The sequence below is a fragment of the Paramisgurnus dabryanus genome, chromosome 21 (assembly GCF_030506205.2).
Source record: "Paramisgurnus dabryanus chromosome 21, PD_genome_1.1, whole genome shotgun sequence".
In the NCBI taxonomy this organism is placed as follows: domain Eukaryota; kingdom Metazoa; phylum Chordata; class Actinopteri; order Cypriniformes; family Cobitidae; genus Paramisgurnus; species Paramisgurnus dabryanus.
The window spans coordinates 20,248,143-20,320,231 of NC_133357.1; the positions used below are offsets into that span (position 1 = coordinate 20,248,143).

At 41.5% G+C, this 72,089-nt stretch overlaps 1 protein-coding gene across 1 annotated transcript; it reads left to right on the top strand.

Annotated features, from left to right (window-relative positions):
• Positions 1-14,945: 14,945 nt before the first annotated feature.
• Positions 14,946-24,154, top strand: LOC135776090 (GTPase IMAP family member 9-like). Its single transcript, XM_065286698.1, has 2 exons — positions 14,946-15,109; positions 22,829-24,154. Exons 1-2 carry the CDS (start codon positions 15,097-15,099, stop codon positions 23,794-23,796), a joined length of 981 nt encoding a protein of 326 aa, XP_065142770.1. The 5' UTR covers positions 14,946-15,096; the 3' UTR covers positions 23,797-24,154.
• The last annotated feature ends 47,935 nt before the right edge of the window (positions 24,155-72,089 follow it).

Here is a 72,089-nt window from a genome sequence, read left to right on the forward strand (position 1 = left end):
CTTGCATAACTATTTGAGTCATGTTCATCCTCAAAACAAATGACTGTGATCAGACTGATATTGAGCAGATTTATGATAGTGGAGTCACTTCAGACAAACTCTTTAATGACTTTCAGTCTTGTTTTCAGTCTCGCATCAGTGAAATTAATTTAGATTCGATCTAGATTGTTAACAGACATTGTTATAAAAACAGATTGCGATTTGGACCTTTGGGGCTTAGAATGAGGACATTTCCATATCATAAAGATGCACTGGATCAATTGTTCTGTCGATGTGTTTGTTTTGTTTAGTAACCAGCGTCTTCCTCCTCTTTATTTATTCAACCCCATGTTAACGTTGTTTTTCAGTGATTCACACTGAAATGCCTTGCGGTTAAGCTTCAGGGTCTGCTCCAGTGAGACACATCACAACACTCCACTGATGCAACACAATTAAAATGGGAGCTTTTAATCAATATGTAAATTTGTCATTTGTTGGATTTACTGACATTGAAGTCCATGTGTGTGTGTGTGTGTGTGTGTGTGTGTGTGTGTGTGTGTGTGTGTGTGTGTGTGTGTGTGTGTCTGTGCACATGCTCCTACAGGCTTGAGTATACAGTACACGAGGGCAAAATTGTGCTCGCAAAGTGAAACATGTTAAAAACAAGTTAAATGACAAGATTCTGGGTGATTTCTGCTCCCCCCTTCAAAAAAAAAAAAAAACCTCAATTATGTTTTACTTCAATCTACACTGTAAAAAATGTCTGTAGAAATTACAGTATTACTGGATATTACTGGCAACTAGCTGCCAGTAACTTACTGTAGATTTTACATTTATGTTATTTACTGGCAACAGTTTGTTCAAAGTTAAATGAACGTGAAACATTTTCAGTCTTTATCTACAGTAAGATACTGGCAACCAGCTGCACAATTACAGCAAATTTTTTCAATAGGTTTGTTTATGTGACCCAGGAAGTCTTTTTTCTCCATTGTAATGAATTGAAGCCCAAAATGTCCGACCATGGTCGCCGCCATGTTATGTAAAAACGTCGGTTTGGAGCCTAGGCAAAGGATAACAAAGGACCAAAACCATCTTTCTGAAACTTTTATTGGAAGTGTAAATATTTTTTGTTATTTAGAGCAGAGTCAGATTCTTTGAATGGAGAGGGCGGGGTTATAACTACTGCAGCCAGCCACCATGGGGCGATCAAAGAGCCAGAGGCTTCACTTTTCAAGACTTATGAAGCACACCCAGTGCATACACTGTTGGACTATGCTACTGAAATAAAGAAATGCATAAAATTGCCTTCCATACAGAACGACATATCAGATGAATGCCAGGGGTGAATCATGCAAGAGGATTTTACCCTCACTGTTTGGCTAGGACCAATATAGCCTGTGATGAGGACGAGATTCTCTGGCCTGACCCAGAACAAAGACTCCCGTCTTATATATTTCCCGTAAATATATTAAATATGAATTTCTCTGTCAACAATCTATGATTTAACATTAGCATTAAATACAAATAATGTTGTGTAATCTACCTTTCTTTATGTCTAACATTACACAAAAGGACATTTTTGTCATTTGCTGATGAATGAAACAAGAAAATTGCTAAAAAATCAGTTATAATGGGTTTTAAAATGACTAAAAGCAGAATTCTGTGACATTTCGTGTTGTTCAATAAAATCTATTTTATATGCTTGGATTCTGTGTTTCGGTACGCGTTTTCTGCATAGTGGAAATCATAGGGCTCAACATGCACACACAAAACCACATACAGTACAAGAATAAAAGCGTTGACTTACACAGAGTCATAAACACTTGAGCATTGACACCAGTCACCCTGAGAAAATAGACTGTCTGAGAAGAGACAAAAAAATCCTTGAAATAAACTTTAATAAGAGTTGCAGTTTAGTTACTCTGAGCAATGTCTGAGTTCAATAACCCACTGCAAATTCCTGCAGCCACAGATCAATCTTTCTTCAGATAATGATGTTTTCTATATTATTGTTTTCTGAATATGAGATAGCGGAGTTGTCAAATCAGCATACAGAAAAACAAATCAGCATGACAACACTAAACCAAGAGAAATACTGGCTTAGTATACAAAATAATTTACCCGAGATAGGAGTGAAAGCTGGGATAATTTTCTCAAAAGCATTGTTATTCAACTATGGACACAAGTTCTGTTTTTTCCAGCTTAGGAAAGGGCCACTAAAAACAATCTGGTTCTCAGTTTAGTTGTTTAGCTTTTTGCATTTATATTACACTCTCTAATCATTGTTATCTATGCGCACAGAAGCACATCAAAAATGCACAACTAAAGACCATACAACACAACTATACAAAAACAAAATATAAGGCTGGTCACAATGGGGCTTTAATGAAGTTCAATTTAGGAAACATAGCTGCAAGCAACAATTACAACAAGGCCATGCACACAGTGTGTAGCAAGCACGCTGTGTTACACAGGGAAAGTTCAGAGGAAACTGGAATTTGACATGCACTGCAATAGTATAAAAAAAGGGTGAAGCTGTGAACATAAGGTCAACTTGTTTTCATCACAGCATGTTTAAAGTCAACAATCAAACAACACAGTCACAATGATACAACTTGGAGCTCTTTCAGAAAAAAAGCCAATAATAGGCCAAGTTGAACACTAGAACAGTGTTTTACAAACACACAAAAACTCTCACCTTTACAAGTTTACTGCAACAATACTGTACTACTATAGCATTATGCATATACTGTATGTTGCTCTATAGGTATTTTATATTTATATAAGACGGTCACAAAAAAAAAAAAACATTTAACAGGGCTTTTTGTATAGTAAGAGAAATATAAAAGGTCATTACATTTACACCTTAATGGTAATAAATACTATCTGTACACCCACGCCTAGAATTGTGGGACAAGACAATCAAGGTATCTCGGGATGCCTAGGAATGCTGCCTCCAAAGGCAGAATTTTAGAGGTTTCGGATGCAGCCTTGGTGACACGCTGCCAAGATGGCGACAGCAGACTCGATCAACTTTTGAAGACTGATTCAAAGGCTCCATCAAAAGTCTCCAGGTGCAGCCTCAAAATGCATCCTTTGTTTCCCATGAAATGATCATCAGATGGATCTCTCACAGCCTCAGCTATCCCAAGATACGTGCCTGTAGCGGCTGGATATTTTAAAATAAAAGTGTGTATTTTGCAGTAATATTTTTAAGGATTTACTGTTAATATAATAGCTGCAATACTGTGTATATTGCTTTTTCCTTTATATATTTTTAAGGTTAGTTAATCTGATATGCTATTGCTTATTGTTTAGTTTAAACTACATCAATAAGTCACATTCTCTAAAATGAAATTTTTATTAGCTCCGTATTTATTTTAAGAATTCTGAAACGTCTCTGTTGCTGTGTCCCGCTGACAGGCGCAGTGGGAGGGAACAGCAGGTGATGCATATGTGGATCCTCTGATAGACTCTCTCATTTTTGCATAACATCTTTTTCTGTTGGGAGGGTAAGTAACGATACCAGATTTTCACATTAAGATGTTCATCAGTTGAATCTGTATTATGATAGACCTTGTATTCCAGCACTGCTGTCCTTAAAATCACCGCAATAAAACTTTGCTCAAATTAATCAGGGGAACAAAAGCAGCAATGCAATGACTCTGCAGCAATGCTCTCGCCAATGCACCGCTCCTTGCTAGGAAATAACCAAACTTGGGAACGAGGAAAAACAGGTGAGAGGAATAAACTAATAATGAAAAATTAACAAGGAAACAAGGTGGTGGGGTCAAGACAGGAGAGCACGAGGCACGCATAACACAACACAGGTCACATGACTCTCCACACAGACACAAGACGAGGGCTGAATCCGAAATCGCATACTTACTGTGTAGGTACTGAATTTCACTGAGTACCTACTTAACGTGCGCTAAGACAGTAGGTACGGATGTCACAGGAGTGACGATCTTTTAGGCGGAACCAAAAATTGGGAAGTTTTGGTTCCGCCCGGATGTTTCCGCCCGGACCGGTAAGAGAAAACACCGGACATCCGGTGGCGTCGCGAACGCTGTAATCAGCCAAATTACACACAGCTGGGAGCTATTAAGAGGAACGCCGGGTGACTGGAGGAGAACAACACCCAGGGGAGTATTTAAAGACAAGTTAAACCATAGTCTTGGCTGATGTTATCCGCTGTTGTGCTGGTGTGTAAAGTAGCGCCGAGTTGGGCTCGCCGGATACGCTATATTTGGATCGTTGTATTGCTCTCTCTCTCCATGTTTGGATCATAGATCGATGGAAATGAGGATACCGAAGACCTTATAGGTGAAGTGCTAGACGGACACTGACATTGGATGAGAGAAACGGAAGAAGAGGAAAAACTTACCGTTGTGAGTATACATCTGTGGAAAAGTGGTGTTGGTGGCTGGAAAGCGCCCTGTCTAGGTACCTGGAGTTATGATAGCGTGAAGACAACCTAGGACGGAGAAAGACAGAGATTGTGAGTAACCAAATCCCTTGAAATAGGTGTTTGTACATATTTGACTTATACATCGTTTGAGTGTTTTTAAGAGAGATTGAGTGGCCCTACCCCTGTATCAGCGTGGTGGGTGAGCCGAAGGTTTCGTGTGAAAGCAGCTACAGCGACGACAACAAACAAACGCTAGGCCGTCTGCCATCTCCCTATTCTCGCCCAGAGCGAAGTGGAAGAGGACTGGTGTCTATTGTGTGCACTGAGCGTGGTGGGTGAGTCTTTGGAAATTTTCACTTGAAGTGGTGCTGTGTAATGCCGTGTATTGCAGTGTGAGTGCTGTGTCTTGTTTGACGTAACCCCGCCTTCAGTCACTCGTCCCGGGACGACGAAGAGGAAAGAACGGCGCTAGAGAATACCTGTACAATAATGCTGTAGTGTGTTTTCAGTTTCACAAAATTACAGAGTGGCGGCGAAGAACTGTGCGAGTGGCAGTGTGTGTGAGTATTACACCTACCATTGTTACCTTACTTGTGTCCTTTTCATCATCACAGAGTAGAGGCGAAAGAGATCCGCTGGCCCGAGGTCTCGACGAAAGGGCGCCCCGGTCCAGTTTTCGATTGACCAACGGGTCTCGAGGAAAGGGCAGCGCTCGACCCGGTGTGCCGGCGTGGCTTTCTCGCCCCTCTGCCCATCAACGAGTTCGCCGAGAGGGTCTTGGCCCCCGGCGCTCCATTACAAATCATTGCTAAATCGCCGCATTGCAGAACCAGCCAGCGTAAGCTCGCCACCCTGTAAGTTTTCATATAACCTGTTATGTCTGCTGATTGACAGGAAAGTGAGTGAGTCGTGAGAGCTGTGGAGAGAAAGAGAGCCAACGTGAACACTGAGAGATTGAACTGTGGAGAGAGCCATACCTACCTAGAAGCTGTAATCAGCGCAGAGGTGAGCGAACGTCTTGAGAACGATACTCTGTGTCCCTGTATCCCAGCAGTCGCCTGTGGAGAGAAAGAGAGCCAACGTGCACACTGAGATATTGAACTGTGGAGAGAGCCATACCTACCTAGAAGCTGTAATCAGCGCAGAGGTGAGCGAACGTCTTGAGAACGATTTACTGTGTCCCTGTATCCCAGCAGCCGTCTGTGGAGAGAAAGAGAGCCAACGTGAACACTGAGATATTGAGCTGAGGAGAGAGCCATACCTACCTAGAAGCTGTAATCAGCGCAGAGGTGAGCGAACGTCTTGAGAACGATTTACTGTGTCCCTGTATCCCAGCAGTCGTCTGTGGAGAGAAAGAGAGCCAACGTGCACGCTGAGATATTGAGCTGTGGAGAGAGCCATACTTACCTAGAAGCTGTAATCAGCGCAGAGGTGAGCGAACGTCTTGAGAACGATTTACTGTATCCCTGTATCCCAGCAGCCGTCTGTGGAGAGAAAGAGAGAGCCAACGTGAACATTGAGATATTGAGCTGTGGAGAGAGCCATACTTACCTAGAAGCTGTAACCAGCGCAGAGGTGAGTGAACGTCTTGAAGTTGATTCCCTGTGTCCTCGTGTCCCAGTTGGAGTCTGCGAAGAGAGAGAGAATAAGGAAGGCGAGTGAGTCAACGAGCAAGGACCTGTGAGAAGTAGGCGGCGCACCGCCGTAAAGGTACATCGACAGAAAAAGACCCATACCAGCACTCATTGTGTTTTACTCTGCCTCCAGGAAGGAAGAGGAGCGCGCCACGGGTAGAGGGAAACCGAGGCAGGAGCCAGTTCCCCCACGTACAACCCCCCCACCCTCAGTCCTTCATTTGGCCGTGGCCCCCCTGGAGGGCGGATCCTGAATTTAGTTTTAATTTCCCCTTTCCCAAGTTCCCCTATATTTTAACTATTTAAATAAATAAAAGATATTTTATACTTACTTGTACTCGTTGTTGTCTGGTCATTGGGTTGGTCTTGGGGACCTCCTCGAGGTGGGAGTTTAAAAGGGGCGTGGCTTAATCACTAGTAGCCAGCCCCTGGCTTGTGACACGTACGCGTTAAGTATGGACAGCATCCGCCATGTTGCCGTTATCATGCAACCTATGACGCAGTAGACCTATTCGAGTTCATGCGGAACCACAAGAACCAACAAGAGACATCACAATACCGTCTTCTCCATATGATTTCTGGAATACTTAAGTACACGTGCCTCTGAATCTCGTGAGAAATAGTCCAAATTCCATGTAATTCTCGCCTACCCTTTTATGTATACTGAGGTTTCGGACATACTATTCGTTCGCCTACTGCTTTTTGCCTACTATATAGTATGGCGGTTTCGGATTCAGCCGAGTACACAGGGCTGTCAGGACCTGTCACTAGAAACAAGACTTAAACACATACATGACAGACCCCTTCTGATCTAATTTGGACAATCTAAGCAAACATAAAATAAATTGAAGTTATCGCAACTCTCTGCAACATGGACTATAATCATGACAATGATAATTCTTCAATATATCGTGCAGCCCTAGTATGACATGGTTAAAATCTACATTTCTAGACTGAGATTTATATCACGTTGTCTAGGCATTTATCTCAGAAGATAAATAGAAGCTGGATGATTGAACAAAAATCCCAGTTTGCACTTACAGTAAGTTCAAACTGTCTAGGAAAAAATACTGTTTGTAGTTTTGTGATGGGATTGCTAACATTTTTATCCTGTTAAAGCAAAAAATAAATCCATAAAACTGCCCCTAAACATGCAGCAATATAATTCAAGCTACTTCACATCATTTCAACAAAGGACCTAAAATCAATACAGTTTGCAGACAAATACGCCTGTCAATGTGTGTGAGTACAATGTTAATACACTCAGTAGGTGTATGTGGATATAAAGATTCATTATATTTTGAAGAGTATTATTCTTTCAATTTAGGCAAAGCAAAGGAAAATATAAAAGGCATATAATTTTAAACCTTACTATTTTATTTACATTAAGAAAATAATCTAGAAGAATGAGCTGTTGAGATGACCAAAGGTAAGCCTATGTAACATAGAAAGACATAAGCTTTTCTAATTGACCATACTTTTTACAACATATTCAACCATTTTTTTTTTCAAAGTTTTGAAGTCTCAATTTCTTTAAAAGCAGCAAAGTTCAAGGTAAATCCGTCAGCATTAACTCTATTTTACATTAACAGAAGATAAATGTTATTCATAAAGTTGATAAATTAAAGAAAAATTTAAATATACATTTCTAAATACTTTTTGATAGTTATGTGTCAGGAGTGTCTGTATAAATTCAGTTAGAGGACAGAGATCATGGACGATTCCAGCGAATGTACCTGATCGTTATTGTTTACTTATTTAAAGGGGCCATGTCACAGGACTTTTTTAAGATGTCAAATAAATCTTTGGTGTCCCCAGAGCACATATGTGAAGTTTTAGCTCAAAATACCATATAAATAATTTATTATAGCATGTGCAAAAATTTGCTGTTTTGGGTGTGTCCTTTAAAATGCACATGAGCAGATGAAATTCAAACACTGATCACAATGATGGTGGTTTGTTGAAATTGAAACTCAATTGTTCTGTGAATTATTTTCTCTCTGCACTAAATAGCAGTGCTGTGGTTGGATTAAGGGGTGGTTTTATTATAATAAGAGCTCCTTATGACATCATAAGAAGAGCCAATTTTCAACGACCTATTTTTTCAAGTGCTTGTAGAGAATGGTTTACCAAAACTAAGTTACTGGGTTGATCTTTTTCACATTTTCTAGGTTGATAGCAGCACTAGGGACCCAATAATAGCACTTAAACATGGAAAAAGTCAGATTTTCATGCCATGGCCCCTTTAATGTAAAAGATTTAACACAACAAACAATACATCATTAGAAAAGTCTAAGGCTCCAGCATTTGTATCTGACCTTCATTTTATTCAGAAAATCTTATAGTGACAGTAATGCTTTGATTTGTGTCACAAGTTATGAAAAGGAAAATCATGTATATGACCCTCAGTCGCATTCATTGAAAAAAATCTAAAGCCTGGCTCTCATGAAAACAATATCCCTCTGGACTTTTGGTTCAAAGGCATGCATGTCAATATGCTTTCTTTAGCGACGCATGAAAATACCAAGATGTGTTCTTGATATCGAGGATGCATCGAGTGCAGACTAGCGTGCTGAAATCGCTTTACGCCCCAGAAATCATTGCGGCAAATTTGTCAGAGGTCAGGTGACCAACAGGAAGATCGCACACATTTCAATTCTCACAAGTGCATTCTGTGTTCTCGCGACCTTCTGAGTTTGTTCTTCCAAGGTCGCCTGACAAGACCGATCTCCACGAGGACGCAAGTCCGTTCTTTGCGTTCTTGGAATTGAGAAACAGCCATTGTCATCATACACCATTATAACTTTGCTGCTAAAAACATGCACATCAAAAAGTTTTGACAGATAAAACAAGAAGACAATAAACTCATTTGGGATTATATATGGTGTATCTGTGTTCTTCGGGTATTTTAATAACTAATACAGTATAGTTTCATTTTACGATCAAAAGCTACATCAGCTTACATATATGGTGTGATAAGCTAAGCTGCACCTGCGTCATGTTATGGATATGAAAAATAGGTTTTAGGAAATGATTTTGAATGGTAAAGGTGAAGTTAGACATTCAAATATTGCCATGAATAGATTGTCGTGAAGAGAATGAAATAATTCATCTGAAGAGGTGTGAATGTTTATTTCCTTTGACATTCTTACTAGCTGGGTCAGTCTGACACATATAATGGAACAATACATTCTACAACAAATTTTAGCATTTCTGAGATTTCTCTAAAAAATACCTCATAACAGTTTTAAAAACCTTTCATAAAATTCTGAGTTTTAAATATATCATCTTCAGATTTGAAACACAACAAGGTCAGACCTTTAGCTGCAGTGCATTTCTAGACTCTTTTAGGAACAATTTCAATTAGTTTTTGATAAAGATGCATCAAATGTATTTTGTAAAGTTATTAGAAATGTATTTCTTATAGCTTTTCATAACTAGTGTTTTCATTATCACAAAAAAATTCAGTCTTTACATTAAAGTTCCAAGTGTCTGCTTTACTTATGCTTTTAGTGCAAACTTAAAGGCTTCATGTACGGTCTCTAATTTTAATTTGGGTATGACTTGGTGGTTTTCAAAAGAGGCGGTTGACTTTTAACTGGCTTAAACTAAACAAATCAAGAACAGGGAAGTTTATTGTTAACAAGGTCAAACCAAGACCTTCCTTATATGCCCACTTATAGACAAAGCCCCAGAAGGTCAAATTAACCGAGGATCAGTCCAATGGCTATCCAACACAAGAGGAATAAACAGTGGCAAAATCCGAAACAGAACAGGATCAGTATTAGTATCACACGGACTGTCCACAAACCTAACCGCTTCATACGGTAAGACCCGAGTAAACTTCAGAAGTCAGGCAGAAAATCCTCACCAGGCAGGGGCTCTCCAACAAACTGGACGGCCAACACACTGGCTGAAGGGTGCAGGCAGATAAAGAGCTTCTAATTAGCAGAGAATGATCAACAGGTGAAAATAATAAGCAGCTTGCACTGATTGCCAAGGACAATCAGCTGAACCTCGCCAGAACACAAAATGAGCAGTCAGAAATGGTGTCAAAAAAAAAAGAGAGTAAAAAAGGATAGAGAGAAAGAAACCGAAAGATAAATTATGCATTATTCTCTTATATACATTTCCACATAAACTTCATTTACCACAACATTCAGCAGAATACTGACTAAGCTGAAGAGAAGTGAATAAAACATGGCACTAAAAACACAACCGCAGAACCTTAAGTTAACTTCTCAAAAGTGAGTCGCGTGATGATAATAAATGGAGAAATTATGCAGGGGGTTCAATCTTACATTCCAATTACCACTAAGAAATTGAAAACAAACAAATAAGACATGAAAGTAATTTATAAGCCGTTTACACCACCTCCCAACGCATATACTCCCCCACATCTGTTCTAGATTGACTCCACAGGCACGCAGAATTACAATTCAACTCCACTTATTTTCTAGACGGACAGAGTCATTATCAGCTCACTGGGCTTTAATGAACAGCTCACATCCATCCATCCCCCTGTTTTTTATTTTTCTTCTCCTTCATTTCGTATCCATTTCTTTTATTCAAACTCAGCTCCCAATACTGCTTTCCCGCATTCCCAACAGCTTTTGCTCCATCTGCCATCTGTAAACATAGCGTTCTGCCAAACACCTCTCGTCTTTCACATCTGATCCATTACTGTTCATTCAGGGATGACAGGGCCCAGCACACCATTTCTTCATTTCTAAGTATACCACATGTACATTATGTCTTTTAAAAGGGCACATGCATGCACATCTTTATAAGATTTAATATAAGTCGCAGTGTGCCTAGAATGTGTCTATGAAGTTTCAGCTCGAAATACCCCACAGATCATTTGTTATAGCATGTCCAATTTGGGTGGGAGCAAAATTTGGGTTTTTGGGCCCTATCTTGCACCCATTGCAATTGACTTTGTCAGTGACGCATGTATCATTCGTATTTTGCATCGGCGCACAGCGGGTTTTTCCCTCCACAGACGCACGTCGGCAAACTAGGGAATGAATTTGCGCTCCCTGGGCGGTTCAGCGCAAAAAAGGAGGCGTGTTCCGGCGCAAACCATCCCTGATGCTATTTTGCAGTTTCAAAAAACAATTGCGCCACTGACCAAAAAAAACTAGTCTAAAGTCAGTGGCGCGTTGCGCGTGGTTCATTATGCTATTTTAAGGGCGCATGCTTGACCATAATGTATAGCGTGCACAACGCGCACACACTTTGCTTATCTAATCTACACAGATGCAACAGTTATTTTTGCAAATCATAAATTGCTACAATAAAAAATATTAACACATGAGATAAGGGGAATCATAGTGGTGAGCATTGTGGTGATAGTTTTTATTTATTGTGTGGCTGCGTTAAAAAATTCTCATGCAAATAACGATTAAAATATTTTCATAAGTTTGTTGTGTGGCTGTATTACGTTTTTTTTTATGTAAATAATAATTAATTTGTTTTCATAAGAAACCTTAATGTATATGAACTTGATTTGTAAGAGTACTTTGGGGTTGGACCTTGCTTGCGTTTCTTGGGTCCGATTTCAAAGCCCCCAAACCCTTTCAGCGGTGAGGGTGGTTGCAGATCTGTGTAGGCAGATCCACCTCCCGTTACACGGCGTGCCCGATTTATGCTGGCAAGCATGGGATTCCCCCGTCTCCTGACATCATTGTAGCGTTGGCGCAACGATGGGGATGCCAGCTGATGAGACAATTGTGTCTATTTCCTCTCACGCCTGTTTAACCTACGCTGATTTGGGCGGGTTTCTCCTATCCCCATACAAAACAACTTCTCTGTCTTTGACTGCTCTTACAAGAACGTCGGTCTCCTCGGCTGTGAACCGCTCCTGGCGTGCGCCTGGTAAATCCGTCATAATAATAGCAACCCGCCATGGAACTTGCGCCCTTGCGTTTAAAGAGAATGTTGGATAACGTTCTGATTGGTTTATTTGACGTTACGCCCAAACCACACCTATGAATAATGAACCTACTTCAGACAAACCCCTTATTGATTTGCGCCTGGCGCAAGAGTTATTTCTCCCGCCAGGAAAATAGCAACAGCGCCCTAGATCCGCCCACAAAGTCACTTGCGCATTGCGCTTCGCACTTGAGTTTCAGATCGTTTAAATAGGGCCCTTTATGTGTGTACCTTTAAATGCAAATGAGCTACAACACCTCACTCCTTTAGCAACAGACAAGTGCTTATGGTTAAAATAGATCTGATTCCTGTGATCATTCCAGTAGCCAGTCGGAAATGCTGGTAATTAAGAGCAAAAGTTTTTGAAATTGCTGACTTGCTCCAAGCACCTATTAAACTGCTGTACTTAACTCTGCCTATTTAAAAATTATATGATTAAAGTTACAATTAAACTAATTATCACAAATAAGAATGAATAATTTGACTAACCATTGCTTTTATGCGTTAGCATGCGTTATTGGGCCTCTCGATATTAGTGTGCCATATTGAGAAAATAAAACATTAGTGCTATTCCTAAGCTGATTGTTAGAAACACAGCGGCATGTAAATCAGAGGGCTTAATTAGACAGGAATATATTCAATATTCTTTCTGCATTTACAAATTAATTTGATTAAGTTGATAATAAGGTCTGGCATTTATGCAACATAACTCATGTTAAATGCATAATGCACCTCTGGTGTGTGATGCAAAAAAAAAAATATTGGAGCTCAGGGTAGACATTTATACATTCATTGTTTCTACACATTTCAAATGTTTGTTTGTAAGTAAGTTTCTATAAATGCACACTCATAACAAAAGTCTATGAACGAAGGCTGTTCATACGAATATAGTGTGCTCGTCTGCAATTCTGTAATTACAAGAGTCAACTACTGAACTTGGTGACACATAATTATGGGAACAGCGCATCCGAGAGACTTATTAATGGCAGACTCGATGATGTGTGAAGTCTTCCGGTTGTCGATTAACACGGAGGTGGAACTCAATATTATTACATGAACGTCTTTGAAAAATCCTGGTTAAATCTGTCACGCAGCTGTCGACAGGATGTACGATTAGTTTCTACAGAAAATAACTCCAAATTATACAATTGGAGTGACAGGAATTGCTAATAAGTAGAGGAATAGGGATTGGGTTATAAAGCTTAAAACATTGTCATGACTCGGTTAAAGCGTATGAACGTCAATCAGGATCTCATGAGTGGCTGACTTCGAAATCAGCCTGAGGCTGAACTGTGACTAAAGAGAGAAGCTCCAGAGTGCCAAAGTACTCCAGAGTACTTCATCCAAAACCCACATCCTTTAATTACACACACAGTGAGGCCTTTGAGTCTCCCGCATTAGAGGGTGGAGGCGGTTCCCATGGAAACCAAAAGTCATGGCACTTAAAGCATGATGGAGCAAAAGAGAAAGAAACAGTCATGTAAAGAGGTGAATGGCTAATGGATATTAATTACTGTGAGGTTAACAAATATAACACGAAAAATAAAGCCCAATAGGCTCAAGGGCAGATCAAAGCAAAGCACGACCAGATGAAATTGTATCTGGCTGCTGGTGTTAGATGCCATCATTTGGTTAAATCAACATCGCTTAGAACTACAGTTTGGTGTTATGAAATTTAATACAGTATATGATGCTTTGTATAGATGTTGTATAGAGGTACTTTTAATGTATAGTTTAGCCTGTATTACAGAATGGGATAGTGAATGTTACTGTGTTTAGCACTTCTGACAGGTTTCCTTATCAATTTGCTGTATATTTTTTAATCATACCATATATATGTTAGGTATAATGTATAGTTGTTATCGCAGAAATAAGCACTGACAGTGTGATCAGGACACGATGCCTCAAAGGGTCTTGTATCACACTGAAGGGCTTATTTCACGATAACAACCTGCTGACTGGGCATAATCCCACTTATTACATGGCTATTTACCTAATGTAAGGTAAGGAACATAAAATATTGATTTGAAATCTATTTGCTCTTTTTTAATGAATGCAGACCGTCTGCGAGGAAAACCCATTTACTTTCGGTTTTAAGATAAGATAAGATGTTTAAATATCACGGACACACTGTTTGGTTTAATCATTTGTAAATTTGTAATATATTTTATTAAAAGACATATTTATATTTATTTATTGGTTAATATTAAACTATACTAGTCAAAATGATTTTCAGCTTCCGGGATACCGTGTGTTATTAGTTTTGAGCGGTAGATATCTGAGAAGAACGAACCTTGGAATGTTGTGATTGGTCAATCATACAGTGAGGAAAATAAGTATTTAAATACCCTGCTATTTTGCAAGTTCTCCCACTTGAAAATCATGGAGGGGTCTGAAATTGTCATCGTAGGTGCATGTACACTGTGAGAGACATAATCTAAAAAATCCAGAAATCACAATAAATGTTTTTTTTTTAATATTTATTTGTATGATACAGCTGCAAATAAGTATTTGAACACACGTCTATCATACAAATAAATAGTAAAAAATCAGACATTGTGATTTGTGGATTTTTATTAGATTATGTCTCTCACAGTGGACATGCACCTACAATGACAATTTCAGACCCCTCCATGATTTCTAAGTGGAAGAACTTGCAAAATAACAGGGTATTCAAATATTTATTTTCCTCACTGTATAAAAGAATGCCCAAAAAAATGTATTTGGTGAAAAAACAAATTGTAAACATTTTCCAAAATACAGTATATTTCATCATTTTTTTTTTTTTTTTTTAATCCTCAAAGAACCTTCTTGATTCACATAATAAAGATACAAAATGTGGTATAGTGTAAGCAACTGTGACAGCAGGTTAAAAACTTTTATCTTTGGGCCATTTTGATTGGTTAAACTTTCTGTGCTATATGCAATCATATGAAAGACACTTCGGCACTTTGTATGAAAGTTTCACTTTAGCTTGGAGCTACAGCTTGAGGACATCTTAGAAAACAGACCCTATTTAAATCATAATTACAAGTGATTGTTTGATCTACAACTTTCTAAAAAGAATTCAATTAATATTTACAACTGAAACATTTCACAAAACTCTCACTAAGAAATTTAGAGCCAAACAAAAAGAAAATGAGGGGTCAAGGTAAGTACATTTGCATGCAGACAAATCACATATAAGTTTAAGACTTTAACAAATTAAATTGTTTCTTTTTTACATTCTTACTGAATTCAAAAGATTGAGTCATTTGACTTTTTATCTGTGAACCTGTAAAAAGCCCTTTAGAGAACATGGGAATTTCTATAATGTTAAACTCCAACAATATAAAAAATTAATGGGTTTTAAAAATAGTTATGTAAAATTATTCACTGTAAACCCAAACAGTACAATGGACTTATTTAAAATATGTTAACTGAACTCAAACCTGTGAAAAAGTTTATTAAACTTAAAATTGTGTTTTCAATGAGTTTACCATTTCATGTTAAAAAAAGTTAATATTTTAAGATTTTTTTTTTCATGAGTCACATGATTGGTTTCTAGGACTTGTGAACAAAAGAAAAAAGTGCAGTATACAAACCCAAAATATGGTACACAGTTATGGCAAACAGTATGTATAGTGTACTTAAATATTAAATGAAAACTTTTAGGTTTGAGCTAAATTAAAAAAAAAGTATTCTTTACATAAAATATTTGATTTAAAAAAGTTGATTTACTTAAAACTTGTTGAAACTGATTACATACAAATATTTGAGTACTCTGAACTAGTCGGGTTTAAGCAAAACTAGATCTGCTTGCTTGCAAGTGTGAAAACCACACACATCCTGCAGCAAGCATTTAAGCAGGGCCGTGCACAGACTTTTTAAGGGGCATGTACTAAAACTGAAGAAGGGCACCACCCTAAAAATAAATAGCACATAATAATTGTCTTAAAAGCTTAATATTTATTTACTATTAATGATTGAAAAATTCACTATTAATTAATGAAAAATGACATTTTATGATAGCTTGGCATTATACAATGCAAAGGATATCTGGCCTTGTAAGTTGGCTTTAACAATTTGCCTCCTGAGTGTTTGTCTGTATTAGGCCTATTTGTAGTCATGTGTTTGTGAACTGCTCTTGTGTACTCCCTCTTATTTAAATGTATTAGCTAATTTTCATTTTTTTACTCTGCTTTGCATACATAACGTTCAATAAAAATTTGTTTGAAGAAAAAAAGATATTCTGTTTGGTTTTATGAGCTAAATTTGTATTATTTGGTCAACATGTTTATGTATGTCATTGAAAAGAGGGGGTAATAAGAAAATTAAAGATCAAAATAGTATAATAAAATACTATACTATAGCTATACCATCAGTATATCCAACATGTATCTGTCTACCTGGCAAAAACTGTGCTGAGGACCAGGAACCTTGGTGTCTTGAAGGTGCACTGTTGGTTGTTCTCTCTCATGCACTACACTTTCCTTAAAATAAGCCTAACAGTCAACTTAACTCAAACCATTTAAGGAAACCAGCTTGTAATAAGATTAGTGGCAGGGCAAATACACTTGTGTCCTTACATGTTTCTCGTCTTCTATCCAGTCTTCCTTAACCTTTCAAATCTGTAATGTTTTTGGTGTTAATGTAAAGTTCTCTCTATCTCTCATCTCTGCAATGTTTCATTTTAAACCCATGCGGGCGCGTCTTCTCGCGGGTCTGAGTGAGATGTGTTGACTTTACCTGGGCTGCATAGTTAAACGATTGAGACATGCAAACAAGCGGTTAAAAACCAACCCTGCATTCCGTATTGTTGTCAAGGGTGCCCTTCACATGCGTAAACACTTGTTAAAAAACTGCTCGCGCTGTTTGTGAGCACGCAAAACTAAATTTAAAAAAAAATTCTGCACATGAAGGTTTCACGTGAGCACCTGAAACTAAACTTTTGAACTAAACGTCACCTTAGGGGCTCGGTGTAAACCGAGCTGATTTTTTAAGGCAGTAAATAATTTTTTACAGTGTGTGTATTGTACTTACCTTGTACATATATGGTAGATATGTTGTACTTATAGACAAATGTGTGGTACTTACTTTTATGTATCTACATGGTAATTAAATGGTATCATTACTGTACTTATCAGTACTTATTACACGGCTCTCTGGAATGCTTGATTCTGATTGGTCAGTTGAGACATTTGCAGGTTCGTTCTTTTCAAATAATAACCGCTCCAAAGTAATAACGCATAGCCGGACTACTTGTACGAGTAAAATCGCTCCGCGCCAATAAAGATCAATAAAGATTACTGTTTGGCGCCATCTTGTGACAAACACTGGACAACCACGACAAGACACAGACAGCTTACTGAGACTGAACTTGACAAAATAGAGCATGACAGCTACGAAGCCAACACACAAAAAAATACAGAATGGGCATTAAAACTTCTCAAAGACTGGCTAAAAGAGAAAAAAATGGAGACAGACAAGTATGAAGCAGAGGATCTTAATAAGGTATTGAGATCATTTTATGCATCTGTGCAAAGTTTCGCGGAAGGATAAAAATGTTAATTTAAAACAAATATGCCAATAAAATGTTTCAAATTCATATTCATGTCCGTTTTTTTTCTTATGTGACAAGTAGCCGTGTAATAAGCGGAATAATGTAGAGGCAGCCGGTAGTTATCGAGAAATAAGCCCCTTCAGTGTGATACAAGACCCTCCGCTTTGCGTCGGGTCCTGATCACACTGTCGGGGCTTATTTCCCAATAACTGTCACAAGGTGACGATCTCTTGGGCGGAACCAAAAGTCGGGAAACTTTGGTTCCGCCCGGATGTTTCCGCCCAGACCGAAGAACGGAAACACCGGACATCCGGCAGATTCGCGGAGGCTGTAATCAGCCGATTGGGCACAGCTGTGCCTAGTTGAAGAGATCGCTGGGCAATTGGATGACTGAAGTACAGAGAGGAGTATATAAAGCACAGTTAGATCACAGTTCGGCAGTTCGGGCACGAGAGGGGGATTGACACGGGGAGAGCTCCTCTGCTTAGGGCAGGAGAGGTAACTACGTACCTTTTGAAGAGCCCGCAGGCTCTGTTGATCCGGGCTGCGCTTGAAGCGCGCGGAAAGAAGACAGGAGCTGCCTGGGGTGAAAGAAAGGCGATACGTGAGTGGAGAAAAGGAGCACCCCGAAGAGAGCATTGTGCTGTCAAGCCTGTGCTTAGTGTGTGCTGGGAAACGGAGCTGTGCTCATTTTTGGACGTGGTGGCTGTCTGTGTTTCTCTCTCTCTCTCTCGTTGCAGTCTTTATTGTGGACCTGCTGGAGTAGACAGGAAAGTCCTATGGGTAAGAAGGAACTTTGTTTTAACCAATACTGAAGGAGTAAAGCAGGAAGAAAATTGACCGTCTGGTACAACGTAAATAAAGGCTAGCCGCCGTGAGTATACCCTTTTTGTGTGGAGTAACTGGCAAAAAAAATTAACTTGTGTAACCATTGGAAACCTCCAGGAGAAGGAGGGCGGCCCTACCCCTACAAGAGTGTGGTGGGCGAGCCGTTAGAAGTACAAATTCAAGCAGCCACCGCAACGAGACTTATTGTGGTCGTATTTCCCATCGCCTTACCGTAGCCCAAGCGCAGTGGAGGACACCGGGCGCTTCCCTTGTTGTGGTGCACTTATAGTGTGGTGAGTGAGACTGTGTAATAAATCTTTTCACGTTGGAGTGGTACTGTGTATTTGCTGCGGGTTGCTGTGTGTCTTGTAGACGAAGCCCCGCATCATCCATTTTCTTCCACTGGGCAGAGGACGGAGAGGCCAACGACCTCAGAAACTACTGTTACCATATGCAGTGTGCTGTTTGGAGTACGAAGGGACGCAGATTAAGAGCTGTCCGTGACCGTGAGTAAACCATTGGAAACATTCGTGGTGTGAACTTACCTGTGTCTGTTTTGTCGCAGAGTCAGAGGCGAAAGGGTCCGCCGCCCCGTGGTCTCTACGAAAAGGGCGCCCCCGTCTAGGAATCGATCGGCCTATGGGCATTGGAGATAGGGCAGCGCTCGACCCGGTGAGGTGGTGTGTGACCTTCGCCCCTCTGCTGACCTACGGAGGAGAACCATACTCACCCCGAAAGCTGTAAATAGCAGAGCCGCGGCCACTTGTGGAGAGAGAGCAGAACGAGAGTGAATCATTGAAGAGCAAACTGTGAACGTGATACCTACCCAGGAAGCTGTAAACAGCAGAGCCGGTGAGAAATACTCGAAGTCTCAGTAACAGTGTCTTTGTGTCCTAGCGGCCACCTGTGGAGAGAGAGCAGAACGAGAGTGAATAATCGAAGAACAAACTGTGAACGTGATACCTACCCAGAAAGCTGTAAACAGCAGAGGAGGCGAGAAATACTCGGAGTCTCCGTAACAGTGTCTTTGTGTCCTAGTGGCCTCCTGTGGAGAGAACGGAAAACGAGAAGGAACATGAGGAGAATGGACTGTGTGAAGATATAGTGGTGGTGGAGGAGAGCCTAGAGTGGCCATTGTTTTAAGTCCCCCGTTTTCCCCTTCCCTATTTAATATTTTTAAGTAATTTAATAAAGGATATTTTAATCTTATGCTTACCTTGTGTGTCTGGTCATTGGGGTGGCTTTGGGAATCTCCTCGAGGTGGAGAAAGGGGCGTGACCTTATTTACATCTGGGTCCACCCCTACCTGTGACAGATTTGGCGTAGTCGGCAGTCCACCTCGGGTTGAGACCAAGGTCCCCCAATGGCCTACCACGTTTTTTTAAAGAAAAGCTCCCATCAACACCCTATCAGTCCCTAAACAACGCGTTCTCGGGACGAGAACGGATTGGCGGGGGAGGATGTCACAAGGTGACGATCTCTTGGGCGGAACCAAAAGTCGGGAAACTTTGGTTCCGCCCGGATGTTTCCGCCCAGACCGAAGAACGGAAACACCGGACATCCGGCAGATTCGCGGAGGCTGTAATCAGCCGATTGGGCACAGCTGTGCCTAGTTGAAGAGATCGCTGGGCAATTGGATGACTGAAGTACAGAGAGGAGTATATAAAGCACAGTTAGATCACAGTTCGGCAGTTCGGGCACGAGAGGGGGATTGACACGGGGAGAGCTCCTCTGCTTAGGGCAGGAGAGGTAACTACGTACCTTTTGAAGAGCCCGCAGGCTCTGTTGATCCGGGCTGCGCTTGAAGCGCGCGGAAAGAAGACAGGAGCTGCCTGGGGTGAAAGAAAGGCGATACGTGAGTGGAGAAAAGGAGCACCCCGAAGAGAGCATTGTGCTGTCAAGCCTGTGCTTAGTGTGTGCTGGGAAACGGAGCTGTGCTCATTTTTGGACGTGGTGGCTGTCTGTGTTTCTCTCTCTCTCTCTCGTTGCAGTCTTTATTGTGGACCTGCTGGAGTAGACAGGAAAGTCCTATGGGTAAGAAGGAACTTTGTTTTAACCAATACTGAAGGAGTAAAGCAGGAAGAAAATTGACCGTCTGGTACAACGTAAATAAAGGCTAGCCGCCGTGAGTATACCCTTTTTGTGTGGAGTAACTGGCAAAAAAAATTAACTTGTGTAACCATTGGAAACCTCCAGGAGAAGGAGGGCGGCCCTACCCCTACAAGAGTGTGGTGGGCGAGCCGTTAGAAGTACAAATTCAAGCAGCCACCGCAACGAGACTTATTGTGGTCGTATTTCCCATCGCCTTACCGTAGCCCAAGCGCAGTGGAGGACACCGGGCGCTTCCCTTGTTGTGGTGCACTTATAGTGTGGTGAGTGAGACTGTGTAATAAATCTTTTCACGTTGGAGTGGTACTGTGTATTTGCTGCGGGTTGCTGTGTGTCTTGTAGACGAAGCCCCGCATCATCCATTTTCTTCCACTGGGCAGAGGACGGAGAGGCCAACGACCTCAGAAACTACTGTTACCATATGCAGTGTGCTGTTTGGAGTACGAAGGGACGCAGATTAAGAGCTGTCCGTGACCGTGAGTAAACCATTGGAAACATTCGTGGTGTGAACTTACCTGTGTCTGTTTTGTCGCAGAGTCAGAGGCGAAAGGGTCCGCCGCCCCGTGGTCTCTACGAAAAGGGCGCCCCCGTCTAGGAATCGATCGGCCTATGGGCATTGGAGATAGGGCAGCGCTCGACCCGGTGAGGTGGTGTGTGACCTTCGCCCCTCTGCTGACCTACGGAGGAGAACCATACTCACCCCGAAAGCTGTAAATAGCAGAGCCGCGGCCACTTGTGGAGAGAGAGCAGAACGAGAGTGAATCATTGAAGAGCAAACTGTGAACGTGATACCTACCCAGGAAGCTGTAAACAGCAGAGCCGGTGAGAAATACTCGAAGTCTCAGTAACAGTGTCTTTGTGTCCTAGCGGCCACCTGTGGAGAGAGAGCAGAACGAGAGTGAATAATCGAAGAACAAACTGTGAACGTGATACCTACCCAGAAAGCTGTAAACAGCAGAGGAGGCGAGAAATACTCGGAGTCTCCGTAACAGTGTCTTTGTGTCCTAGTGGCCTCCTGTGGAGAGAACGGAAAACGAGAAGGAACATGAGGAGAATGGACTGTGTGAAGATATAGTGGTGGTGGAGGAGAGCCTAGAGTGGCCATTGTTTTAAGTCCCCCGTTTTCCCCTTCCCTATTTAATATTTTTAAGTAATTTAATAAAGGATATTTTAATCTTATGCTTACCTTGTGTGTCTGGTCATTGGGGTGGCTTTGGGAATCTCCTCGAGGTGGAGAAAGGGGCGTGACCTTATTTACATCTGGGTCCACCCCTACCTGTGACATAACTACCGGCTGCCTCTACATTATCCCTTACATACTTGGTAGTTATTGTGTCTAGATAAGTAATACCATAAATACTTATTGTGTAGGTATACTGTAACTAACAAGAAACACTACAAGAAATACTTAAAAATGAATGTACAATATAGTATTTGCAACGTGATATCACAAAGTTCTGTGGGATAGTCATGGAATTTTTTGCCAATTTTCCGTGGCATTCTCTCGGATCTCCGCATTTTTCGGACTGTCTTTTTCCATGGCATTCTCACGGATTGGTTACTCAACTGCTTTTTCCTATTTTCAAACCATTGTTGCCTCGGTTTAGGGTTAGATTTGGTGTTTGCGTTAGTATGTCACGTTAAGTATTGGTTTAAACTATTATCTCTGCTTTATTCATTTATATTTTCTAAACATTTAACAATTGTCGCCTGGCGTTGGGGTTAGAGTTGGGTTTGCGTAAGGATGTCATTTTATGTAAATCTAACCCTAAACCGAAGCAACAATGGTAAGAAAATAGGACAAAACAGTTGAGTAACCAATCCGTGAGAATTCCACGGAAAAAGACAGTCCGTGGCAGGGCCACTGAAAAATGCGGAGATCCGTGAGAATGTCACAGAAAAATTAACGAAAATGTTCTGTGACTATCCCACAGAAATTTGTGAATCAGGTTTGTATTTAATACTTACAGGCAAGTTAATGACAGGAATTTACTTACAACTGTACTTACAAATTGTATGTACATGGTAAGTGTGTGGTACAGTACATGCAGGCAAGTGTAAGTTAATGAAAGGCACTTAAAAGTGTACGTATATGACAACAATACTGATGTGCCATTTTTGTACTCTGCATCTTTGTCCTTTATTTTATTCTTTAAACCCAAGCATTGAATATCGTAACTACTGGGTACATTTACTAGTATGTCCACATTAACTGCATGGATATAGGACTTTAAAATAAAGTGTTGCTCTTTACACAGTTTTTACACAGGACCTACCACCTAAATTATAGCAAAACAACTTGCACAGGTTGAACAACCTGTCATTTTATCATTTACTTTATCTATAAAACTGTTAAAATTATTTTAATCTGCTGTTGGATTTAATCTGCAGAGTTAAATGAGCTGAGGATTATTCTGGTGGGTAAAACTGGAGCAGGAAAGAGTGCAACAGGAAACACCATTCTGGGCAGTGAGTATTTTAAGAAAGCAAACTCACCAATTTCAGCCACAAAGACATGTGAGGAGCAAAGAGCAAATGTGGCTGGAATGCTCATCTCAATAATCGACACTCCAGGACTGTTTGATACAAACATGTCAGGAGAAAAGCTGAAGGCAGAAATCTCAAGGTGCATAGAAATGTCCGTTCCTGGTCCTCACGCCTTTCTGCTTGTGCTCAGGCTGGATGTCAGATTCACAGAGGAGGAGAGGAACACTGTGAGATGGATTCAGGAGAACTTTGGTGAAGATGCTGCACGTTACACCGTCATTGTGTTTACTCATGCAGATACACTTAATGTAAAACTCGACGAATATATTGAACAAAGCAATGATCTACAATCATTGATCAACAGCTGTGATCGCAGATATCACTCACTGAACAATGATGCCACAAACAATCGCTCGCAGGTCAAAGAACTGCTGGAGAAGATTGAAAAAATGGTAAAGGAAAATGGAGGACAAAATTACACCAATGAGATGTACAAGAACGCACAACTAAGGATACAAGAAGAAGAAAGAAAGAGAGAGGAAGAGAAGAGGAGAGCAGAGGAAGAAAAGGAGAGAAAATGGAAAGAAGAAGTTGAGAGGAAACTAAGAGAAGAACAGCGAATAAAAGAGGAGAACAGAATGAGAGAGGAACTGATAAAGAGATCAGAACAGAGAAGAGAGCCAACAATAAGAGACGATTTAAGGAATAGAGCCTTAAGAGTGGGAGCAGGAGTGGGAACAGTTGGAATAGTTGTTGGTGGTATAGTGCTTGGAGCAACAACAGCAGTGACTGCACCTGTAGCAGGTGTTCTGGGTGGATCAGCTCTGCTAATCGGATGTCTTTTATCAATGATCAGTAGAAATCTCAATTGAAACAAAGAAAATTAGAAATCAAGGATTTTATTTGTAATAAATATTGTTAAATGTAATAAAAACAACCATCTGAAATGTTATGGTCTATAGGTGCTTTGCTGTTGAAATCTGTATTATTGTGATTTTATAAGGTTATATTTTTAATAGTCTAAAACTTTATTAGTATTAAAATGTATAAAGCAATCATTTAATTGTAATGAAAATTATAAAATGTAATAAAAAATGTCATCCTTCAGATGGATCCTTCACAGATTTGGCTATCCCAAGTTTCAATGCGCACGTGTGACGTCTGGGTATTTCGACTATTCAGAACTGTAGTTAAATAAAAGTGCATATTTAGCAAGTTAAAGGTCATTGTTACTGTTTTACGAGTATAAATGATATTATAATGATGTGAATAAATATTACTGCTGTAATAATGTTCATGTTGTGTTTTACTTTTATATATTTTAAGGTAACAAATTTGACATTGTTTAATCTGCAAAAATCCGTCATATATTCTCTAAAAAAAAGAAAAATTGTCTCTATAATTATTTTTTAAAAGTCTGAATATTCTCAGATGTTGTGTCCCGCTAACTGGCACGGTGGGCGGGAACAGCATGTGATGCAACTCCCCAGGCTACACCTTGTGAAAGTGTGAAAATCGAAAGAAGAGCATTCATGTGATATTATCTCAGAACAAATTTATATAAATATTTCATTTGTGTTTTAACAGATTGCAAAAAAAGGAGGTGTAGTGGACATTTTTATGTTAATGTTATTGTGCTCAGAAGTGTTTATAAGTGCATTTGAATATTGTTTAAAAGTGAGAGGTGCTTTGACAGCTCTTCTATTCTTCTGTAGCAAACATCCTGTTTTTGCAAAATAGCAAGTGCATAGCTAGGTCATGAGAAGTGCAAAAGAGAATAAAAAATTCAACGGTTATCTTAAAAATGTGTGGTTTACTTACAATAAAGGATGTAGGTAATGTTTCACATAGCTCACATAGCACAGAGTTGGTAGCCTGGTCTCACTGTTAATATGTAACTTTCAAAAACAAAAACACTTTTTTTGTATGTTTAAATAGATTCTGTAGCGTACAATGTAGACATATTTGCAACATTTAATCATACTATTATTATGTTTTTTTACAGCTTAAAATGTAAAAAAAAAAACATTTACAAATCTGTCTTATCATAAAGAAAATTGCTGTATAATTTCCTTTTAACCATGTTATTGATAATGTTATCACCCTAAACTCAAACCCTTTTATTCCAAAAAATTAAAACATAACATATTCTTTTTATATTATGCAATGTAATGGCCAGAAATGTGTAGGAAAATTGTTTAACAATAGTAACAATATAGCATTTAAAGGATATTTCAAGACACTAATACAGTCAGTCCTACAGCTTTTTTCCATGTTTAAGTGCTATAATTGGGTCCCCAATGCTTTTATCAATCTGTAAAAAAATGTAAAAAAAAAAAAATGTAAAAAAAGTAACTTATCTGCACTATACCCAACCACAGCACTGCCATTTAGTGCAGCAAGAGAGAGAAAGAGAAAAAAATATTGACAGTACATTGGCTGTAATCGGCTCGTTCTCGTCATGCTCACGGTTCGTCATTCACATTTTCGCACTTCACGTACCAACGTAGCACGGCAACAAGGAATGACTGACGCTCATATTAGCCAATCTGCGCTCTTCATTAAACGTAAGAACTTAATGGTGAAATTTGATTGGTTATGTAACGTTGGAGAGAACACTGAACCTGGGACAGCAGCACGCAGCATCACAATCTAAATCAAGTCGCACCACACAACAAAATGGGCAGTCACACAAATGCTCCCAAATATATTTTAAGGTCACACAGATTAAATTTCTGTCGCATATGCGACCAAAATAGTCGCAATTTCGAGCCCTGAGGCTAGTAGCGAATGATTGAGAAGTTGAATAAAACTAGTTGTATCAAATTGTTTGTAAAATGTTTTTAGCGTATAGTGTCATTAATGATTTCACTTGATGTATAGTCTAATCCAAGAAATATACAGTATTACATTATAAGACAGAAAACAATGGTTTTAGCACCAAATTGATCGATCAAGACATGCAGTTCAAATGTGGCAGTTCACACATGCTTATGAATTGAGAGAGAGGAATGAACTTCAATTTAACCTCTGTGCTTCAGCAGACCACACAGGCTCTTAAATATTAATGTGGAGGCTGTGGGAATATTACCTAGTGACTTACATCCCAGCTAATTAATATTCATAACATCAGCCTTTGCCATATAATAAAAAACCCATCCCAGGCGTCTTCGCACACTCCCCTACTCAAAAATCCCTTCCTGTGCACTTTCTGTATTGCGGTCTCAGTACTTAGAAATTGCAACTAATTATTACATGACTTCTATGTAGATAAATGTGTACACCCTCTTGTTCATTTGTCTTGCCCTGTGTCGTGCTTAAAGCAACACTATGTAGTTTCCATGTAAAAATGACCTACAGCTCCCCCATGTGGTTGAAAAGTGCAACAGTGCCTGGTATCAGACACTCTTCTGCAGGCAGGGGGAGGGGCGGGGCCGTGTTTTCTACCCTCCAGCACCACTTTCAGAGTGTGCTTGTAGCAGCTAGGAGGCTGCTCAGGTTGCAGCAACAGTACAATTTGTCCAGTTAAAAGTTGTTCTATCACTGGAATAATTTTAGAGACATTATTTAAAGGTAAAAAAACTACAAAGTGTTGCTTTAAGGTGGATGCAAGCCAATGGCCACGAAGTTCAGTCTCGCAATTACAAAGCACCTGCGCCTCTAGCATCTTTGCTAAATCAATAATCCACTCACTTCTGTTTACTTCAGGTGAAAGCACTTATAGCAAAACACTGACTTTCCACCTCGCAAGAATGAGCTGTCGACTCCGTGTGTCGGTGATATTGATGACAATAATGTAACATTCATGAGATTGTAGAATTGAATGTAATCGAACATAATGTGAGTGTTAAATCATAAACTGAAGTTTGACACCAGTGTATAAATGAAATAATTTCAGGGATGAATTGAATATCCAGAAATACCTAGAAAGCATGGTTGTATATAAGATGCACTTTGTGATGCTAAGAAAAGGTACAGTTTTGTACCTTTATTTCTGACAGTGTACGGCAGCAAAGTCCTTGCTTATTACGCCAGAATGAGGGGATAGTCCTAGCCATATCAGCCTAGAAAAATCTCAACTTTTAATTTTCCATCTGTCTTAGTACACGGTGTAACTACAGAAGAGTCAAGTTTTAAAGAGAAAAAATATCGAAAGTCTTTGGTTATTTTTAGCGCGATGCTAATGGTCTAATCAGATTCAATTAATTATGCTAAGCTATGCTAAAAGTGATACAGCCAGACCTGGAGATCGACTGAATGGATTCTAAAACAGTAAAAATCAAATGTTTTACTCAAGGGGAGCTGGAAAATATATAATAAATAAATATTATTTATTTTCACAAAAAGTGGAGTGTCCCTTTAACAACATATTAAAAATGTACATTTTTGTCATGCGCTCACATCATTTGATCTTTAAAATGCAAAACGTGTTTTAACAGTAGGCTATTCATAGGGAAAGATGTAGAGACACCACAATTATTCACACAAACCTTCGGAAATACAGGGCAAAATGAAAGACATCAATCAAAAAGGCCAACAAATAGCAGCGTTCATCCGCGTTGCCATCGCAACAGGGAGTTTGGCACTTGTTAAAAAACCTGTACGATCTCTCTGTCCATCCCTGAGTCTCAGGTCGAAACATTCATATAGAAACTGTTTTAGTCTTGGATTAGCAGGATTTCTTGGCACATTCGGCCTGTCAATCTCAGCTGTAGTGTCCCACAAATAAGCCGTTCTTAAAATACAGCACTCTCCCTGAAATATGCAATGTCATTCTGGCATTTCATAAAACCTGCAGACAATTGAGTGAGTGAAGCAAACAACAATGCCAGGAAATGATTAAATGATTTCATTTCGAAGTAAAATGCTTTTATTTGAAAATCCATACTGTGTTGTTCTTGTTAAACCTGCATCCGGCTTTTTAAATGCACTTCACATTAAGAAAGTAATGAAGTTACTGGTGCAGTTTAGCATCACATCAATATGCAGTATACGTGTAAATGCTGTCTCTTTACAATAAATGCCATTTCTAATATTAGATACAGTGTAAAAGGTATCAGTGTGTTCCCTGCACTGTAAAAAAAAATGATATCAAATCAACATATATTTTCATGTTACTTAACCAATTAAGTTAAACAATTTCAACTTATAAGTAGAAAATTAAAATATTAGGTTGAATTGACTTCACACGTGGGTGTCGGATAACGTCGGAAATGGGTGGGTCCAAAACATTTACTGAAGAAGTTGACATTTTCTTGTGCCATTTAATAAAAAAATGCTTTTATAGCCTTAAAGCTTTGTTTACCTTGTTGTGTTGTGGGAGTGCAGCAGATGAAAGTAGTGAAAACACAAAATGGAGTTTTAATTATATTGACTCTAATGAGGAAAGTGGAATGGATTTGAAGAAGCAGCAGTGTGGAAGTCAATGCTTTAGCTGAAACACAAAACGTAGTTTAATTTATATGGCATTCCTCTGGCGGAATGAATCTGACTGACGATGCTCTGACAAGTGAACAAACATATGTGCTAAATTAAATAGATAAAAACCTTTGGCGCTAATGCTTACCACTGAAACACTCAATAAAACATAATAGTGTTCCTACAGTATAACATTGAAACAAAGCTTTGCACACACAATTGCCTTCTACTGAATTTTCTGTTTGGTCACTGATTCTTTTAATGCACCATCACAACAGATTCACAGAAAAAGAGCGCAAGTCCTCACACATCTGTTTATACAATCATTATAGGAGGATGTGAGGATGACTACAACTAATCCAATGATTAAACCCAGAGAGACACAAAGCTGAATACTAACTGCTCTTTAATTCCCTCTGCATTCGCCTGTCTGTGTCAGTGCACAAAGCTGTTAGAAGTAAACAAATGGATAGAAAATTGAACGCCAGATTAAATGTCTATGAGTCCGGCATTAGTGGTCCTGTAAAGCCCCAGTGAGTAAATAAATGTTTTTGGAAAGCTCGTTCATGGAAAGCAGGCTTTGGCCATTTTGGCTATTTCTAAAGGCTAATTCAATCTAAATGTGAAGAAAAGCCAAACCATCAATGCTATTTAAACAGATCAGTATTTGAACTAAACTTTTATTATAAAATGAATATAAATTAAGGGACGAGTCTGGGGTTCAAATATCAACTGTCAGCTCTTATTTTAAGATATTTGTGACTGCAATGAATAAGCAGGTCAGTGAATTAAAGAGCACCTATTTCGTTGCTAAAAAACAACGTGTTTTGAGTATTTGGTATAATACAGTGTGTTTGCGTGGTTTATGGCTAAAAAAAATCTGTGTGTTTGTTGTAGTCACAGAAAAGAGATTTACGTTGAAAACGATAACGCGCTCCATTGTTTACTTAGGGATTTGTACCTTTCGCATATCGTTAACATGTACCAATACACCTACATACAAAAGAAATGTAAAATTGTAAATCTTGTGGATAATACTTGCTCTTTAAAATATGTCATTTTAAACCCTTTTGTCTGTAGGCATAAAAGGTTATTAAAGGCCTACCCTGTCAGCAAAAAAGCTGTCACTTTGGCTAGTACCCTTTAAAACGGTCCTAATATGCAATTTATAGGTACAGATATGCACATGTTTGGTATCAATATGTATTTGTGTATTACTAACATGCACTCTTTGGAACAAATATGTACCTGTAAACCTGTGCTTAAGATTTGATGGTGCAAAGTCTCAACAGTAAACCAGTAAATTGAATTTAGAGATCCAGAAGTCGGATTTTAAAAATAAAAAATATCCTTTTTACAAACAATGATAAATGTTTTTGTGCAAAGCTGAACAAAGAAAAGATCTGAAAAACAGATGGACCCCAGTTGAAATTTTATGATTCTGCTCACCCAGCTTAATGTAAAAAGGTTCATAAACTATGATAGTATAGCTTTTCAATTTACTTTTTTCGCTATAAAACTACGTCAGGCTGAAACAGGAGTCAGCAAACACATTTAAATGTAAATATCCATGCCAGAAAATTACTAGAAACAGATTACGAATGAAGATACTTTAATATCCCAACCCGGAATTTAAAGGTTATTTTATGGTCTGATATTACAGTACAAGCTATAAATCAATTGATATGTGATCTCGCCCCGTGTGACTCTATTTATATAACTATTTAAATATCAAGTTGAAGAATAACTAGATGAAAATCAATGAAGACTGCAGTCGTTCTGTCCCCCGGTGTCTGCTGGGATCCAGGCGTTATATCAATGTCATAACTTCAGTTCAGGAAAATGGAAAAAGAACATAAACTATTGAATTTCAGTGAATGTTGCTTTTACAATGAGCATTAAAACTGTTAAAAGTTTTGAGATTTATGATGTCAACCGAACCATTTTCTCTGCTATGCTGATAAAATAATTTGTAATCAAAAATAAAGGAAAGAAATGTAAAATAGATGAAATAAGAAGTTATTTACTAGTGGTTTCAGACGTCTAGACCAATTGTATGTACCAGAAAAGGTATTGAGAAGTCATAACAGAGAAAGCCATATTATAAAGGAATAAATAAGACAGAAAACAGAAGAAAAAGTATAAAAGGTTTTCACAGTGCTTTAGGTATTCGAGACTAATGATGAAAATATGAGCATTATAAGAGATGTGCTTCTAATGGCCCACTAATTCTAATATAATACTAAATCTTTTCCATTAGTACCCAGAACTAAAATATCTTCGGATCAAGACCTTGAAAGGCAAATTGGATCTTTGTTACTCCAAATTAATGGGTCTCCAGAATTTACCAGACTCCAACACCAATGAGGCAGCTATGCAAACATAAACACATTGCATAGTACAGTGCAAAGTTTTAGTCATTTGTCGAAAAAAAAAACATGTTGTAAAGTGAAGACAATGAAACAAAATGACATAAAAAAATGATTATTATCTCATTATAGTAGTATTTGGTAACAACATTTCACCTTTAAAACAAAATCATTTTTCTTAAATGCACTTCTGTAGTGTTTAAGTTAGCAGGAAGATGTTTCAGGTCTCTGAATTTAAAGTGATAGTTCAGCGAAAAAATTAATTATTTACTCCATCATCTTTCAGACGAACACAATTTAGGTTATTTTTGTAAATGTCATGGCTGTTATAAGCTTTACCTTTGTAGAAAACAGTCATGGATGTTTTCTACTGCTATAAAGCTTGGAAGAGCCAGGACATTCACTAAAATAACTCAAATTGTGTTCGTCTGAAAGATGATGGACATATGGCTTGAGGTTGAGTAAATCATGGGGTAATTTTCCTTTTTCACTGAACTATCGCTGTAATGGATACCTATTGTTCATGTCTTTTACCGTAATTCTAAAAAATAAAGGTTTCTGAAAGGTTCTTTGTTATAGTTCCATAAAAAACTTTTAACATCCATATAAGCTTTCTGCCGTATAAAAGGCTATTTAAAGTGCATGGAGAAAGGTTATACAGACTATGGAAAGATAAGAAAGATGTGGCTCTTTTAACAGCATTTCACTTAAAGGGTGTTTGGAGAACCAAAAATGGAACTTAATGGCACTGCTGGGAAGAACTTTGAGGACCTTTGCAGAGTCATTAATGCTATGAGATCAGAGAAGCCAAACCATCTGTTGCAGGACTGAATGTTTTTTTCTATAAAGAGTTTTTTAGTTACATGGACATTGTTATTTCCCATTTACGTAGGAAAACACAAAACTGCTGACTTTCGCAAAGTATTGTGTACACACATACTGTTTATTCTCCACATTCTCAACTTTGTCTGTTTATATATACACATTTCTTAAATATCAGTGTTAAATTAAATTATTTAAATTAACTGGATACTTTTATTGTAACATGTATGCTGTCAGTCTTACAGTAACAATAACTATAGTGGTGTATAATGACCGATTATTTTCTATTAATCATTGTCCTTGTCACGGGTGAGACAAGATGAGGCAAAAGGTATGGATCCAAGTGCAGTTTATTGCAAATAAAAGGTGAAAACAAGGCAAAAAACACAACCAGGGAAACACAAGAAACTAGCGACATCTTACGACAAACCACAAACACAGAATGAACAGGCAGGGTATAAATGCTAGACAAAGACCAATCACAAATCAGATACAATCAGAGACTATGAGAACAAACAAGGGGAGGAGCATAATAACAATGAATGTCCATGGTAACAAACAAGGGGGCGGAGACACTAATCAACACAGGGATAATGGCAAACATGAGTACAAGTAAACACAGGTTACACAGAGACATAAACCAAAACACAAATGAACACCAGAACACAGGGGACCCACGTTACATAGCCCCCCCTCAAAGGGGCGGCTTCCAGACGCCCCCCAGAAAACCCCAAAGTACAACAGTCTAGGAGGGTGGTGGCATGGAGGTGGACCCGGGGGAGGGATGGTGGGCCAAGGCCACAAAAGTCCAAGGGCCAGGGCGGAGCCGCAGGCGGAGGCAGGGACCAAGGCGGAGCCGCAGGCGGAGACAGGGACCAAGGCGGAGCCGCAGGCGGAGACAGGGACCAAGGGCGGAGCAGCAGGCGGAGACAGGGACCAAGGCGGAGCCGCAGGCGGAGACAGGGACCAAGGCGGAGCCGCAGGCGGAGACAGGGACCAAGGCGGAGCCGCAGGCGGAGACAGGGACCAAGGGCGGAGCAGCAGGCGGAGACAGGGACCAAGGCGGAGCCGCAGGCGGAGACAGGGACCAAGGCGGAGCCGCAGGCGGAGACAGGGACCAAGGCGGAGCAGCAGGCGGAAACAGGGACCAAGGCGGAGCCGCAGGTGGAGACAGGGACCAAGGCGGAGCCGCAGGCGGAGACAGGGACCAAGGCGGAGCCGCAGGCGGAGACAGGGACCAAGAAGGAGCCGCAGGCGGAGACAGGGACCAAGAAGGAGCCGCAGGCGGAGCAGACAGCCAGGGCGGAGACTGGGACCAGGGTGGAGCCGCGGGCGGAGCAAGAACCCAGGGCGGAGCCGGCAGAGCAGGAACCCAGGGTGGAGCCTGCAGAGCAGGAACCCAGGGCGGAGCCGGCAGAGCAGGAACCCAGGGCGGAGCCGGCAGAGCAGGAACCCAGGGCGGAGCCGGCAGAGCAGGAACCCAGGGCGGAGCCAGAGGCCAAAGGAGGACTGGATACCAGGGTGGTGCTGGTGGTATCAGGAACCTGGGTACAGGAGAACAGAGAGAGGCCCCCTGGGCCTGGTTAGACAGAGCAGTGAGTTCAACTATTGTCATCATGGACCAGGCAGTGAGGGCAAGGAACTTGGGGATAGCCATCGTGGGACAGACAGAGAGTTCAGCACTGGCCATAGTCTTGGTGACAATAAAGCGTCTCTGGGGCATCTCGGTGACCACCCTAGCCAACCAATGTGGCTCAGATGACTCAGTGGGCTCAGATGACTCAGTGGGCTCAGATGACTCAGTGGGCTCAGATGACTCAGTGGGCTCAGATGACGCAGTCGGCACAGTGGGCTTAATTTGCACAGATGACTCAATGGGCACAGATGACTCAATGGGCACAGATGACTCAATGGGCACAGATGACTCAATGGGCACCGGAGATTCACTCGGCACAGGAGATTCACTCGGCACATGAGATTCACTCGGCTCAGGAGATTCACTCGGCTCAGGAGATTCACTCGGCTCAGGAGATTCACTCGGCTCAGGAGATTCACTCGGCTCAGGAGATTCACTCGGCTCAGGAGAATCAGATGACTCACTCGGCTCAGGGGAATCAGATGACTCACTCGCCTCAGGGGAATCAGGGGACTCGGGGAACTCAGTAGATTCAGGAGACTCGGGGAACTCAGTAGATTCAGGAGACTCGGGGAACTCAGTAGATTCAGGAGACTCGGGGAACTCAGTAGATTCGGGGGACTCGGGGAACTCAGAAGATTCGGGGGACTCGGGGAACTCAGAAGATTCGGGGGACTCGGGGAACTCAGAAGATTCGGGGGACTCGGGGAACTCAGAAGATTCGGGGGACTCGGGGAACTCAGAAGATTCGGGGGACTCGGGGAACTCAGAAGATTCGGGGGACTCGGGGAACTCAGAAGATTCGGGGGACTCGGGGAACTCAGAAGATTCGGGGGACTCGGGGAACTCAGAAGATTCGGGGACTCGGAGGACTCAGGAGATTCACTCGACTCGGAGGACTCAGGAGATTCACTCGGCTCGGAGGACTCAGTGGGTTCGGGTATGGGAGCCATTCTGAGAATGGGTGTAGGTGTTATTACGGCACCTTTAACAACTGGAACGGTGATGATGGTGGCTTTCTGATAAATCGGAGCTGGTATGGATGTGGCAAACTCGAAAACTGGGGCAGGATTAACAGTAGCGAACTGAGGTATGAAGTGGGATGAAGTGGCGGCCATTTTAGGCACGGGCGCTGACACAGGGGAAACAGAACTGGGGAGAACAGCGTCCGCACTTACAGTGGCATTCTCGGGCATGGGTTTCCTCCTCCGTCGCCGGTGTCATGAGCAACGTGAGAGATTAGCGTTCACTGGCACGGGAGACACAATTGTCGTATGCACGGAGGCAGCGGACCGGAACTCAGGCGTCTCTGGCGTGAATCGTGCATGCCTCCCACTACGCTTCTCCAAGTAATGGACGAATTCGAAGAATTCCAGCTCTTCGAGCCCAGCCATTTGCCAAAGCGGCAGAGGGTCATTCAGACAGTTGTTAAAAGCATAGTTGAGCTCCGTTTCAGTGTAGCCCAATCCATATGCCAATGTTAAAAATACGTGGGCGAGACTACTCACAGACTGCCCCCGCTGACGGAGGGCATCTAACTCCACTGCCTTGTCCCATAACTCCTGCTCCGTGGAGGGAGGACAAGCCTGAATCTGAATGCTGCCCACACGCTGCATACTGACACGAGGAATACTCCTGGGGATTGTGAAAACACGGGGAATGATGAATGGCTGCTGGATCCTAGTTGGTGGTTTGTTCTGTCACGGGTGAGACAAGATGAGGCAAAAGGTATGGATCCAAGTGCAGTTTATTGCAAATAAAAGGTGAAAACAAGGCAGAAAACACAACCAGGGAAACACAAGAAACTAGCGACATCTTACGACAAACCACAAACACAGAATGAACAGGCAGGGTATAAATGCTAGACAAAGACCAATCACAAATCAGATACAATCAGAGACTATGAGAACAAACAAGGGGAGGAGCATAATAACAATGAATGTCCATGGTAACAAACAAGGGGGCGGAGACACTAATCAACACAGGGATAATGGCATACATGAGTACAAGTAAACACAGGTTACACAGAGACATAAACCAAAACACAAATGAACACCAGAACACAGGGGACCCACGTTACAGTCCTACCATTGTAAAAAATTATTTTCAATAGCACGCAAGTAAAATATCCATGGCCACAACAAGAACACTGCCTACTTACAGATACTGTCACATGAATCAATAAACTTGGAATCTGGCTGTTATCTAAAATAAAAGTGAAAAAAAATTGCCTGAAGAAGACCCAGCAGGGTTGAAACCAGTTGCGGCTCGTGACTACTCATTCGAGGGGCGCTAATTCAAAATATTTGTTCGGAATGTCACGTGTGTTGCTTGCGTTTTCAAAATATGTGTTTGTTGCATCACGTGAACCATGTGCATCACGTGTTTGTGAAAATAAGTGCCTGCTGCACACACATCAAAACCGTTTATGATAAAAGAGACGCTCACATTCACAAAATACACGCAAGACACTCCCTTAACTGTAAACTCTGATTATGCATGAGATTATGCAAGTATGTGGGAAACGCAAGCGTCTCTTTTATCATAAACCCTTTAGAGCGCCCTCGAAAGGTCACCAGCCGCCACTGATCAAAACGTTGATGCCTTTTATTAAATATGGGAGTTAAAAGCAGTGTGCGGACATTACATTTTTTTTACTTTAGTAGTTTCTTTTGTCCTGCACCTGCCAGAAGGTGGGATGTGCACACAATGACTTGTTTAACATATTTTGTTATCTAAAACAAACCTTATATTTAAAAACCATGTTTGAATAGTGTCCTTCTATAGAAAAAAAACATATTTCTGAATTCTATGTATAAGGCCATGATTGCAGTATAGCAGTGATTTATAGGATACAGCAGCATTCATGCATCATGTAAGACAAGCTGCACAGCGCTAACAAATCAGCCTCTTTGTTCTGTAAGAATGGAGGAGAAAATGAACGGAAATTGCATTACATAAACACTACAACATCTACAACCAAACCAATAAAATGACTGCTATACGAACAGACGTGACATGCAGGCGGTGCATCCACTTTTGACTGGACGCTTTTTATTAAAACAATCCTATTTATTAAAATTAAATTCTGTCATTCTACTCAAAATCTGAAAGAATTGTAACACTAGTCAGTATTTGGCTCACATGAAGAATAATGTAATTTGCAATAATTACATTTTATTAACAAAAATGCAGATACAAAATATCTAAACTAAGATATTTAGCAATTTAAAAAATAAGAAAAAAATAAAAGCTTTAATCTTTTTTTTACTTTTTTGGGTGAAACCTAACATAAAAAAAATCACTGTAAAAACAAGTTTTACGCTATTCATTTTTGCGTCACTTCCGTAAAAAGAAAGAAGAGGACTAGGATACTATATTGCATGTGAATGGGTACTTAGAATTTAACTCATTCCCCGCCAGCCATTTTTTGAAAAGTTGCCCGCCAGCATTTTTTGTGATTTTCACAAAAGTTTCACAAAATGCCTTCCAGGAAAATTTTCTTCTAAAAATATATAACATACAAATATATCAAATGAAAGAACAGAACCTATTCTGTCAAACAAATAATAAACAAACAAACAAAACGGGGAAAAAAAGTTTCATCCTATCTATATATTTTTTTCTCTGCTTATAAACTCTTAAATATGGGCATTTTTTAAAAAAGCTAAATTAATTGTATTTTTGTGAAGAAATTTAGTTAGAGATGAGATTCAGAACAATTATCAAAACATACATAGAGTTTAAAATTAGTAAATAGCGTTTTGCCTTCAGTTTTTCATAAAGTGCGCATCTAGTGGATAATCGGGGTATTGCAGATTAACATAAAAATCTTAAGAAACACGCTTTTTTATGCAAATGTTTTCTCTTAATTGATGAGATAATTCGTCAATGGCGAGGAAAGAGTTAAATTTGACATATAGATGGGTGCGTTTAATCTGTAAAGTGTTAAGCAATGATCATCTTGGGAACGTTACATAAAAATATCAATTTCATTCAGTTGGGATCAAATTAAACCTCCCATAACACACACTGTTTCTGTATATCTGATGTTAATCTTTAGTACTTATTGAGTAGTACTACATCCATCATATCTCCGAAGAGTCTTTAGTTTTATCACATTTATAAAAGATGGAAATGCACAGAACATTTTGGAGGAGGAGTCACGAGCTGCGGGAGCAGGGGGTCACAAGTCAAGCAACACAGAATACAACACTGGATAACTTATGGTCCACTACATGTTCATGTCATTATCATAATACGCAATTAGGCACCAATTTCCAACATAACACAGAAGTCTTTCTTAACTTCTGTAACTCATGACCCGGTTGGGACTTTTCAACAAAATCCAGCATTAAACAAACACACAAGCAAAACTCCACTGCTACCACGGATAAACAAACTAAATCCATTGTTTCCATATGGCTGTCTTACTTCTTACATCCAAAAACACACTTCTTCTTTTATGCCATTGTTAAGTCTTCATATAAAACAAAGTAGTTTCGTGAAGTGATGCCTGTAACTAAGCGTCCTTGGTTCTCGCTTTCCCCCTGATTGACGTGTGGGCGTGCTTTTCCAAGGGAAGAGCCCATTAAAAAATTTATAAAAAAATAAAAAGGTCTACCCATGATACATAAGATGTACCCATGTTCCAAAAAAAAACTTTCAGAAACTTGTATGAACCCTGACAAAGTGAATTCGGCACAGAAATACTCCACATGTCCAACTGCTTTTTTGACACTTTGCCTATGCTTAGCATGAGGAAACAATCTCTTAAACAGTGTTAAAGGGGACAGAGAATGAAAAACCATTTTTACCTTGTCTTTGTTGAATAATGGTAGTCTACCCGCATTCACGAACATACAAAAAGTGCTAGACATGCTAAACATCTCAGTCTCATAGAAATTCCTCTTTTAGAAATGTCAGCCAGAAAACGGTCCAATCTGAAAAACTGATGCTTATGACATTACAGGCATCTCACTGCCCCTCCACTTTAAAAAAAATTGGCTAAATTTTTTGAGTGGCAAAAAAGTCAGCGAATCAGTAATGAGATTGCAAGTTAAGCCAGTAGGGGGAGCCAAATAGGTGCAAAACCACTTGTTTAAAATCCCCCACCCTAATAGAGCTATCTGAGAGAAGTTTTTAGGAAGCTTCCAAGGCATTACAGACCCAAACAAAAAATTGTTTGTCTACATGTCACATCACAGAACAAGGATAAATACCCCGTTCAATCATTCTATGTCACCTTTAATAAGTCAGAATGCATGAAATACCATCCTCCCTTTAAAGAGAAAGTTCCCTAAAGTAATTAACCTTTGATCATAACTTCGTATCATTTACAACGTATCGTTCTTGCATGTAACAGAAAATGTGTAATTCACAAAAGCAGATTTTCTATGCTGCTCTTTTATACACAATGAAAGTGATTTGGTAGTGAATAGACAACTTTAACATGAGAATGAACCTATCAAACAGGAATGGCACAAGAATATAATTTAAATTTTTGGTTGAACTATCCCTTTAATATTTCATGCAGACTTAATTTTTGCAGTTAATATGCATTACTCAAAGCCAAAATATATCGGGCCAAAATGACAAATGCCCTTTAAATTCCAAGACAAAAATAAAGCCCTGTCACCTCACGAACGAAGCCTCATGCAGAGAAAGATGACGCCTCGCCGGCCTACCCGGTTGTTAAAAACAGACCATTTAGAACAAGACTGGGCTCTGAAGACACTGACCCTGAGGTCTAATTATGTGAATGGAGATAGTGGATGTCATTAAAGCAAGCATGGGTCACGACTGACCCCCTTAATTCAATCTCAGAGGGAAAATTCTCTTATCTAAACCCTTCCAAAATGAATTGGCTTCTAAAGTTGGAGCAATGTAACATTCAAAGCTTAAGAAAGGCGATAGCCTGGAAGATATACAAAGGAGACCTGCAGAGCCAAATTAAAGGGGGTGGGATCAAAAAATAGAGCGAGGAAACCAGAGGGAGATCAGTTTTTTCTATTTTACCCATACAATTGAAGTTATGAAAGAGAGTGCAAGAGTCATTGAGTCTTTTATAGTGTTATTCATAAACTGAAATTGTTGGCATGCAAATTACCTTCCTTTGAATACAATAAGCACTGAATGTGAGTGCTTGCTTGTGCATGGAGCTGAAATGACAGCAAATGAAAACAAAATGTACAAAGTACACGCCGGTTTCAATAAAGACCAAATAACACAACAGCTATTCTGCAGTTTCTGAAAATGTTAATGTGCTTTTGGAGATAAGAAAAGCAATCTTACAATTCAAAGAGCAAATGAGAAAAAGAAAGAATTTGATGAAGGAAGAAAATTGTTTATGAGAAAATAAGAGAAACTTTTTATACTTTGAGCATCCTGAGCTGTGTTATTACAGATTTAATGCAATCACCGGGTTTTTGTAAATGTTGAATTTTATGTTGACATTCTGATCATACACTCACATAGATTTCACCTAATGAGGTTGCAAATATATTAGGATAAAAATACATATTTTATATAAAATTCTGTGCTAGAAGCCTGGTTTAACTTTAAATGCAATTTTAAAATACTTTCTGCAAATCATTTATTATACAGTATTATACATTATCTAACCACCATCATTCACTTAAAATAAAAAAAACACTTTTTTGATTGTGGAACAGAAACATCTTTTTAAAATAAATTCACCATGATTCAGTTGCAGTTTTGCTTGATTGAAAAACGTTTACCAGCTCCTGCGTGCTTTGTGCAGTGCTATTAAAGGAAAACACCACCGCTTTTCAATATTTTACTATATTCTTACCTCAACTTAGACAAATTAATACATACCTATCTTTTTTCAATGAGTGCACTAAATCTTTGTACAGCGTGTCATGGATGTGTTAGCGTTTAGCCTAGCCTCATTCATTCCATGGGATCCAAACAGGGATGAATTGAGAAGCCACCAAACACTTCCACGTTTTCCTTAAAGACTGTTACATAAGTATGGTGGCACAAAATAAAACGTGTCGATTTTTAAAGCGGATAAAAATGAGAACTATATTGTATGGTGGAAGAACACTTAGTTTGTAGCACTTTGACCTCAAGCGCAGGAAGTTTGAGTGAGACGGAAAGTAGTCAGGAGTGATGATGTTACTGCTCGCCGAGGTCAAAGTGCAAACTAAGTGCTCTTCCACCATACATTATAGTTCTCATTTTTTATCCACTTAGAAAATTTTGTGACACCATACTTACTCGTGTAACTACTGATGTAACATTTGTTAAATAGGGAAAACATGGAAGTGTTTGGTGGCTTCTAAATTCATCCCTGTTTGGATCCTAAGGAATTAATGGAGCTAGGCTAAATGCTTACACATTCACAACGCACTGTACAAAGATTAAGTGCATGCATTGAAAAAAGTTTGGTTATGTATTCATTCATCTAAGTTGAGGTAAGAACATAGTCAAATATTGAAAAATGGTGGTGTTTTCCTTTAAATTCTGCTAAAGAGCAACAGAGTTGTTAAAAAGTGTTGTGTTTATTTGCCTGCAGTCAGGTTTTATCTCCCCTGTGACATCAAATAAAAGTCAACCCGCCATGGGTGACCGCACAAGACCCACAAATACCCTCAAAATGTCTCTACATCAATGTGAAGCTGTGAATTGAATTGGAAAACAGACTAAGACGATCAATTCTTCCTTTGAATGTTTCGTCCAGAATTATTTTATTATTTCCGATTATTTGTCTGAGGAGAAAACATCCCATGAATCTCCTCTGTTATCTATAATTTGTAGTCTATTTTAGGACTGTTTTCAAAAAACCATTTCATTCACCCTGCCCCATTAAAAACACAACTGCTAGGGAAAAGTATAATGACTCAGCTGCACATTGATTTATACAACAATGATGAACCACAAATAAATGGATCCTCACAAGCATTTTATCTGAGCACTTTGTGTTAGCCTTGTTAGTTTGTCACTTAAAATACAAAGTCTGTCAATTTTTAACCCATTATGGCCATTAGCAAACATTTTCAAACTTCAGCAAGCTGCTCTCAGTTTCCATATAAAACAAACTATAAGTACACTAAGGCTTTAACTTTTTACAGGATGCACAAATTGACATGCTAGGCTAGGTCTGTATATGTTAAAACCTCTGCAGATGGTTACACAAATCCCCAGGGAAACATTTTGGACAGTTATTAGAAGGAATCGGTTTGTCTCTCCAGGCAGCTTTGGGAAACTGTGGAAAGGTTTGTTTTCCTGGCCAAATAAATCTAATTGAGCCTGAAAAGAGCTTGATAATGGTTTAAATCAGGTGTGTGAGCACTGAACCTAAATAACTGTCACAGCCTGACTATAGACTAAAAAGAAATGCAATAGGTTTGTTCGACTTTATGAGGCGCTGTGCAGACCGAAAGGCGGCTGACTTAAAGCAGTGGCGCTGATGGCATGTGACTGTGACGTATAGCAATAAAGTACAGCAAGAGCGATTCGAAAACAGCCGGCGCCTTCTCCCGAACGTCTACACAGAGTTTTGATGTTGACAAAACTTTTTGTGATTGGTCGCCTTATTGATGACAACGATCACGTGCGTTTCATGTTTAATCCAACCTTTAGTTCCACTAATAAACCATATAAATTAATGTTTTATAACAGGTATATATATATATATATATATTTATATATATATATATATATATATATATATATATATATATATAAATGAAAATAATTGAAAGACGAAACTCAGCGAGCAGCAGGTGTCCGACTTTGACTGCAAGTGGCAAAACTCGCAAATCGGTCAGCACAGCACCTAATGGGTTCACTGAAATGCATTTTGGGTAGCTAAGAAAACTGGTGACCAATATGAAGTATCTGTGTTATTTTTGTGTTATGTTTCTCAATTCACCTTAAAGAGCTATTACATTTAGCTATTACGTTGCTTAAAATAACTTGCTCTGATTGGCCAGTTTTCCAGTGTGTTGAGATTGGCCGAATACCTTAAGCCTGTTCCGGAAATGTGATTCTCCCAACAACAATATTGTCTTTATCAATACTAGCCCAAATCTAATCCAGAAAATGCAGATGTCCAAGCTGATCGATCAACTTTGCCAGTGCGGCTTGAGCAGGACATAACAGATTGGTAAGGAAAGTATACTACTAAAACATAAAACCATGTCTGCATTTGTGATCGTAGAAACGGCAAACAACAAGCGCTACCTACACTTCTTAAAACTTGTAGTTAAATCTTGGTTTAAATAGTCAGTAGCAAATTAATTAAATATGAAAACATAGACTAGTTACAGCAGGGGTGGGGAACCCTGGTCCTAGAGGGCCACTGTCCTGCAGAGTTTGGTTCCAACCCTAATTAAACACACCTGAATTTCATTTTCAAGTAATAAACTAAACTGTGCAGGACAGTGGCCCTCCAGGACTCAGGGTTCCCCACTCCTGACTTACAGGCTGTGAATCAGTGCATGTGAATCTGGTCCACATTGACTGGTTGAAGAAGTAAATTGTTGTGAACAATCCTTATTGCAGTCCAAGAAAAGAGATTACTGCTGGAGATGATAACTCCCATCATCATATTTGGGATTTGTAACTCTGCAGATCGCTAACATGCAACAATCCACACTTACACACCAAAAGAAATGTAAAATCATAAAAAAGGAAAATAGGGGCTATTTAATAGTTCTGCAGTGACAATTTCAACTCAAGCTAAAAGTATATATTTTTTTTCTTTTTAAGTGTGCATGCACAACCAAACCCACAGCCTAGTAATGCAAAACATGTGACTCGTACGTGTACACAAGCATTGGATGCATGCACATTACAACAATAGCAATACCTCTCCTGGCCTACATACTCCAATCTCATTACAAAGGTGCGCGTACAAGGTACAATGTTCCTTTTGTAAGACACCACTATGCTTCCTTTAACAACAAACCTTGACATACCTTGGCCAACACGATCAATCCTGAAAGTATAGACATCAGATGTTTATCTGCCACTGTCACACAAGGATGAACTGAGGAATATAAATTATGTTAGGTATTGTCTGCTTTGTAACCTTGAATGAATCCGCATCTAAACAGAAAAAAATAAGTGTCTCTAGTGTCTCTAGACAGTCCAACCACAAGATGTTCCCTACTGAAAAATCCAGCTAAAACCAGCATAAGTTAAGGTGGTTAAGGTGGTTTATGCTGGTCCTCCCAGCCTGACCAAGCTAGACCAGCTTGCTACACCAGCAAAACCAGCTAAAACCAAGCTGGAGACCAGCTAAAACCAGCTGGTCTTAGCTGGACTTTTCAGTAGGGTTATGATAGGTACCAGGAGAAACGTATTCCAGGTTATGCTGAAATGTAGGGTATGTAATTCCAATGAGCCTGTGTAAACTCTTAAAACTAAAGGTGCTTCACAATGCCATTGAAGAACCATTTTTGGCTGAATGGTTCCATAAAGAACCTGAAGAACATTTTGTTAAGATCAGTAAAGTTGTGGTGTAAAAGGTAAAAAAAGAAGCTTTGAAGAAACTTTGGCTGAATGGTTCTTTGAGGAACCAAAAATTGATCTTCTGGCATCTCTGTGAAGAATCTTTTGTAAGCACTTTAATTTTTAAGAGCACGGGACAATTTTGTATTGTAAATATTCCATGTTGTGGATGAAAGTATGTGGTCATAAAAACTAAATGCATCATTAAAAATGAGAGAAATGACATTTATGATGTTTAGCATCTCACACTGCAGGACATTACTATGACTGCTTAAAGGCGCTCTAAGCGAATTTGTGAGACGTCACTTTTTGTTGATGTTTTAACTGTTTTCAAACAAACGGAGCGTAGCTAACTCGTCCCCCTCCCTTCCGTGCTTTCATGAATGCCCCTAACCCCCACCCCCAAATCCTTCTTGTCGTTTATTGGCTGGAACACTTTGTTATGATTCATGGTTCTAGATTTGGCCACTGTGTTTTTATTGCAGTTTGTGGAGCCTGGGTTGTCTACAGAGATCGTATATGTTTGCTGTATGTAACAAAAAATGTTTTAGGTCTAAAACGCATGAATTCGCTTAGAGCACCTTTCAAATGTCAAGTAAACACATTGTCTTTATTTTGCAAAAGAAATGTCTCTGCCCATTATGCTGTTGAGTTATGACGTTTTTACAAACCAGCCCAGATCACAACACGAGATCTCGCGTAGACAGAGCACTACATCAAATCCATCCAAAATTCAAAAAATAAGAAGGCTGCTAAAACATTTATATATGATCTATCTTTAATTTATTTATTTGAAACTCCCCCTGGCTCTGTTCCTGTATATTATTTGTTGTTTCTGTATTAATGACTTTATTTGTGTGTGTTTGTGTTGTGTCTGTGTGTTTGTGTTGTGTCTGTCCGGCATCCGTCAAAAATAGAAGCTCTGCGTATTTGTGCCGGAGGGCTGCGGATGGCCGGAGCTGTGACGGATTCGGAGCACAGTCAGTGGAAATACACACATTGACTTGAATGGAAACCGATTGACTCCGCCGCCGTTCCGCAGTCGGAGGAAATCCGGGGTTTCTCTCTCCATCTGCATGAACAGGGGCTGCGTCCGAAAGCTCTAAAATGCAGCCTCGAGGGAGCATTCCGAGGCATGAAGGCAAGGCGTGTCCGAATCCTATGTTTGATTTCCTTCCTGTCTCCTGAGGTACCTTCAATGTCTTGTCCCACAATTTGCACAGAAAAGGTGATTGTTCGGTCGAGTTCGAAAAAATAAAATGGCGGCCAAGGAAGCGGCTGAAGTACAAATTTAATGTAAATTATATTTTTACTTTTTACACATTTTAATTGCATTTCTAGTGAGAAATTAGTATTGTAGTTTTGAAATATGGGATTATATGCAAACACATCCTGACAGAGAACACATACTATCATAACTTGGACCCAATGATTGATCGAACATTTAAGATAACATTAAGATATAAGGAGACTTTCAAGCAGGATAACAAAAAATGGTTTTTAGAGGCTCACCTGTTACACCTTTAACTGGTGTCAGACGTAATGTTTCGACAGGTTACATGTAACAACTCATAGTCATAATATATAACTGCACAGAATTTTGCAGTTTTTCCATGCCTCCTTGGAGAAAATAGCACTCACTGAAGCAGAAAGTTATCATCTGAATGTTCCTCGTCATATGGTACTATAATAACTGAGCAGTATCTCTGTGTGACAGGTGCTGTATGGCCAGAGAATGAGTGATGATTTGGAGTTGACAGTTTTGGAGAGGTGAAGACAGAGACGGATGTATGTCGGACCCTCCAATCAAACTCAATCAGATGCTGTTGAAAACGCTCAACTTGGCTCGGCGGGAATCTCACTGTAAACAACCATAGAGAGCCAAACAACTCCTGCGTGGACTCCCCCCTCCATTTTAAACCTGATCCATTTCTCACTCTGGTTAATGCACTGGAGCTTGCAAAAGTTAACTGTGACATGTCTCCAGGCGAGATGCGGATGCTGGCACAAAGCTCATGAAACAGAAAAAAGGCAAATGTGAAGAGTTACACTTAGAGCTTTTTATATGGCATGTGTCATTTACTGAATGTGCAGTTAGATTTGAAACAGAAATACAAATACATTTTGAATGTTCAGAAATTCAATTAGAGTGAAATTGTATATCTATTCAGTCGGTAGGGTGTCATAGGTATAAGGATGCTTTTATAGGTGTTGCAGGTGTGTTAACACGGTATCTCTAAACTTTTGCTGGGGTGTTGTAGGTGTGTTAACAGGGTGTTTCAAAACTGTTGCTAGGGTGTTTTAGGTGTGTTAACGGGGTGTTTTAAAGCTGTTGCTAGGGTGCTGTATGTGTGTTAACAAGGTGTTTCAAAGCTGTTGCTAGGGGGTTGTAGGTGTGTTAACGAAGTGTTTTAAAGCTGTTGTTAGGGTATTGTAGGTGTGTACAATGAGTTTCGAAGCTGTTGCTAGGGTGTTGTAGGTGTGTTAACAGGGGGTTTCAATGCTGTTGCTAGGGTGTTGTAGGTGTGGTAACAGGGTGTTTCTAAACTGTTGTTAGGATGTCGTAGGTGTGTTAACGCCGCGTTTATGAGTTGTTTGTAGGGTGTTGTTGGTGTGTAAACAGGTTGTTGTAAACTGTTGCTAGGTTCTCATAGGTGTGTTAACAGAGTGTTTTAAAGCTGTTGTTAGGGTGTTGTAGGTGTGTTAACAGGGTGTTTCAAAACTGTTTCTATGGTGTTTTAGGTGTGTAATAGGGTGTTTTAAAGCTGTTGTTAGGGTGTTGTAGGTGTGTTAACAGGGTGTTTCAAAACTGTTTCTATGGTGTTTTAGGTGTGTAATAGGGTGTTTTAAAGCTGTTGTTAGGGTGTTGTAGGTGTGTTAACAGGGTGTTTCAAAACTGTTTCTATGGTGTTTTAGGTGTGTAATAGGGTGTTTTAAAGCTGTTGTTAGGGTGTTGTAGGTGTGTTAACAGGGTGTTTCAAAACTGTTGCTATGGTGTTTTAGGTGTGTAATAGGGTGTTTTAAAGCTGTTGTTAGGGTGTTGTAGGTGTGCTAACAGGGTGTTTCAAAGCTGTTGCTAGGGTGTTGTAGGTGTGTTAACAGGGTGTTTCAAAACTGTTGCTATGGTGTTTTAGGTGTGTAATAGGGTGTTTTATTACTGTTGCCAGGCTGCTGTATGTGTGTTAACAAGGTGTTTCAAAGCTGTTTCAAAGGTGTGTTAACGGAGTGTTTTAAAGCTGTTGTTAGGGTATTGTAGGTGTGTAATCAATGAGTTTCGAAGCCGTTGCCAGGGTGTTGTTGGTGTGTTAACAGGGGGTTTCAATGCTGTTGCTAGGGTGTTGTAGGTGTGGTAACAAGGTTTCTCTAAACTGTTGTTAGGGTGTTGTAGGTGTGTTGACAGGGTGTCTCTAAACTGTTGCCAGAGGTGTAAAGTACTTGAGTAATTTTACTTGATTACTGTACTTAAGTATTATTTTTGGGGATTTTTACTTTACTTGAGTACAATTTAAAATCAGTACTTTTACTTTTACTTAATTACATTTTTAAGGGAAAAAAGTACTTTATACTCCTTACAATTTTATTTACAGTCAAAAAGTACTTATTTTTTAGAGATCACCTCATTCTATTTTCCCTTGCTCTTACCAAAACAACTGAATTGGGCTGATGGCCAGTTTAACTTAAATGTATTTCATTCTGGATCCTTTGGACAATTCTAAGGAATTGGCCAACAGTTTATCTGATGATGAAGATTTTTTCGCTTCTTTAAAACCGTCAACACATGAAGTGTGTTCCTGTGTGACATGTTCCCTGCTATTTGCAGCCTTTCTATCAAGACTAAGACCTTGTTCACACTGTCAGTCCAAATCTGATTTTGGTGCATATCCAATTTGACAGATTCACTGTCCATATTGTGTATCACAACTGTTCAGATCTGATCTGTGCGTCCTGTAGCGTTCTGCCGTTTTCCAGATTATCTGCACTGTTTCTATGGCAATGACGTCACGTTGGCACGGCAATCTGCCTCAACGTCTGACGTGTTAACGTGAGGCAACAGCATGACATAACCAAAAAGCTACACAAATGCGATCAGGGCGGTCAGACTGAAAACAGGGTGTTGTAAGCTCTTCCTAAGGTGTTTATAGCTTTTAAGCTGCTGCTAGGTTGTCATAGGTGTGTTAACAGTTTTTAAAATGTTGCTAGGCTGTCATAGATGTGTTAACAGGATGCTTTTGTTAGGCTGTTGTAGGTGTGTTAACAGGGCATTTCTGAATTGTTGCTAGGGTGTCATAGGTTTGTTAGCAGGGTGTTTTAAACTGTTGTAGGTGTGTTAACAGGACATTTCTGAATTGTTGCTAGGGTGTCATAGGTTTGTTAGCAGGGTGTTTTAAACTGTTGAAGGTGTGTTAACAGGGCATTTCTGAATTGTTGCTAGGGTGTCATAGGTTTGTTAGCAGGGTGTTTTAAACTGTTGTAGGTGTGTTAACAGGACATTTCTGAATTGTTGCTAGGGTGTCATAGGTTTGTTAGCAGGGTGTTTTAAACTGTTGTAGGTGTGTTAACAGGGCATTTCTGAATTGTTGCTAGGGTGTCATAGGTTTGTTAGCAGGGTGTTTCTAAACTGTTGTTAGAGTGTTGTGGGTATGTTAACAGGGTGTTTCTAAACTGTTGTAAGAGTGTTGTAGGTGTGTTAAAGGGTATTTCTGAGTTGTTGCTAAGGTGTTGTAGGTGTTAACAGGGTGTTTCTAAACTGTTGTTAGGGGGTTGTATGTGTGTTGACAGGGTATTTCTAAACTTCTGTTAGGGTGTTGGAGGTCTGTTAACAGGTTGTTTTTAAGCTGTTGCTAGGCTGTTGTAGGTGTGCTAACGATGTGTTTCTAAGTTGTTGCTAGGGTGTCATAAATATGGTAAATAATGTTTAAGCTATTTTTTATGCAGTTGCTAGGGTGTTGTATGTGTATTAACTGTTTCCAGGCTGTCATAGGTGTGTAAACAGGGTGTTTGTAATTTGTTGCTAGTCCGATGGCATGGAAAGAAAAACATGTAAAACATTTTATCAAGCAACAAAATTCAAAGTTTCAACTTTGTAAGTAGCACAAACTGTAAGAAAAGCTGTTTTAATCTCTCACCCTACAGCACATAAGCTACAGACACAGTAAGTCTTACCTCAGCATGACTAATTACACAATGTAAAAAATGACTTTATTAAACACATTAATTCATGCTAACATTTCACTTTTTATTAAGGAAATATATTACGTGTGCAGCAGTAGCACAAACCTTTGCAGTAGCAGTAAAAAATAATTTTATGGTACATTTTAGCATGTATCTCCCAGTACTCTCTGTAGGCTACAATGTGTGAAGGTCTTTAGACACAGCTGCTCAGCAGAGAAATAAAACATTATTAGTATGAATAAGGCAGGGCCATATATCACCTACCTGGTAACACACTGGCACATGCACAAAGATTGTGTTCAATGAAACAAGAACTCAAGTCTGACAATGAAAAATAGCTATGCAGAAAACAGATGTAGCATAGTGGTGACCGGCCACACATTTGAAAAGATTATTTTTACTAAGGAGCACAGTCTGTAAAGTACACTATAGTGGTTTTAACACAGCGAAGGCATTCGTTTCAGTTACAAGACACTAAAAGCAAACAGAGGAAATTGCTTTACTGGGAACAGTTGCAAGGTGATGCAATTTTTTTATTATTTGTTACTGCAGGGCATAAGTGGTTTGTTCTTTTTGCCTGAAATAGAGCTTGTGTTGTTGCAGAGCACTTTTAAGATGAAGGACAGACAGTGTGATGTTTTATAGTCTGCTCTCTCTACAGTGTGTGATAGTATGGGGTGTCACTTATCGATACCAAACTGAGATAGAGCAAAGGGCTTCAATAAACCAACTGTCTCCTAGCAACACCTTAAATGATGACATTCCCAGGTCAGCCAGGATTGGACGAGCTGGAGAGATAGCACACTCGTGGGGAAGGGAGATGAAAATTTGCCTGTCAATGAAAGCTAAACTGGTGACGGCACACAATGACCGCCAACTGCAATAGGGAATGAAGCGGGCAAAAAGCTTGAGGCATTATTTATACCCAGCATTGCATCAAACAGAAACTAACTGGGCCGTCGGGTTAAATTCCTTAAAAGTAAACGTATTCCTTTACTTTTCGATTGTTAATTTTTTTAACTATTACAGGTTTGGGCCTCCATAGAAATGCTTGTTGCATGCTTGGTAAGCTGAAGGGAGTTCAAAAGCACAAGCTAAACAGAGCAAATAATGCAGGGAGAGAACTGACTGAAAGAAGAAAACCATCACTTTTGCCAGCTGAGGCCAGAAATACTTTTTGAATTCTGATTCAATAAAAAATGCTGAGCGAATCTCATTAAAATTCTTTACTGGAGGAATTCCAGTATAAACATATTTGTCGTTCTCAATCTGCACTATTCATAGCTACCACGTCCACATTCACTGTTGGCGTCGTAGCACACGCCTATAATGGTAACATTTAATTACTTGGTAATTGTAAACTGTGAAATGGTATTTTTGGCATCTGGTTCTTTTGTTTGGGCTTTTCCCAGCTTGTTTTTTTTCAGCTGTAGTCTTTATCTCTGCGCACTTGACATTAATCTTCTCTTTAAACACCCACTTGGCAATGTTTTACTTCAGCTATTTACATTTTTTGCTCTTGTACAGAATAATCCCACATATCATCCGCAAGTATTACTTTAAAACACAGGCTCTCTGGCACAACACAATCCATCTGCAGTCTAATTGCTTTGCATTTTCCCAAAAAATGGGCTCTTAAAATCTTGCTATTATTTTGTAAAAAAAAGTTTAAAATGTTTGGACATATCTGCTTTTACACTCTTTTGACCAGCAGGGGTCGCCAGCGTGTGTGGTGTTTGGAACTGCTTTGAAAAACTGAATCAATTTTCGAAGCAATTCGTTCAATCAATATTATAGAGCTTTCAGTCTTTTCCATGGCACTATTTTGAGCCTTCCTGTTCCTGCCTTCATGACAAAAACCTCCAAAATAAAAGTGTTGACTAACTTTCATATCAAATACTATTTAATCGGAATAATGACATATTGGCATCATATTTACATCTGGAACGGCATGTTTTTTATTTACGTTTTGTTAAATGACTTGTTTAATTGTGTCAATGCATTTTGCACAACAACTCCATAATCCTATAAAATTAATGTAATTTTAAATCCATAAAGTTTATAAACAACGAAAATTACATAGCCACGTGATTGAGTTTAATGTTCAATAATGATTAAAAGTTTTTTTAGATAAAAATTATTAGAGGAACGGATTTTTGCATTCAACTTTACCTCATATGTGAGCATGTGTGATTCCGCGCCCCCGTGAACTCTGGCGAACTTTGGCGTTGTACCAAGAAGATGAATCTAGAAATCTCTACTAATATAACATTGAGACGGTCACATTTTAAACCATACATTTTCTACACAGAGGAGGTTAACTGCACATTACCGTACTGGGGTTTGGAAATGTTGTGAGCGTTTCTTGCACGTTTTAAATCCTCGGATAGCAAAATGCAGCAGCAACAGCAAAGAGCCCGTGAGCGTGTGTCACAGGTAGGGGTGGACCCAGATGTAAATAAGGTCACGCCCCTTTCTCCACCTCGAGGAGATTCCCAAAGCCACCCCAATGACCAGACACACAAGGTAAGCATAAATTAAAAGGTACTTTATTTAATTTACTTAAAAATAATAAATAGGGAAGGGAAAAAGGGGAACTTAAAATAATGGCCACTCTAGGCTCTCCTCCTTCACCACCAACTGGATCTCCACACAGTCCATTTTCCTAATGTTCACTCTCGTTCTCCTTTCTCTCCACAGGTGGCCGCTAGGACACAAAAGCACTGTTACTTGGACTTCGAGTATTTCTCACCGGCTCTGCTGTTTACAGCTCTCTGGGTAGGTATCACGTTGCACAGTCTGTTCTCCAATTATTCACTCTCGTTCTCCTTTTTCTCCACAGGCGGCCACTAGGACACAAAGACACTGTTACTTGGACTTCGAGTATTGCTCACCGGCTCCGCTGTTTACAGCTCTCTGATAAGTATGGTTTCCTCCGTAGGTCAGCAGAGGGGCGAAGGTCACACACCACCTCCCCGGGTCGAGCGCTGCCCTATCTCCACTGCCCGTGGGGCGATCGAATCCTGGACAGGGGCGCCCCTTTGTAGAGACCGCGGGGGCGGCGGACCCTTTCGCCTCGGGCTCTGCGACAAGGACAGACACAGGTAAGTTTGCACCACGAATATTTCCAATATTGTACTCACAGCCACTGACAGCTCTTAATCTGCGTCCCTTCACACTCCAGAACAGCACACTGCGTATGGTAGCGGTAAATTCTGAGGTCGTTAGCCTCTCCGTCCTCTGCCCAGTAGAAGAATTGGATGATGCGGGGCTTCGTCTGACAAGACACACAGCAACCCACAGCAAATACACGGCACCACTCCAACGTGAAAAGCTTATTTAATTTCTAAGTCTCACTCACCACACTATAAGTGTAACACAACAAGGGAAACGCCCTGTGTCCTCCACTGCACTTGGGCTGAGATGGGGGCGATGGAAATACGACCAGAATAGAGTCTCGTTGCTGTGGCTGCTTGGATTTACGCTTCTAACGGCTCGCCCACCACGCTATTTTAGGGGTAGGGCCGCCCTCCTTCTCCTGGAGGTTTCCAACGATTACACAGGTTAATTTCTGCAAGTTACTCCACACCAAAAAGGTATACTCACAGCGGATAGCCTTTGTTTACGTTGTACAACAAGGTCAATTTTCTTCCTGCTTTACTCCTTCAAAAGTGCTGGTTAGACCAAAGTCCCTTTTTACCCATAGGATTTTCCGTTTACTCCAGCAGGTCCACCGCAAATTACAACGAGAGAGAGAGAGGGAGAGAGAAATACAGACAGCCACCACGTCTAACAATGAGCACAGCTCCGTTCCTCAGCACACACTACGACTCAACTTGACAGCACAATGCTCTCTTCGGGGTGCTCCTTTTCTCCACCCACGTATCGCCTTTCTTTCACCCCAGGCAGCTCCTGTCTTCTTTCCGCGCGCTCCAAGCGCAGCCCGGATCAACAGAGCCTGCGGGCTCTTCAAAAGGTACGTAGTTACTTTTTCTGCACTAAGCAGAGGAGCTTTCCCCGTGTCAATCCCCCTCTCGTGCCCGAACTCCGAACTGTGATTTAACTGCGCTTTTTATACTCCTCCATGTACTCCAGTTGTCCAATTACCCGGCGATCTCTTTAACTATACACAGCTGTGTTTAATCGGCTGATTACAGCCTTCGCGAAGCTGCCGGATGTCCGGTGTTTCCTTTCTCCGGTCTGGGCGGAAACATCCGGGCGGAACCAAACTTTCCCAACTTTTGGTTCCGCCCCAAAAAGATCGTCACCTTGTGACACGTGCTCTGACGTTGATGGCGTCAGCGACTGGGCTGTATGCAGCGCCTGCCGCCAGAAGTAATGTAACACGATCAAAACACTATCAAAACGGCGAAAATCTCCGAAAAATGACAAGGATGCAGCACAGAATTAATAATATTGTGCATAGTAAACAGATTAAAAGACAAATAACAGATTAATGGGCGCTTCTTTGATTTTGAGGCTCAAAAAACCAAGGGGGCAACTGCCCCCTCAGTTTGAATGGGCATGACGCCTCTGCTTGTCACCATGTTGATCCAGAATTAAAAATAACATCAAACACATAACTAATGACTAAAATCCCTTTGGTTGGGTAAGAAGATGATAGCATGGCTGCTCATCTGAGAGGCGCTAATTTAAAATAAGTGTTCGGATTGTCATGTGTGTTGCTTGCGTTTTCAAAATATGTGTTTGTTGCGTCATGTGAACCATGTGCATCACGTGTTTTGTCAAAATAAGTGTCTGCTGCACACGCGTCAAAACCGTTTATGATATAAGAGACGCTCACGTTCACAAAATACACGCAAGACACTCCCTTAACAGTAAACTCTGATTACGCATGAGATTATGCGAGTATCTGGCAAACGCGAGCGTCTCTTTTATCGTAAACCCAGCAGGCACTAATTTTGACAAGACACGTGATGCACACAGAATCTCTTGATGCGCAGAAAACATATTTTGAAAAAAGGAACCACACAAATGACATGCTACATACATGAACTTCGCATCGAGCACCCTCAAAAAAATAAGAAGTCACCGGCCGCCACTGCAAGTGTTACTTATAAAGTTTTTTGAGATTTAATGTTTAGTCTTTGCATATTAAACTGAAATAGAAGTAATGCTTTACTGCACGTTTTATTTGTTGCTCGGTTTGACTACCTAGAGTTTGAACCCAGCTGTAATCTAATAAAACACAAGCTAACAGAGATCTCAGGGCTGCGTGAAGATTGCAAATGGAAGATTTATTACTTAAAGGTAAAATTATTAGATGAGGGTTGGACCTAACGCCAACCCTAAGGTCTCCAGGGACCGAAGTCAAGAGCCTTGATCTAGATGATAAATTGAAAAGGATCAAGGAGCTACTTTAATGTGTTCATGAATACTGGGCAGTGCTGAATCCCAGAGAGCTCAAAGGTTATTCACACCAAACAAGCAAACCCCCTCTAAAATCCCCACCCCCTCAGGATCAATACCTCATCCTGATGCTCAAGGAATGGCTTGGAGGAAATATAAATCATTAAAAGCAAACAACAAGCTGCAAATGCTTGACCATTTATCTAAAGCTCAATGCTGAAGCCAGCAGACCATTTCCTCTTAAAGTAAATGTACACACAAAAAAATAGAAAACAACAAAGTTTACATATTAGGGATGTTCATTTCAGTAAATTTTCCCGACCGACAACCTTAGCTTGTTAACTAAACATTAACTGTTAACTGATAAGATTTTAATTTTATATTTTCATTGAGAAAAAATAATGATGGACCTGGTAAATACAATACAAACATTTAATTAAATTTGAATGTGCAAACAGCAGCAACAGATCTAGGATCATCACTTTTCATGATCAGTTCAGAGGATTAATATACAAGGAGGGCGGATTGTCTCTTTTTCATCTACCACAGTGGCCATTTCTAAAGCAGGACACATTTCAAAAAGTTTTGCTTTTGCGTCTTTTTCTCTGTTTGTGCAAAAAAAGAAATGTTTATGGTCAGGGTCTAGGACAGAGGCGATCAGCGAAGGTCTGTCCGGATGCACGTGAGACGGATGTGGCACGGACACATATGCAGTAAAAATTATTTCTCATTCAAATGAATATCAGACCATCAGGGCAGCAATAATTTGTGTCATTTACAGGCCATTTACAAATGAAGGATAGAAAAGTGGTGAAAAGTCTCTAGGGACACATTGACATGCACTGTGCATTAACAAATATTTTTTTAACTGATAATATTAATATCGGTCATAAATTCTTACCTTCGGTTAATGGTTAACCAGTCAATATGAACATCCCTAGTACATGTGTTGTTTCCTGAAGCTAACACTTGTGTGTATAAGCAAATATATTGGATATAACCAGATATATCACTGTTATTACTATGAATGAGACAAAATGTAATGCTCAGCATGGCGATATAAGCCCGGTTAACTCTTTCCCTGCCAGTGTTTTTTTTTAAGTTGCCAGCTAGCACCAGCATTTTTTATGATTTTTCAAGTTTAATGCCTTCCAGAAAATGTTCGACTTTAAATATATAAACATACAATATATCAAAAGAAACAACAGGTCCTCTGTTTAAAAAAAAAAAAAAACTTTCATCCTACCTTAATTTATTCTCTTTTTATCACCTCTCAAATATGGGTAGGTTTCTTCAAAAATACACAATTTTGAGATAACTGCATTTCTTTGAAGGACTTTTGATAGAGATTAGATTTAGAGTGATTCTCAAAACATACACAGAGTTTGAACTGTTTGCCCTAAGTTAATACTTTCGGGTTTTATAAGTTAGGTAAGAGCGTCACCTGGTGGAGAATAGTGGAAAAACGGATTGACAGAAAAACTTGTCATCGGCAGTGAAGCATTTTCTCAATTGACAAGTTAACTCGTCAATGGCATCAATCAATTAAGACTGGCAATTCTCTGGGGGAGGGGCTCTATACAGAGTTGCATTAGGCGATTGCCAACAGATGCATGTGCATATCTGAAATGCTGTGTTGGGAACGTTACTTTAAAAAAGTAATTAGTTATAGTTACTAATTACTTCTCACAAATAGTAACTGAGTTAGTATTATAAAAGTAATTAATTTCCAGGAAAAGTAATTACTGCGTTACTTAAAAAATATATATATTTCAAATAACTTGAATGCCCCTTACAAAATTAAACATGTTAAATGACTAAAATGGATACTAAAGAGAAATCACTAATTTTGTGGCAGCATGTGACGATGTGAGGTGCTTTATTAGATCAGAATTACTTGCCACAGACGTGGAGAGACTTTTTCCTCATGGGCATAAGTTGCACATTACACAAACATTCTTGCCTTTCACCTCAACAATGACAAAGTAGTGCTTTATACTTCGTGTTTGCGACCGCTACCTTTGAGCTTGTTGTACTTGCCATCGCCCTGTCGCCGGTGTTTTCGGAGTGATTGATGCGCGATGACCGGGCTGCATGTCAGTGCTTTGAGATGGGGCACAGTCAGCAGAAGCACCGCTGCTAGTTGAGAAGAGAAAACGACGTGTATTTTTATGTCAGTCTACAAAAGTCTCCAACCACGCCAGAAAAGATAGCTAGACTTGTCCTATAAAGTCGCTAAAGTGATAGAAAGTTGCTAAATCTAGCGACAAAGTGACCAAGTTGCTCAGACTTTTTAACACTGCTGCTCGCTTCTCGGACTTGGACTGCGCGTGTGGGCGGGCCTTTTTGTGAACTCTGCCTCTGGTTGGCTACCGATGGAAATTAAGCCAATCATCATCCGTTATGTTTCTCACAACACACACAAGAGAAAAACAGTGTTTGGCTGAGAGAGTGAGCATACGTGGCTGAAAATCACTACAGTAAGATCAATTTTAGTAATGCGCAGCATTTTAATGTCAGTAACGATAACGGCGTTATAACGGGGGAAACAGTAATTTATTTGATTACTCTTTACTGAAAAAAATAACGCAGTTACTAACGCAAATTACTTATAACGCCGTTATTCCCATCACTGCTGAAATGACTTTGAATAAAGATGTTTTAGCATAATTTGAGCTTTTTTATTTAGTCATTTATAAACTGAAACAAAAAATATTTGTTAATTTGTTTTGATAATCATTCTGCATCTAAAACTCTAACAAAATTCCTTCACAAAAATGCAATTATTTCAGCTTTTTGCTCAAAATTTTCATATTTCCATATTTAAGAATTTATAAACAGAGAAAAAAATAAAGACAGGATGAAACTTTTTTCCCATTTAGTTTGTTTGTTTGTTTGTTGTTTGTTTGAAAGCAGAGGGTCTGTTCTTTCATTATATATATTTGTATGTTTATATATTTTTTAAAGAAAATGTTCCTGCAAGGCATTTTCGTGAAACTTTTGTGAAAATCACAAAAAAATGCTGTCGGCAACTTTTCAAAAAAAAAAAAGCTGACATTAGGATAGTTCGGCCAAAAATGATATTAAACCCATGATTTACTCACCCCGAAGCCGTCGGAGATGCATATGTCCATCGTTTTTCAGACAATGACATTTTCAGTTATTTTAGAAAATGTTTTAGATCTTTCAGTTAATCAAATGTGAAATTACAGGGTCCACGACCTTCAAGTCCAAAAAATGTGCGTCCATCCGTCACAAAATAAATCCAAACGGCTCCAGGATGATAAATAAAGGTCTTCTGAGGGTAATCCGCGCGGTGTTGTTGTAGAAATATCCACATTTAAAACTTTATAAACCAAAATAACTCGCATCCGGTAATGCCGCCATCTTAGTCACGTCTGCATTCAAGATCAGAGCTTTACGCAGCTGCTCTGTGCCCCCGCCCTCCGGATTTGTCATACGTAACTAATAAAAGTGCGTTCATACGCTAATACTCTCTCCTGAGTCTAAGATGGCGGCGCTACCGGAAGTTAGTTATTTTTGTTAATAAAGTTTTAAATATGGATATTTCTACAACAACATCGCGTGGATTACCCTCAGAAGACCTTTGTTTATCATCCTGGAGCCGTTTGGATTTATTTTGTGAAGGATGGATGCAAATTTTTTGGACTTGAAGGTCGTGGACCCCATAACTTCACATTTGATTAACTGAAAGATCTAAAACATTTTCTAAAATAACTGAAAATGTCATCGTCCGAAAAATGATGGAAATATGCATCTCGGACGGCTTCGGGGTGAGTAAATCTTGGGTTTAATATCATTTTTGGCCGAATTACCCTTTAAGAAACCTAATTTATTGTGTAATTGTATAATAAATGTAGGTATAATTGTTGGTCAGAAATATGTTGATAAGTCATAGCCAATGGTGTAGTGGGCAGTGCTCCGGCATGTGGTGTTTTTGCACTTTCGGCGACCCGAGTTCGATTTCCCTCGTGATCATTTGCCAATCCCATACTCCTCTCTCCTCCCTGTACTTTCCTGTCCTTTCCTCACTCACTGTTAAAATAAGGCAAAAATATAACTTACAAAAAATAACAACAAAAAGTTGTTTAATTGTGAAATAAAGGTCTCATTGACTACCCAACATGAAAATGTAATACTGGCACATGACTAGAACAAAAGTAGATCACTTGGTTTAAAAACACAGCTTTAATGGGCTCTCATCACTTTCTTTCCATAGTAACTGACATTACTGATTGGTTTCAACCATGTTCATTGGTATTGGATCTGACTGGTTGTGTGTCACACATTTAAATCAGTCTGCTTATTTTCTTCTACTGCAAGAAACCCACATCTGTCACCACAAAAAAATGACGCATTACCAACTACTGTAGCAATCACACTGACAACCATTTATCCATGTTTTTATTCATGGTGTTTACAAGTTTATGTGTCCATGGTTCCAAAATAGTAAGACATCTTTAATTTAAGTCTATAATTAAAGCAAGTGGATGTGCCTCATATTTCTTAACAGAATGATAGTGTTAAATGCTCAAAGTAGCAAGTTGCGTTGGATAAAAGTGTCTGCTAATGGAATAAATGAAAATGTGTTTGTTAAATCAAACATCACAATTGTTATAGCCAGTCATACAAATAACTGAGATTTATTTATTTACTTTTTACGCCATTCAAGCATCCACATACAAGTTAATCTAAAAGTCGGGGAAGGACAATTTGGCATCTTCAGTTCACCTTACTTGCATGTCTTTGGATTGTGGAAGTAAACCAGAGCACCAAAGATGGAAAAAATTTAAACAAAGCTCTAGCAGACATACCACACACATATTGGCAAGCTGAAATATACACAAGAAGAAGCTGGCAAGACAGATCGAGTTTTAAAGTCCAGACAGCAGAGGGTGGATGCACCACGTCATCTTCACTGATTGAATTTCAATATTAAAATACCTCTGAGTGCCATTGCCTACCTCTGCCCTTGTTTCTCTTTTAACCCCAGAAATCAAGCTCTGTTTTTTGCACAGGTCTTCTAAAGGGTTAATGGTGCCACATGGTGATCAACACAAAAAATGACAAATTTGACCTCTAAGCAAAAGGAAAAAACACTAACAATCAATAATGCATGATTATATGGTGTCATGGCTTTGCAATCAAAAAATGTTGTTATAATGAAAGTCAATGGGGCAAAAGCTGTAAATTAGGGAGGAAAAAATAATAAAAACTGATGCTGCACAAAAAACCAAAAATGCATCAGAGCCAATGTTTTTACCAATCTGTGGCATGTCCAAGACTGTGAAAAAGGTAAAAAAAAAAAATCCAGTCCACAATCACTTTTTATATTGAAAATCAGTAAATTTTTGTTTTTTTTCCCCCCTAAATCAGTGACACTGCTTATGAACTTGGCAATTAAAGAGTTAAAATCATGGAAATTTTGTAAACATTTGATAGGTTTGATCAGTACTGAGGTTGATTAACAGATTTATGAAAACATTTTGAAAAAAAATTATCTGATAAATGTTTACAACCGTTTAATTCAGTGGCCTTTTTGTACACGAAAAACCCGAAAGGGTAGTGAATGGGAACAACCCACAAGGGTTAAAAGGTATCACTTTTCTGACCTATCCATTCACATAAACGGCTACTCAAGAGGGCAGTGAAATCGCTAAGTGTGGTAGAAGTATGCAGTAAGACACAAAGAGATGCAACAGACCCAGCTAAACAGCAGTTGACCCTCTCTATGGGTTCAACCATAGTTATTAAGATTAAAATATACACAGCCATTTTATTATGGAGAGAGAGAGAGTGGAGAGGGAGATATTAGAGAAAGATAAGCAATAAACAGTTACTATAACACAATTTTTTTGTATCAATCCAATGTATCAACATGGCGGATGTAGTACGTATAAATTCATTCACAATATCCATATTCCTACTGTATAGTGCCTACTGTTTAAACGGTCAACAACTTAACTTACATGTACACCAATAATGTGATTATTTCCAATAATCAGAGTTAGGACTTAATGGCAGTAAGATGTTTATGTCACAAGCCAGGGGCTGGCTGCTAGTGGTTAAGCCACGCCCCTTCTCAATTCCCACCTCGAGGAGGTCCCCAAAACCAACCCAATGACCAAACAACAACGAGGAACAGGTAAGTATAAAAAAATATTCTTTATTTGTTTAAATATTTAAAAGATACTGGGGATTGGGGAAAGGGAAATTAAAACTAATGTCCGGATCTGTCCTCCAAGGGGCCACGAGCAAGTGAGTAACAGGAGGGGTGGGGGTTGCGTCGGGGAACGGGCTCCCGCCTCTGGTTCCCTCTGCCCGTGGCGCGCTCCTCTTCCTTCCTGGGACATAAAGGCACAATGAATCGGTCTCCAATGGTTCTCTCACCTCTGCGCTGACTACAGCTTTGGGTAGGTATGGCTCTCTGCACAGTTCAGTATCTCAGTGCTCACGCTGGCTCTTTCTCTCTCTCTCCACAGATGACTCTGCGCTGACTACAGCTTTGGGTAGGTATGGCTCTCTGCACAGTTCAGTATCTCAGTGCTCACGCTGGCTCTTTCTCTCTCTCTCCACAGATGACTGCTCTGCGCTGACTACAGCTTTGGGTAGGTATGGCTCTCTGCACAGTTCAGTATCTCAGTGCTCACGCTGGCTCTCTCTCTCTCTCTCTCCAGATGACTGCTGGCTACCGCTTCGAGGTAGGGATGGCTCTCTGCACAGCTCTCACAACACACTCCTCTTCCCTGTTGATTTGGCAGTTTTAACAGGTCATATATTACTTTAACAGGGTGGCGGACTTACGGTAACTGGCTGCGCGATGCGTCAGCTAGACAGTGTTTTCCCATGTGACGCCGGGGGCCAAAAACCCTCTCGGCGAGCTCGTTGGTCTACAGAGGGGCGAGGGCGTCACGCCGGCACACCGGGTCGAGCACTGCCCTTTCCTCGAGACCCGTTGGTCAATCGAAAACTGGACCGGGGCGCCCTTCCGTCGAGACCTCGGGCCGGCGGATCTACTTCGCCTCCAACTCTGTGATGATAAAAGGACACAGGTAAGGTAGCAATATTATAGATAATATTCACACACCGTCAATAGCACAGTTCTTCACCGCCACTCCTAAACTCAAGTCCGCCGAGCGTTTGGCTGGGAAAATACTTCGAGACGCCACTCCGTGATTTTAAGACTGGAACACACTCACAGCATATTTATATACAGGTCTTACTCTAGAACCGTTCTTCCTCTTCGTCGTCTCAAGAACGAGTGACTGGAGGCGGGGGTACGTCAGACAAGACACAGCAATCCCACTGCAATACACAGCATTACACAGCACCACTTCAAGTGAAAATTTCTACATCCAAGACTCACCCACCACGCTCAGTGCACACAATAGACGCCCGTCTTCCTTCACCTCACTCTGGACGAAGAATATGGAGATGGTAACTTGGCCTAGTGTTTGTTTTCGTCACTGGAGCTGTTTCAGCACAAAGACCCTTTGGCTCACCCACCGCGCTGGTTCAGGGGTAGGGCCACCCACTCTTTTTCGAAAACACTCAAAGAGATATACAGGTCAAATATATGTACAACACATCCATAAAGAGACTCCGTTACTCACAGCTGCTGTACTTTCTTCGTCCCACACTCCCCAAGATTTATCTCACACTGCTAGGACTCTAGATGCATAGACAAAGTGGTTTTCAGCCACCAACACCACTTTTCCACAATCGTATACTCACAATGATGCGTCTTTCCTTCCTTCGTTTCTTTCATCAAAAGTCAGTATTCGTTTAATTCTTCTACCTATAAGGTCTTCGGTATCTTCATCAATGTAAGGCTATAATCCAAACGAGAGAGAGAGCAATTACAACAATCCAAAACAACGTACCCGGTGAGCCCAACTCAGCGCTACGATACACACCACCAACAGGAATAATAAGCACCCCAACTGTGGTTTAAACTGCTCTCAAATACTCTCCTGAGTGTTGCCATCGTCCAATCACCCGGCGCTCCTCTTAATGACACTCAGCTGTATGTAATTCGGCTGATTACAGCGTTCGCGGCGCTACCGGATGTCCGGTGTTTTCTCTTACCGGTCCGGGCGGAAACATCCGGGTGGAACCAAACTTTCCCAATTTTTGGTTCCGCCTAAAAGATCGTCACTCCTGTGACATCCTCCCCCGCCAATGCATTCTAGTCCCTGGAATGCCTCGGCGTTGTCCACTCACCGTATCGGGCAGGGGGGCGTCCTCGGCTCTCCCGTTGGGAGCGTCTCACGGGTGAATCGGATTCGACTGGCTCGGGTACTACCCCTGGTTGCATCTGGGCCGCCGGAGGTTCAACCGGCTCAGGTGCCAACTCAGGCGGTATCTGGGCCACTGGGGGTTCAGCTGGCTCGGGTACTATCTCTGGCTGTATCTGGGCGGCAGGGGGTAGCGCCGCCACGGGTCGACCTGGTACCACAGCCCATCCTTCCATCCAGGGGGCCGCCGGCACTGGCTCTGTGGGCCCCTCTATCACAGCCTCGGGGTAATTCAGACAGGGGCGAAGCATGTTCCGATGTACTACCCGTTCGGGGCCAGGTTTTCCCTCGGGCCGGATGGTGTACACCGGCTGTCCCGGTCTCTGCTGCTTGCAAACCACATACGGGATGGCCTCCCAGCGGTCGCTCAGCTTTCCCTTTCCTTGCCGCCGGTTTTCCCTTGCCAGGACCCTCTCACCTGGTAATAGGGGGGCATCTCGAGCAGTCCGATCATACAATCGTTTGTTCCTTTCCCCTGCCGTCTGTATCTTCCTAGAAACTTGTTCGTACGCAAAGTGTAAGCGCTGGTGATGGCGCCCCACCCACTCCGTCACACTCACTTCTTCCCGGTCTGCTGCTACTCCCAGGACCAGGTCAGTGGGCATCCGTACGTGCCTGCCGAACATCAGGTAAGTAGGGGCATACCCCGTCGTGCTATGAACACTGTTGTTATATGCTTGCAAAAGGTTTGGTAAAGCACTCACCCAATCACTCTGCTGTCGCTGATCTAAGGTCCCCAGTAGCCCCAATAGGGTCTGATTAAACCTCTCACAGCTTCCATTTCCCTGGGGATGGTACGACGTGGTGTGGGTTTTGGTGCATCCATACAACTGGCATAACTCACGGATTACCTTGGATTCAAAATTTGCCCCCTGGTCGGAGTGCAGGAACTCGGGACATCCAAATGTCTGGAACACATTTCGCCATAGAGCTGTGGCGGTGGTGTTGGCTGTCTGATCGAGCGTCGGGACTGCCCAGGCGTATTTGGTAAACAGGTCAGTGATGACCAGAATATTTTGATACCGGTCCTGAGGGCGGCCCAGCGTCAGGAAGTCCATTGCCATTATGTGGAGGGGGGCTTTCGCGTGGATGGGTACCATCGGTGCTCGGGCCTCTCGTCTAGATTTAAACAGCATGCACCGGGGGCAAGCTCGAATTAAGTTGTGCACAGACGCCTCCAATCCCGGCCAGTAGAAGAACCTACGCAGTAGGGATACGGTTCTCTCCTGTCCTTGGTGTCCCAACTGGTCATGATAGGCTGAGACCAATGCGTTTACCTGGTTGGCTGGCACCACGATCTGGCACACTTCCTCGCCCACTTTCGGATCGCAGGTCTTCCTACAGAGCACCCCCTCCTGTAGCTCCAGCTTCTCCCACTGTCCCAGTAACTTCTTCCCAGTCTCCGTCTGGGCTCGCCTCTCCACCGACGTGGGCCGTCGGCCCTGCTCTACCCACGTCTTCACTTGGCACACGTCCCGGTCCTGGGCCTGCCTTTCTATCCACCGGCGGGGGTCCCACCCCCAATTCCCTGGTGCAGCCTCCTGCTGGCCTCCTGGCGCCTCCACGGCCCCTATCATGTAGCCCTCCTCACGGCTATTCTCCCTTCGATCCCCCTGGCGTCTGGGGCTCTTTCCCTCGGGCAGTCTTGAGAGGACGTCCGCGTTCGTGTGCTCTCGTCCAGGCCGATACTGCAGCTTGTAATCGAAGTTGGCCAGCTGAGCCACCCATCGCTGTTCCACGGCCCCCAGCTTCGCCGTCTGCAAATGTACTAGAGGGTTGTTATCTGTGATGACTGTTACCTTAGCTCCCCAAAGGTAGTCCTTGAACTTTTCGCTCAGGGCCCACTTCAGGGCCAGCAGTTCCAGCTTGAAGGAGCTGTAATTTGCGTCGTTCCTCTCTGCCGGATGGAGACTCCGGCTCGCATAAGCGATCACCCGCTCTGTTCCTTCTTGCCGTTGGGCCAATACTGCCCCCAATCCCAGGTTGCTCGCGTCTGTATATAAGACAAAAGGTTCAGAAAAATCAGCATACGCCAAGATGGGGGCCTGTAACAACTCCTGCTTCAGCCTCTGAAAAGCCATCTCACAATCTTTGTCCCAGTTAATAGGGGGCGACCCACGGCCCCGGCTTCGTCCCGTGCCGACCAGCAACTGGTTGAGGGGCTTGGCAATCTTTGAGAAGTCCTTAATAAATCGCCTATAATATCCCACGAATCCCAGAAAGGATCGTACTTGCCTCACAGTCTTAGGCGCGTCCCACTCCTTCACTGCCGAGACTTTCTCGGGGTCCACGGCCACCCCCGCTGCGCTGACCACATGGCCCAGGAACTTCACTTCTCGCCGCAGCAGGTGGCATTTGTCCGGCTGCAGCTTCAGCCCGTACCTTTCCATGGCTCGGAAGACTTCCTCTAGGTGCCGGAGGTGGGAATCGAAATCTGGGGAATACACAATCACATCATCCAGATATACTAATACTGACTCCATCAACTGACCTCCAAGACAACGTTGCATCAAGCGTTGGAAGGTGGCCGGAGCGTTGCAGAGTCCGAAGGGCATCCGGTCCCATTCGAATAGTCCGAACGGGGTCGTGAAGGCGGTCTTCTCCCGGTCGGCCTCGGCTACTTGCACCTGCCAATATCCACTGGCCAGATCTAAGGTGGAGTACCAGGCTGACTGCGTGAGGCTAGCAAGGGAGTCTTCGATTCGTGGTAAGGGGAAGGCGTCTTTCTTGGTTACCAGGTTCAGCTTGCGATAGTCCACACAGAACCTCCAGGCTCCCGTCTTCTTTTGTACGAGCACGATGGGGGCCGCCCAGGGACTGCTACTCTCTCGGACAATGCCCCGGCCCAACATGCCCTGCAGGAGTGTACGTACTTCCGCATACAAGGTAGGTGGGATCGGTCGATATCTCTCCCTACTCGGCCCTGCATCCCCGGTGGGGATGTGGTGTTCCACCACCCTGGTGCACCCGTAGTCCTCATCGTGCCTCGCAAACACATGTTGCCACTTCCGAAGGAGTGCCTGCAGTTTCTGTGTCTGTACCTGTCCCAGGTCGTCCCCTTGCAGTGACTCACCCGCTAGGTGTCTTGGCACACCTCTCTCCTGGCTACTCGCCGGGGCATCCAACTGGGTCAGGGCCACCTCGATCACAGTGGGGCACACCTGACGAAAACTGACGTCCCTCTCTTCCCTCACCTGGTGGGGTGTGACCGCCGTCAGCCGGACCAGTCGTTGATGCCGGTGTAGCTGTACTGCATAGGGGTGCTCGTTTCGGACCCTTACCGGGATTCTCCCCCGGTGGACCGCCGCTAGTCCCCGTGCTACCTCCACTTGTGGGCAGTCTGTATGTGGCTCTACTAACACCCACTCCTCTGGGCTCGCTTCTCGAAGGGGCACTCTTGCCCATACGATAGCCTCACTCCTAGGGGGAATAGACAAAGCAAAACGACACATTACTCTTCCCACTTCCTCCCGATTTCTACGCACCTGGTTCATTTGGACCCGACGGCAGTCGGCCACTACACGCTCCCACTTGGGTCTCTCGGTGGGTGAAATCCTCGGACCAGGCCTAGCCTGGAATATCTCCTCCCAGCATTCGGAGAGGACATTCATGCCCAGTAGGGCTCGGTGGGCGCCCAAACACCTATCTTCAACAATGATCACACCTTTCTGGGGGACGACTACCCCATGCACTTCAAGATCCGCCAGGCGATAGCCAATGTAGGGGATTTCTAGGCTGTTAGCGCCCTTCAACGTCAGCCAGGGGGCCTCCGTTCCTCGTGTTCCTTCCTGTCCGAATATCTCCTTGGAGAGGCTTTCTGCGAACATCGTTACCTGTGAGCCCGTGTCTACCAGGCACTGAATCCATTTGCCACACACTCTTACTTCTGCCACCGGGCTATGCCCGATCATCTGCTGCCTAGAGCTGTCCCTTCTTCCCGGGTCTTCTCGAGGGGTCCCGGCCACACGACCCACTGTGGCCGGTCGTCCTAAAAACCCCCTTCAGATGCCCTGCGAGGCCCACACTGACGACTGTAATGTCCAGGCTCACCACAACGATTGCAAATTGGTCGTCCCTGGTCATCCCATTCAAAACGGGGTCGATTATAACGGTTTGGGCGTCCCGGCGGCTCTCGGCTCCTCTCCGAGTATACTCGCTCTCGGGGTGCCGGCCTTGGCTCCTCCCGCGCCCTACCTTGGCGCAGCTCTCCCAGAAGCGTTTTAGATAATTCTGACATCTGCTCCCGGACATCCTTCATCAGTTCTACTTTTAGAGCCTGCTTCCAATCCGTGCGTTCTGGTGGTGGTGGCACACTCTCGTTTACCGCTGCACATACTGGGGTCTCACTCACCTCGACCTCGTCGCCCTCTAAGGCTAACGCCTCCTTCCTTAGATCTTCAAATGTGAGGTCGGGGTCTCTGCGAAACTGGACCCTCAAACTCTGTCTCACGGGGCCCTCTTTCATCCCCAGGAGGAATTGGTCACGCAGCAAAGTCTCGCCATCTCCCAATCCATGGTCGTGGCGGGCCTGTAGCCGGGTGAACTGCTCTCGCAGTCTCAGGGCAAAAGCTCTAATGGGTTGTCGGGGGCCTTGTTTACTATTAAAGAATTGGGAACGGAGGACAGCTACGGGGGTGTGGTCACCATATTGCTCGGTAAGGAACTGAAATATAGTTTGGGCACTGGCTCGGACAGCTTCAGGGGCGGCCTGTACTTCTCGCCGCGCTTCTCCCTCTAGGGAATTTAACACGAACTGGAGCCGCTGGGCTACACTAAGGCTTTGCAGGTCGGCTAAATACTCCAACTGGGCCTTCCATTCCGTTAGTCGTATTCCCGACTCTATCCCTCCATACTTTTGGACCCAAGGGCTGCCCATAAAGACAGGCACCGCACGGGGTTGGGCTGCGGGCCCCGCGTTGTCGGTCATTGGGCTAGTCTGGTTACTCAACTCGAGGTGGGGCCCTGCCGACTACGCCAAAATCTGTCACAAGCCAGGGGCTGGCTGCTAGTGGTTAAGCCACGCCCCTTCTCAATTCCCACCTCGAGGAGGTCCCCAAAACCAACCCAATGACCAAACAACAACGAGGAACAGGTAAGTATAAAAATATATTCTTTATTTGTTTAAATATTTAAAAGATACTGGGGATTGGGGAAAGGGAAATTAAAACTAATGTCCGGATCTGTCCTCCAAGGGGCCACGAGCAAGTGAGTAACAGGAGGGGTGGGGGTTGCGTCGGGGAACGGGCTCCCGCCTCTGGTTCCCTCTGCCCGTGGCGCGCTCCTCTTCCTTCCTGGGACATAAAGGCACAATGAATCGGTCTCCAATGGTTCTCTCACCTCTGCGCTGACTACAGCTTTGGGTAGGTATGGCTCTCTGCACAGTTCAGTATCTCAGTGCTCACGCTGGCTCTTTCTCTCTCTCTCCACAGATGACTCTGCGCTGACTACAGCTTTGGGTAGGTATGGCTCTCTGCACAGTTCAGTATCTCAGTGCTCACGCTGGCTCTTTCTCTCTCTCTCCACAGATGACTGCTCTGCGCTGACTACAGCTTTGGGTAGGTATGGCTCTCTGCACAGTTCAGTATCTCAGTGCTCACGCTGGCTCTCTCTCTCTCTCTCTCCAGATGACTGCTGGCTACCGCTTCGAGGTAGGGATGGCTCTCTGCACAGCTCTCACAACACACTCCTCTTCCCTGTTGATTTGGCAGTTTTAACAGGTCATATATTACTTTAACAGGGTGGCGGACTTACGGTAACTGGCTGCGCGATGCGTCAGCTAGACAGTGTTTTCCCATGTGACGCCGGGGGCCAAAAACCCTCTCGGCGAGCTCGTTGGTCTACAGAGGGGCGAGGGCGTCACGCCGGCACACCGGGTCGAGCACTGCCCTTTCCTCGAGACCCGTTGGTCAATCGAAAACTGGACCGGGGCGCCCTTCCGTCGAGACCTCGGGCCGGCGGATCTACTTCGCCTCCAACTCTGTGATGATAAAAGGACACAGGTAAGGTAGCAATATTATAGATAATATTCACACACCGTCAATAGCACAGTTCTTCACCGCCACTCCTAAACTCAAGTCCGCCGAGCGTTTGGCTGGGAAAATACTTCGAGACGCCACTCCGTGATTTTAAGACTGGAACACACTCACAGCATATTTATATACAGGTCTTACTCTAGAACCGTTCTTCCTCTTCGTCGTCTCAAGAACGAGTGACTGGAGGCGGGGGTACGTCAGACAAGACACAGCAATCCCACTGCAATACACAGCATTACACAGCACCACTTCAAGTGAAAATTTCTACATCCAAGACTCACCCACCACGCTCAGTGCACACAATAGACGCCCGTCTTCCTTCACCTCACTCTGGACGAAGAATATGGAGATGGTAACTTGGCCTAGTGTTTGTTTTCGTCACTGGAGCTGTTTCAGCACAAAGACCCTTTGGCTCACCCACCGCGCTGGTTCAGGGGTAGGGCCACCCACTCTTTTTCGAAAACACTCAAAGAGATATACAGGTCAAATATATGTACAACACATCCATAAAGAGACTCCGTTACTCACAGCTGCTGTACTTTCTTCGTCCCACACTCCCCAAGATTTATCTCACACTGCTAGGACTCTAGATGCATAGACAAAGTGGTTTTCAGCCACCAACACCACTTTTCCACAATCGTATACTCACAATGATGCGTCTTTCCTTCCTTCGTTTCTTTCATCAAAAGTCAGTATTCGTTTAATTCTTCTACCTATAAGGTCTTCGGTATCTTCATCAATGTAAAGCTATAATCCAAACGAGAGAGAGAGCAATTACAACAATCCAAAACAACGTACCCGGTGAGCCCAACTCAGCGCTACGATACACACCACCAACAGGAATAATAAGCACCCCAACTGTGGTTTAAACTGCTCTCAAATACTCTCCTGAGTGTTGCCATCGTCCAATCACCCGGCGCTCCTCTTAATGACACTCAGCTGTATGTAATTCGGCTGATTACAGCGTTCGCGGCGCTACCGGATGTCCGGTGTTTTCTCTTACCGGTCCGGGCGGAAACATCCGGGCGGAACCAAACTTTCCCAATTTTTGGTTCCGCCTAAAAGATCGTCACTCCTGTGACATTTACATGACTGGAGCTAACCTCTTCACTCCTGTTTACATGCAGTTTTTATTTTCAGATTATTCACAAAATAGTCCAATGCAGAGCACAAATTATATACTGTCCACTGTTTTAATCATTTGGAAAGGCAGACACATCTCTATAAAAGGCCTCACATCTGACAATTCATTTCAAAGCAAAAACCAGTGCAGAGCTCAGAGACAGTGTTGCAAGGCACAGATTTGAGAAAGGCTGAAAAAGTTCGGCTGCACTGAAGGTTCCCAGGAGCACAGTGGCTTCCAGAATCTTCAAACAGAAGAAGTTTGGCACAACCAGAACTCTTTCAAGAGTTTGTCATCCAGCCAAACTTAGCAATTGTGAGAGAAGGGCCTTAGTAAGAGAGGGTATGCATTGACGTCACTTTTCCACGTGACCACGCCGGAGCTTGTCCTGTTGAGTGGCAAAACATTCAACAAAATGTCTGGTTTTAATAGCGGCTGCTGCGAAAAACACCAGTAAAACTGACTATTATCAGCTTAAATTGAATTCAGTAGGCCATAGTGACACAAACAACTTGCCAAATAATCAGTAGTCTGTGGACATTGGCGTATGGCCAGACGTTGCTTTTCTTGACATATGTTTGTCTTGTCTAACACTATTAAACCATCCCACCTTTGTAGAACACAGCTCATCATAACGGATGTTTTTTAATGAAGACTCACTGACAAAACTTTGCAATTACACAGAATAAGAGTATTACTTTATGTGTATCTCATGTATTTTTATAGGATTTTTATCCCAAAATTTTACATACCTGACATATGGCTGCTGCTACTGATTTACTTCTCCTTTGAGTGGCAAAACATTCAACAAAATGGCTGGCTGTTCTAGCGGTGGCTGCGAAAATGTCAGTATAACTGACAATTATCAGCAATAATTGAATTTAGTTGCACTTGATTGTGACCCTAGCAACTTGTCAACCCACCTGTGGTCAGTGAATGTTGGCATGAACAATCTATTTACTTCTCCTTTCGATGTTTCTTGGCAGTGTGTAAAACGATAGCTCCGAATTCTTGTTAAATTTGTTAGTACAGTCTATTGCACAACAGCTTTTCCCATTTAGACATGTGTTCCTCGTGTTTTGCTGATTTCAAACAGTACATAAGAAATTCTGCCACTCTGTCTTTTGCCACTCAGTGGGCGTAACCGCAGTCACTTTCGCCAAAGGTGACGTCAAGTGCATACCCTCTACAGAGGTGACCAAGAAGTCGATGGTCATCCTGACTGAGCTCCAGAGATCTCTCCTCAGAGCAAAACACATGAAAGCCCTCTTGAAGTCTGCATAAAAGTACCCGCTGAAGGTCTCTCAGCGGGATTTCATGTGTTTTGCACTGAGGAGAGAAAAAGCACAGATTTTTTCTGCAGTTCAGTTTGAATTCATAATACAACTTTATATGGTCAAGAGCACATGTGCTGTCAGTGTTTGCCACAGAAGTAGAAACAACCAAAATATGGATACGCTGATGTAAAGTCATAACCCAACGTTGTTTGCAGTACTATAGACCTGGTCGCAAATCGGTTTAGTGGAAACTTCCACTCTCTGTCAGAGTTTACCAGTATTTTGGTACTGATGTGTAAATTATATCTTATTGGTAAAAAAAGATGTAACATTGTTGTGTGTGTAAACTGTGAATAGCACATTTTTGCATTTACAAAGTCATTCTGGTAAATGAATGATAATTTACCGAAAGTGAAAGATTAAAGGGACATTCCACTTTTTTGAAAAATATACTAATTTTCCAGCTCCCCTAGAGTTAAACATTTGATTTTTACCGTTTTGGAATCCATTCAGCTGATCTCCGGGTCTGGCACTAGCACTTTTAGCATAGCTTAGCATAATCCATTGAGTCTGATTAGACCATAAGCATCGCGCTAAAAATAACCAAAGAGTTTTGATATTTTTTCTATTCTAAAATTGACTCTTTTGTAGTTACATTGTGTACTTAGACCGACTGAAAATTAAAAGCTGCGATTTTCTAGGCAGATATGGCTAGGAACTATCCTGTCAAACTGGCGTAATAATCAAGGACTTTGCTGATGTAACATGGCTGCAGCAGGCGAAGTGATATTACGCACTGCCTGAAAATAGTCCCCTTGGTTACCTTCAATAGCAGTGGACTATGTTCGGGCAGTGCGTAATATCATTGCGCCTGCTGCAGCCATGTTACAGCAGCAAAGTCCTTGATTATTACACCAGAATGATAGTATAACTACATGTAACTACAAAAGAGTCAAGTTTAAAATAGGAAAAATGTCGAAACTCTTTGGTTATTTTTTAGCGCAATGCTAATGGTCTAATCAGATTTAATGGATTGTGTTAAGCTATGCTAAAAGTGCTAGCGCCAGACCCAGAGATCAACTGAGAGGATTCCAAAACTGTAAGAATCAAATGTTTAACTCTAGGGGAGCTGGAAAATGAGCA